The following is a 72089-nucleotide window of genomic DNA, read 5'->3' on the forward strand; positions in this document are numbered from 1 at the left end:
CAGGAGGTTCCTGAGCCGCCCGAAAAGAAATCCTTGCCTCCCGTTCACCTGAGATACACAGTACTGTCGAGCTGCCCCTGCGAGTAGCAGCTTAACTGCAAGTTGACCCCTGTCCTTTGAGGTATTGACATTTCTATGTTTTGATTTCAGTTAATACTGTATTTGAAACCATTGCATGTTTTCTATAGATGATATCTTAAAGGTGTAGTAAGTTATCTTTGAGAACCTCAGTTTTAGATGCCCCAGAAGACATAGGTTTGGGGTGTTCTTCTCAGGAGTCCTCCCAAAGAACTTTGTACACCCCACGTAACCTATTCTAAGTCAGGTCATCTCCAAGCTACCTCCAAATTTGGTGAACTTCCATCTAGCTATTTTTACATGATGTTATAACCAACAAGCAGTCAGGAAAAATGTTACTTTCACTTGCATACGTTTGTCACCTTAACCATGGAGTCAGGGCAGGACCGTCTAATGTTACTTCTGTATCCATCCCAGGCAGAGGGAGGTTCACGAGTGAAAGGTGGGGAATTGTGAGTTCTGGGCAGACGCGACCTCCTCAAGCTAGGCGTTCCTGGAGAGGAGAGCGTGTAGAGGGCCAGATAAGGAGACGTGGCTGTCTGGAATGTTAAACAAGCAGAAGGACGAACAGCAACGAAACAACCTAACAAGACCATTTGTTTGTAGAGTCGCTAGCCCAAGTCAAAAAGATTCTTAAGACCTCACAGGTGCTTCTGTTTTCTCTTTGCTGAGGCTGGCATCAGTTGGCAGGACCTAACACCCCAGGTAATTAGATCGAGCAGATTACTGTGTTCCAGCGACACTTGGTCCCACTGAGTTCTCATTTGGAACAGAAACCATAGGCATCTGGGGAGGCTCCCCTCTCTGTCTGGCCTGCAAGACTCTCATCTGAGGGGTACCCCTCCCGTCCTTCATCTTCAGAACACCTCCTGACAATAAGCTAGAAGTTCTGATGCTTCTGGCCCCTCTTAAACAGATATTCCATATTTAAGTTCCACTTTCTAATCAAAATTGTCTTACTTGCCAGCCTCCTCTTCCCCTTATGTTTCCTGTTCTCCCTGAGCCACATCAGTTTTCACAAAATATCAAAAAAAAAAAAAAAAAAAAAAAGCTTTTCTGTGACTTCCCCTTCCCTTCTGGCTTTAATGGAAAACTCAAGTAATTTGCTTGGAGAGAGTTTTGAGGTGATCACTGAGCCTTTTCCTTCAGCCTGCAGCCCCAGCTACCATGTTCTGTGGTCTTGGAGTAGGAAGACTTCTGCATCTACCCAGCCCTTCAACAGAGGGACTGGAACGCAGCAGCCCTCCTTCCACACGCAGTGATAATGGCAACAGTTCTTCTTTATCAGTGTCCTCTAAGTGTCAGGCACAGGGCCTCATCTCATGTCTTCCTCACCGCAAACCAGAGGGATGGAATTATTAGGAGGAAACAGAGGCTATGAGAGGGGAGACCCTCTCTCCCATCACGTACATCCTCTCCTTCCCTTAACTTCCACCCTCTCTTCGATACCCCCAGTCAGGATAGACCCAGGCTCTTGTGGTGGGGAATGGGGACTAGCTGGGTTTGTCAGTGTGAAAAGGAGGGTTTGCTCTGGATGGGAACTGGCTAGTTAAATGGTTTCCCTCTCCCTGGCTGGTGATAAAGCCCCGAGATCCCAGGCCTCATGCAGGCCCTGGAAAGCCGCCTGGTTAGTCATATGTAACTGGGAGTATGTTGGGCTCTTTCTTGTTACCAAGGCTGGAAGGGGAGATATTAATTACTGATTAAACTTCTTTAAGGATTATAGTATTGTTCAGGTTTCTGTTTCTTGCATCCTAGGAATAAATCCCTCTTGGTCATGGTGTAAAATCATTTTAATATGATTAATATTAATATGCCGTCAGATTTGGTTTGCTAGTATTTTTTAAACGTTTTCTGCATCAATATTCATAAGGGTTATTGGCCTGTAGTTTTCTTTTTTAATATTGTCTTTGGTTTGGATATCAGGTTAATGTTGGCCTTGTAGAATGAGTTTGTTAAGTGTTCTATCATCTTCAGTTTGGGGGAGAGTTTCAGGAAGATCGGTATTAATTCTTCTCTAAATGGTTGAATTCATTGATATGACAGATAGAAATGAATCCCTCAAGGAGCTTGCAAATTCAGTTCACTCTGCTCTCTCCATTTCATGTAACGGCACTGGAACTGGATTGCTGCTCCCCTAAACTTCAGGGAAAGGGCAAGTAAAAATGCCGTGATATCTCCTACCATTTTAAATGTCATTTTTTTCTCGATTGGGCATTTGCTTGGTTGCTATAGACCTTTGACTGATTTCCAGAGCTCCTATAAAGTTATTTTAATAACTTTCTAGGTATTTGTATTTCCATGGGAATATGAGAACCTAGACCTTCCCAGTCGGCCGTGTTCCTAGATTCAATTTTGAGAGTTACTGTTTTCTGGGAATTTATCCATTTCATCTACATTATCAAATATATTGGCACAAAGTTATTTATATATCCTTTTTATCTTTTTAATGTCTGCACAACTGTAGTGATATCCTTTTTTTCTTTCCTAATATTTGTTATCAATTCATTCTTTCTTTTATTCTTCATCAACTTCTCCAAAAGTTTTATTTTCTGATTTCTTTCAAAGAACCAACTTTTGGCCTGTTTGACCTCTCCATTGCATGCTTGATTTCTAGTTCATTAACTTCGGTTTATATCTTCATTATTTTATCCCTTCTACTTTATTTGGGATTAATTTGCTGTTCTTTAATAATTTTTTAGACGGATGCCTAGATTATTAATTTTAGTCCTTTTTTTTTTTTTTTTTTTTTGCGGTACGCGGGCCTCTCACTGTTGTGGCCTCTCCCGTTGCGGAGCACAGGCTCCGGACGTGCAAGCTCAGCGGCCATGGCTCACAGGCCCAGCCACCCCGCGGCATGTGGGATCTTCCCGGACCGGGGCACGAACCCGTGTCCCCTGCGTCGGCAGGCAGACTCTCAACCACTGTGCCACCAGGGAAGCCCAGTCCTTTTTCTTTTTCTAGTATAACCATTTAAGGCTATGAATTTCACCTAAGCAGTTCTTTAGTTGCATTCCACAATTTTTAATATACAACATTTTCATTATTATTAAGATGTAGATATCTTTTTTTCCTTAAAATACCTTTTGTGACTCATGGGTTATTTAAAATTATGTTTCTTAATTTCCAAACATATAGAGGCATACTAGAAATTCTTTTGCTGTTGATGTTAATTCCACTGTGATCAAAAACATACTGTATATGATTTAAGGCTTTTAAATTTGTCAAGACTTGCTTCGTGGCCCTAAATATGGTCAACGTTTGTAACTGTGTGCTTAAAAATAGTGTGTATTCTGCAACTTCTGAATGCAGTGTTCTACATATGTGTGTTAGGCCAAGTTATTAAACCATGTAATTTTAATCTTCTGCGTCACTATTGACTTTTTGTCTTTTTTGCTTTATCAGTTTCTAAGAGGAGTATTACAGTCTCTTACTGTGATTGTGAATTTATCTATTTCCATTGAATAGTTCTAGAAATTATTACTTTATATATTTTGACCTTGTGTTATTAATTCCATACACACTTCTAATTGTTATTGAAGTTTCTATCGTTACAAAATGACTCTATACCTAATCATGCTTTTTGCCTTAAAATCTATTTTGGCTGATGTTAATATAGCCAGACCAGCTTCCTTTTAGTTAGCAACTTCATGGTATTTCTTTTTCTAGCCTCTTAAAATGTCAACCTTTCTGTATCTTTCTTTTCTATATGAGTTTCTCATAAATAGCATTTAGTTGGATCATTTTTGTCCAGACTGATATTCATGGTCTTTTAACTGAAGTGTTTAGTTACTTACATCAGTGAATGTCCCAAATAGTACAGCAGTTAACATCACTGGCTTCATTGAGTACCTTTTCGAATCATTCCATTTTATTCCTTCTGCCAGTCAGAAAGTTATCATCTCCAATTCTAACCTAGATTCACAACATGCATGACTTATTTATGAAGTTTGGAATTGATCAATACCTTCACCCTCTTCCCAGATGATGTAAAGATCTGCGAACACTTTAGCTCCATTTAGTCCCTCCCAACTTATATATTACTATTTTCAACTGTTTTAATTTGAACTTTTATCTCAAACCTCAGAAGACATTATTATCATTTCAGTTAGTAAATGTTCATTTCGTTTTACCCACAAATTTAATACTTTCTTGTTCTTCATTCTTTCTAACAAGTCAGATTTTCATTCTCAGATTTCTATCCTTCTGTCTGAAGTACATTCTATAGAATTTCCTTTCTTGTGCATCACCTATGATAAACTCTCCTAGTTTTTGCCTTTTTCCCCTGATTCCTAAGATATCATTTTTGTTGGATGGACAGTTGTTTACTCTGAACACACATTAAGGATTACAGTTCACTGCCTTGTGTGTTTTTAATTTGCTGTTAGGAAATCAGCTATCAATATATCAATAACTGACACTCTGAAATAACTTCTTTTTTTCTTCTTTTGTTGCTTTAAATTTTTTCCTATTCTATCTTTTAGTACTACAGTTCCACCATAATGTATAAAAGTTAGATTTCTTTTAATTCATTTTTCTTGGACTTCACCAGCCTTCTTGAATCTCTAGCTTGTTATCTTTTAATACTTCTGGAAAATTCCTCTTCAAATATTGCCAGTTGCCCAATTCCCTCTCACTCTCCTCTCCTTCTGGAATTCCAAGTAAACATATGGTAGACCTTCTCCCTCTATTATGAATACACTTGGCCTCATTTACATATTTTCTACCCCTTTTGTTTTCCCGTTCTGCATTCCGGATACTTCTTAATTCTTTCTTTAGCTCTGTCTAATCTGTTAATGTATTTTTAATTTCTAGAAGTTATATTTGTTATGTTTCTTAAATCTCCTAGGTTATTTCTTTTGAATACGTGTACCAAGAAGAAATGTTTAAGCTCCTATTTCATTTCTTTAAATATAAGGAATATATTTATTTTCTCATACCTGTCTAATAATTTGATTATTTGAAGTCTTTCTGGATCTGGGTCTCTCCCATCTCTTGCTTCTGCTACTTTTCACTCATGGTATTTTGATTCCTATGTGACTTTTTTTTTTTTTTTTTTTACTGTGTCCATGAAAAATTATTTGAGGGGATTCCTTGAAGCCCAGAATAAAAATGCCTTCTTCCAGGGAGGATTTGACTTAATTTCTGCCAGAGACTAAAGTCATTATCAGTCTGGGAGTACTTTAAACTAAATTCAGGTTTGGAGTTTTATGGACTGCTTAGCTGTTGCAAATTTGGTTTGCAAATCTGCAGCAGGGCTGTGATTACAACTCCTCAGGGTTTTCCCCCTGCTCTGCTCAATGCCAAGGTAACTTTCCTTGCAGTCACCTAGGAAAGGGACAGGTTTAATCCTGTTTTATCCTTACCTTGAAGTTATAGTTCTCTGGGATCTCAGTTTATCGTGCAGAACGTTTCCTGTAAGACTTCTCACCCCGGTCCACTCTTGGTCTTTGACTTCTGTCTCCCTTTCCCCATGAGGCTGTCCAACCCCAAGTTCAAGTATGCCGGGATCAGCAAATACCCTCAGAACAAAGGTTGTATTCCGTTAAACTTTCTGCGTTATCATGTTTCATTAGATTTCAGGCTGGTAATTCTTTTCTCTGTTGTCATCTCTTTCATGCTTTTAAGATTTTATTTTTTAACAGCTTTATTGGAGTATAATTGCTTTACAATGGTGTGTTAGTTTTTGCTTTATAACAGAGTGAATCAGCTATACGTATACATATATCCCCATATCTCCTCCCTCTTGCATCTCCCTCCCACCCTCCCAATCCCACCCCTCTAGGTGGTCACAAAGCACCAAGCTGATCTCCCTGTGCTACGTGGCTGCTTCCCACTAGCTATCTATTTTACATTTGGTAATGTATATAAAAGATGTGGGGCTTCCCTGGTGGCGCAGTGGTTGAGAGTCCGCCTGCGGATGCAGGGGACGCGGGTTCATGCCCCGGTCAGGGAAGATCCCACATGCCGCGGAGCGGCTGGGCCCGTGAGCCATGGCCGCTGAGCCTGCGCGTCTGGAGCCTGTGCTCCGCAATGGGAGAGGCCACAACAGTGAGAGGCCAGCATACAGCAAAAAAAAAAAAAAAAAAAAAAAATGTGTATTTTACCTAAGTTCTCTGGTTGTTTTCAACAGATGAATTGGCCCAATTAACCTAGCCTGCCATATCCCTGGAACTGGAAAGCCTCAAACTCTCTCATTTTCTGTAAGGAGAGTTTTCCTCCCCAGAAATACATGCCTGTATTCTGGAGTGCAGTGGTCCAACTACTCTATGTACAGGTTTTCAGATAATTCCCTTCTCCATTTTGTCCATATCTTGTCCTCTGGCATCTCCAAATCCTGAGGGTCTCTTGGACTTCCCCTCTTTAACAATGTCCCCAGGAGGCAGTTTCATGCACATGGTTTGGTCAGTTACCACTCTCATCTGCATGATGCCCTGCAGATAGTCGTTGGAATCTCTCTGCTATGAGACTATGAGACTTTGTTATTGTTGGTTTATCCTTTTTCGCCTTTTATTTTTTATAGTGGAGTTTCACTAGGGCTTGAAGATAAACAGAAGAGCTCAATCTATCATCTCTAAATGGGAATCCGCTTCACTCTTCAGCCCACTGTAACCTGAACGTGCCTCTGCCAATCTGCTGAAACTTCCTTTGGCAAGGTCACCCAACAACAGCCCCCATGCTGCTAAATTCAATGGATATGTTACATCTCTCTTCCTTCATTTGATACAGTTGTATTTGATACAGATGGCGACTCCCTCCTTCCTGAAACACTCTGTTCTCTTCCGTTACATGACAGCATACTCTCTTGACTTGACCCTCTACTTACCTCTCTGGGCTTTGTTTGCGAGCTTTTTCTCCTGTAAATGACGTAAATGGTCACTGAACCCAGGCTCAAAGGACCTGACTTCTTTTCTGACTCTATTCAGTTTGAACAAATGACTTCCACTCTCTGGACTTCGATTTATGATTTCTAGCAGCACTTACAGTTCTAAGGTTTTATAATTCCATATATTGGAAGACCTTTTCAGGAATGGAAATGATAGTAAATAATGTCTACGAAAGCTGAATAGGACCACACCAGTTCTAGCCAACAATATTTAATGGTACATTCTAAAAAACGAAACTCACTTAGAGGAACAAATGCCTTTTAGAGCTCAGTAGCTTTCATTTAGCTGTGTATGATATGTTACCAAATGTTTCTTTTTTAACTAGAACATCCTGTGTGGGACTCTGGGTTTAAACAGAAATATTTAATAACCTTACCGGGCGCTGTGTCAAAAAGAGCAAAAGAATCAGAGCATCTGGTCCCCTCCTTGAATCACAGTGGGATACCCTGTTTGACACAAAGATACATTTAGAAGGTCATCTTGGAAAAAATCACTCCCCAGTAAATGAATGGTATGTCTTCAGTATTCTATAAGAATGATGGGCTCTTTGCTTTTATAATTTAGTCTTACATGTGCTCCCAAAGCAAATCACCATGAAACTTTGATGGTGAGGGAAAAGTTTCTTTTGTTTTTCTAGTTTTTAATTTTTGTGGTAAAGTATCTGAAGTTCTCCAATATGCTGGCATTTTTCACTAGCTGAATTTTCTTATGTGATGTGATTGTTTGGGAAAAACAACATTAAGCTAATGCTGCAATGGGAGAAAAGGACGTCTAACTCATCTCTGTTAATACGTGTTTAGAAACAACTGAGAGATGTCATATCTTTAGCACCCTTGGATGGTTTAGACCTGATTTATAACTCAGCCTCATCCAGTAGAACTTTCCGTGATGATGGGAATTTTCTCTATCTCTAATCTGGTAGCCACCAGCCCTATGTGACTATTGAACACTTGAAATGTGGCCAGCATGACTGAGGAAGTTGTACATTCATTTTATTTAATTCTTAATTAATTTAGATTTAGACCTAAATCACCACATATGGCTGCTGGCTCCAGAGCACAGGCATTAGTTTTTCCATCTGTGGGGAAATCTTGGGGTCAAGGTGTACGTGAGAGTGAAGCAGATCATCTCCAAGAGCCCTCTTGATTCTAAAGACTGTGCCCCTCCTTCTGCCCCCACTACCACCCGCTCAAAAAAAAGGGGTCCAGGAAAACATCCTCCAAATAATCGGGAGGCAATGAGGGAGTCAGGATGGCAGGACAGACTGTGTGGTGAAACCAGAGGGGACTCCTGAGTGCAGCTCCACCCCTAATCTTTTCAGAGCCCAGGACAGAGAACACAAGGAGGGCAGTGCACTATACGCCTATGCATTTAAGAGTGTTTTATTAAACTAACAAGAAGTTAAATTAAAAACAGGAGTTAGGGTCTTGCAAGTAGATTTCCTGTGCTAATTGAAGAGTCTGAGCTTGGGGCCCCAGCTGGATAGGTAGGTCAAATAATCTACCCGGGACCACACAGCTAGTACTGAGTTGAACAGTGCTGTGGACTGAACTCTGTCCCTCCCCTTCCAAATACACCGAAATCCACGTGTTGAAGCCCTTACCCCCAATGTGACTCTATTTGGAGAGAGAGCCCTTCGGGGGATAATTACAGTTAAATGAGGTCTTAAGGGTAGGGTGCTGATCTGATAAGATTTGTGTCCTTGTAAGAAGAGGAAGGGAGACCGTGTGGTGCAGTGGTTGGGAGTCCGCCTGCCGATGCGGGGGACGCTGGTTCGTGCCCCGGTCAGGGAAGATCCCACGTGCCACACCCCTCTCTCTCTCTCTCCCTCTCTCTCATTCTCTGTGTGTGTGTGCACACGCATGCTTGTGCACAGAGGAAAGACACAGCCAGAAACTGGACATCTACAAACCAGGAAGAGTGCTCTCCCAGAAACCAACCCTGCTGGCACCTTGAACTTGGACTTCCAGCCTCCAGAACTGGGAGAAAATAAAGTTCTGTTGTTCAAGCCACCCAGTCTGGTATTTTATTGTGACAGCCCAAGCTGACTAATACAAATAGTGTAAACCTCCAAATTCACGTCCACCTGAAATCTCAAAATGTAATCTTATTTGGAAATAAGTTCTTTGCAGTTGTAATTAGTTATGTGAAAATGAGGTCATATTGCATTCGGTTGGGCCCTATATCCAATGCCTAATGTCCTTATAAAAAGGCCAAGTGCAGACACAGGGAGACACAGGGACAACACCATAGGAAGACAGTGATGCAGCTGCCACCCAAGGAATGCCAGAGATCACTGGCAATGACCGCAAGCTAGGAAGAAGCAAAGAAGGTATCTTCCCCACAGCAGTAGAGGGAGCATGGCCCTGCTTACACCTTAATCTCAGAATTCTGCTTTCCAGACCTGTGGGAGAATAAATTCCTGTTGGTGTAAGTCTAATCCATTGGCAGCGCTCCACGCTCCTTCTTTCTACTACCCCACACTGCTTCCCCCCAACTAAAGCTGATCTCCACTTCTGAATTCAGAGGCTATATTAAGATTTTTTCTTCCAAAAAATTAAGATTCTTTAACGTTAAATCTAATTTTTGAAAAATCTCATGGGAACAATTTGAACAGTCCAGAGGCGTGTAAGGTGAAATTTTAAAACCTGCCTTCTCACCAATCCTGCAGTCACGTTGCCCTTTCTCAGAAGGGATCCCTGTTAGCATTCTGTGGGCATCCTTCCCGACACTGACCAAGCACAGGCATGGACACTATCTCTTTTCTTACCCACTGAAATCCTGCTATACACACTAGTCAGTAACTTGTTTCTTGTTGCCTAATAATTTAGCTTTGGCCATCCAGGAGAAGGCTGCCCCAAGACAGTGCTCCTTAGGGGGCTCCTTCAAGGACAGACTCTGGAGCCATACTGTGTGGGTTCAAATCCTAGCCCTACCACTTGCTAGCTGAGTGATTCCAGGAAAGTGACTGAACCTCTCGCCTCCCAGTTTGCTCCTCTGTAAAGTGCACCAACCTCATAAATTGCTCTGAGGATTAAACCAGTTGATACACACAAAGCACTTGGAACAGTGCCTGGGACAGGGCCAATGTTAGATACCACACTTTTGTTACCATATTTATAGTGTGCTCAAATACGAGTGCACCACCATTTATATCTAGATGGACATTTACACTGCTTCCAGCTTTTCACTAGTACACGCATCACTTCAATGGACATCTTTGTGAATACCCCCTTGTGTTTCTAGAAGATAAATTCATGGGGGTCGAGTTAGCTGTGCCAGTTTTCCCTGCCACCAATACGACAGTGTGTGTTTGACACTGTCTCCCCACATCCACTCTAACACCAAGTTCCTATATTTTAAGATTTTGATGTTATTTACAAAACAGAAACAGACTCACAGACTTAGGAAATGAACTTATGGTTGCTAAAGGGGGAAGGGATAGATTGGGAGTTTGGGATTAACAGATACACACTACTATATATAAAATAGAAAACCAACAAGGACCTACTGTATAGCACAGGGAACTCTGCTCAATATTCTATAATAACCTAAATGGGAAAAGAATCTGAAAAAGAATAGATATATGTATACGTATAACTGAATCACTTTGCTGTACACCTGAAACTAACACAACATTGTAAATCAACTATACTCCAATATAAAAATAAAATTTTTAAAAAACACTAAAAAAAGATTTTTATAAGTAATACTTTAAATATTGTTGTGTATATTGTGGCTTGGTAGGCAGCGTTCTTCCTTTCTTTTGCTGAATATCTGCCATTATTGATTTAGAAATATATTTCGTGGTTGTTTGTAAATAGGAAGGTGACAACTGTCTCAGAGTTCCCTCTTTCATGATTGCTTTTCACAAGCCGTGTAGTGGTGGTTCAAAGGCCATAATGAGAGCATCTGGCCACAGCTGGTGCCAGGGATGTATGAGTCCAGAGGGCTCTGCTGGCAGCCTGCCCTGGCTCAATACCTGTTGGGATGGAAAATCCCTGTACTCCCTTCAGACAAGAGGTGATTCACAGCCTGTCCTGCTTGGGATTAAGCTAATGGAGCTCATTCTATTTTCAGATGCACCCCACTGTCTGAACTCTTGTTTAATTTGCAGTGCGGGTCACATGTACACGGGGTGGCTTGCTGGGGGTCAGTCAACACGTCAGGAAAAGAACAAGGTTCATGCTGTAGGGAGTAACTTCCTGCCTTCCTATATTATTATCATTCAAGTGCTCAGTTCCAGCAGCATAGAGCATGAACAACCAAATTAGCCACTTGTCATCTTTAAAACCCCTGAGCAGGGCTTCCCTGGTGGCGCAGTGGTTGAGAGTCCGCCTGCCGATGCAGGGGACACGGGTTCGTGCCCCGGTCCGGGAGGATCCCACGTGCCACACAGCGGCTGGGCCCGTGAGCCATGGCCGCTGAGCCTGCGCATCTGGAGCCTGTGCTCTGCAGCGGAAGATGCCGCAACAGTGAGGGGCCCGCGTACCGCAAAAACAAAACAAAACAAAAAACTCCTGAACAGATGACCCTTAATAAGGTAGGAAAGACAACTTCTGTAAAATGGAGATAAGATGCTCGTTAGGAAGGTAGAGGGAGAGTAGTGGCTGGGTTTGTTTGGGGCTGTTTGTTATTGTTCCCCTTCCTGTGTACTAGAAGGAAGAAAATAGTAAGTAAATAAATGTAGAAAAATACAAAATATTCATAGAATTAATAAACTCTCTTCTAAAAAAATACTTCATTTTTGGTGTTCGCCTAACATCTCTGTTCTCTGCATGCCTTCTTCATCTGCCCTACCTCAAGAAAAGTCCTCTGGGCCGGGGGCCTTGCTTGATTCTTCCCTGGGTTTCTAGCGCCCAACACAGGGTCTGGAGCCCCACAGAGGCTTGGGACACATGTATTGACACAGAATCTGGGGCAGCAAGATATGCAGGCAGGCTGGCTCCATTTAATGGACCAGGGAAAGTGGGAACTATCTGGAAGCTGGAATGCTCCCACCCAAATTTTGCAGAATGAAATTGTCACTTAACTAAAGGCCCAGTAGCTCACCTCCCTTCCCCAGGTATTGTGGGGAGTCGAATGATGTAGTTTTTTAAAAAAAAAAAGCGATGAAGACATTGCATTTCTCAAAAGTACAAGGTAGCAAAATACTCGAGTCTGTGCTAAGGTAAAATCCGTGAAGCTGTGCTAAGGGCATGAACACTCCAACCTCTGCGCCCTTTAAGATTAAAGCACACAAACACATTTATAGATCAAGCCAAGTTTGCTTATTATACACCGACACACACAACTTGGAGGAATTAAAAAAGAAAACGGGTGAGTTTTGTTTTTCTAGGCTCTTATCAGATGGAGCCTTACAGCAAAGCGATGAGAGGTTCTAAAAGAAAATGTTTCCTTCATTCGTGGCGAGGATATGACATCTGAGGTGTTCCCCAGGGCTGTTGGGATTACAGATGCTCACTAAGAAGGAGAACTCCATGCTCCCCCCTCCCCTTTAATTACAGAGTGGGGGGAGGGGAGAGATGGTCCCTCAGACAAGCTGAATCATCTTAACAGGTGAAGGTCCTGCAACCAGTCACTGCGCTGTAGGGGTGGTAAGCAGACATCCTGAGAGATCTTTCTGACTTGGAAATGAGCTGATTTGAAAGTCACATCAAATGCAATTGTGGTTACTTCTACATGGAGTGACTCATCTGTGCTGAAGAGAATATAATGACACAGTCACGACTGGCTGAGCTGTGCGCTGCCGCCAGCACTCTCCCCAAAGGACGGAGGGGACCGCTGGGTAAAGACTTTGACGTGTTTAAAAATTCTCTACTCCCCACCCCCGAGCCTATGCCACTCCTCGGGCAAAATTGTGTTGGTCCCCCAAAATACAGTCATTCCTGTGTATCAAGGGTTCCTCAAATGGTTAAAATGTTCACATTTTTTAAGAGAAAAATATCTGCTTTTAGAGAAAAGCAGAGGTCCTTAAGCTGGGGGGAGGGGTGCAGGGAGCAGGCATTAGACGTCAAGCTTAGTCACACTTGAACAGCCCCAATCTACATCTAGGCATCTCAAAGACACAAGTGGAAAATAACCGAGCAAATAAGCCCACTGGTTAAACGACAGCACCCCCAGTGTACAGCATGGGTGGCAAAGAGCAATTCTTCAGCAAGCAGTGAGGATGGATGGCTCAGGATGCTGGCACCCAGGAAAAGTACTGGTACCCAGCTGGCACTGGCAGTGATTCATCACAAGGAAACCAGTTATGCCTGCCTGCTACCAACCTCCCAGGGACACGAATATCTGAGGCCTTGCTGCTGCATATTAGAGTCAGAGGAACACTAGACAAGAATCAGAACTCTGGGACTCAAGTCCTGCCTCTGCTACTAACTAGCTCTGTGACCCTGAGCAAATCGCTTACCCCCTTAGGGACTTTATTTGTTGCAACAGGAAAGTTTCAGGTCTGCAAGATGAATGGTTTCTAGGGTAAATCTCATGTTGTGTTCTTACCACAAAAAGCAAAAAAGAAAGGACACAAGGACGCTTTGGAGGCATTAGGTACGTCTAGTACCTTGACTGTGGTGATGGTATCACAGGGAGTTGCGTAGTCCAAACTCATCAAATTGTACATATTAGATATAAGCAGTTCTTTGTATATCAATTATACCTCAATAAAGCTGTTTTTTAGTTTTTAAAAAAGGAGAGGAGATCGGGGCGGGGCAGCCTCAATTGATGCCCCCTAGTTTTCTTATTCTGGGATCCATCCACTCCCTCATTTTTTCCTTGATTTAACAAATATTTATTGAGTCCCTGCTATATGCCAGGAGTTAGCTGCCCAAGATCCTGTTTACTATCTCCATGCTCGTGCTGAATTTACAGAGTCCCTCCTTACCCTCTTCTAGACATCTCCTTTCCAGACAGGAGAGGCCCAATTTAGGGCTAACCTCTTGCACAGAGAAACTTCTCAAAATTCACGGTTGTTCCCCGGAGAAGATTTGTAGCACATGGAATTGATGGAGAATCCATTTCTCTGTTTTAAAATCTGTACAAATAGGCCTTCAAGAAAGTCTCAGCATGAAGGGGAATACCCAGGGACCCAGACCTCCTTCCCCAGTGACCACTAGCTATTAAGGGAAAAAGTAGGGTATCTCTGGCACTAGGAGGTATCCTGGGAGGCCCAGCTGAGTCATTCTGAGAGTAGGGATAGGAGAGGAGAGAGAGTTAGTCTTTGAAAGCGATATACCTGGTACCGTTCAGATGGGGAACAGGCTACCTAGGGCCATGTAGCAGCACAATCCCTAGCTGCCCCAAAGAACTGGGATCAAGCAAGGCTCGACCGCAGAGAGCTGATGAGAAACGACACAAGCCGTAGGGAAGAGCTGGTCATTCTTGGTGCAGGAACGCCACCTAGTATCCAGAAGGGGCATTGACAACATTGAAGAATGTGGAGCGAGTGGGAAGCAAACAACCTCAGGAATCCCGCAAGGTTCTGCTTGCTAGCTTTCCTCGATTCTAGCCAAATTCTCCCTCCAAAGCATGGATACTTGCGAGTAACGCAGTACAGCTGATCGTGAGGCGGGTGTGTGGATTTCCAGGAGTTCTGGGCAGAGATCTGAGTCTGAAGCCTGAAGAAGTGGGACCAACAACACAGACATCAAGCATCAGCCAGACCTATGCCCTAGAAATATTACCATTTCTCAGGGTGTATAGGTGTGCACGCATGGGTGGGTGCACACACCCACATACACACACGTGCATTCCATTTCCCTTCATAATCTATTAAATTTTTATTATATATGTCTTTTGGGAAATTGATTTATACTTATTTCTGAAAGTTTGGAAAATAGAGAAAAGTAAAGCTTCTGGCCATGAAGGAGTAACAGAATCTGGAATTAGTCATCCATCATAAACAACCAGAAGCAACAAATTTTAGACTTCAGACCAGAGGCAGCACGTGGCTCTGATATTACAGGCAAGGAAATACATGGAGTAGGGAGGAGGGACCCAGGTAGAGCAAAGGAGGTTCCATGAGTTGACGAGCTGGAGGTCAGAGTTGAGGGGGCTGAGGCAGCTGGAACACGTGCGCAGAGCACCAGAGGTGAGGGAACTGCTGGGAGGAAGAGGTCCAGCAACCTGAGAACGGTTTTCCTTGAGTCTTTACCGAGTACCAGACTGAGCAAAGAACAACTTGGAAGTTTTCAGCAGAACTATTTCCACAGCTCACACAGGACTGGCAGGTGTTCAAGTTCTGGCCAAAAAGAGTGGAGGATCCCCAGTGATCATATAGACCACTGGGTGGAGATTTCAGAGAGATGACACCTTGTAATAGATCTGAGATATCCCCAGCGTAAAGGTTTTATTCTTAAATTCTTCGAGAATTTTTCTTACCATTTCCTTTAATTATAGAGCCTTGTGTATAAATGGTGTGTGTCCAAAGATACTACAGGGAACCGTTTAACCAAATGTTTTACAATTGCGTCGCGATGCTCACCATCTTCCCTGCCTGCAGTCGTGCGGTCCTCAATGCCCTCGATCTTACATCCTCTGCTCAGCCAACTGTACATCTTAGCTCTGTTCCTTGGACACCCCACTTCCGGTGCTACATTCTGCATTAATCAGAATTCTTATGGGAAAGCACTGGAAGCCGGCTGTTCTTAAATACAGCAAAAAAAGTCGTTTAGCAAAAGGATGTTTGGTAAATCATTAAGTCACTGGGGGCATTGAAGAACTAGACTCAAGCTATGAGGCCAGAAACAATGAATCCAATCATACCACAGAGCTTCTGGGGGTGACCCTACTGCTGTCACCACTAAGCACTAGGGTCACAGACTGCTGGCAGTGGATACTGATCCTGATGCAACTACCACCATCAGAGGAGAATTCTCTGCTGCTGCAATTCTTTAGGTTCCTAATGACAGATTCAAAGACTCAAAAGGGGGCCTCTGATTGGCTGAGCCTAGGTCACGTGCCACAGCACAGCTGCAATACTGGGATATGTGGCATTTTCATCTTCTCTAACGGGACGTGGGCTCTGCCTCTTACACCAAGAGTCACGAGGCAAGGAATTCTCCAGGCATGACAAGAGGTTCAGATGCTAGGTAATACTCGAAGATGAAAAAATATACACTTGGCAATTGTAACTTCAGCCACCATCTGGCACATAGTAGGCAGTTAATGAATATTTGTTGGTGGAGTGATTGAAAAGCATAGAGGACTGAAATTGACTAACATTAGTCTACAGAAGGTGATCAGGTGAATGAAAGGGCACCTGAATAGTAACCTCCCCGGGACAGGACACAAAATAGGAATCAGGTCAGTAATCCAGGCATGGCAGTGTGTGGAGGTAGAGAGCTCACGGCTGGGCAAAGTGGAAGATCTAGGGTACCGGTATAGGGACAAAATGGACCATTTCCGAACAACAGAGTGGTGGGGATTAGGGAGGGGGTTCACTGTTCTAGGATGAAGCCCTGAGAGGCATAATCCCTTGGGTATATAGGAATTAGAAATTCGGGGAGTATTGACCCAAGTCACGCAGGCTGGTTCTTGACCCTTGCACCTTTGAACAAGAGTCAGAATTAGTGCTACATGGAATTGAGCGTATCATGTCATATGTGCGGCCAGCTCACCGGTCCCTGGGGCCCTGTGGTTACATCTGAGGATCTTTCAAGGACTCCAGCGATAAGTACCTGAGGCAGGTTAGGGCATTAGCTCTGTGCCTGAGGGCCGCTTCTTTCCCCCTGCCAGGGAGTGGTGATGTCAACCACTCAGGAAGAGTAGCTCAGCTCCCTTAGGGCAAGTTAGTGATTAGAACCAACAGAGCATGGAAATGAGGACTGAAAATTAGATAGACATTGTTGGTTCACCTGAGACCTCCCAGTCTGAGACAGCTATCCTGTGAGGTTGCCTGGGCTGGACAGAGGCCACCCAGGCCTTCCACCTCCAAGCTTTCAAACATGAATTTTCTGGCTTTTCAGCAAGTGGAACTGCTAAAGGCAATTCAGAAGTTCAGAAACCAGGGGTCCAAAAGCCAGGCTAAAGAACAAATCAGGATGCCATTCAGATGTAAAACAGATCAAGAAATTGAAAGGGATGGTATGTATTCTAATCCTGGGAGACAACTCGGGTATTGCCTGAAACCAACAACTTCTGTGTCACTTCTGCAAAATGAGTGGTTGAGTTTATGTATCAACTTGACTGGGCAACGGCATACTCGGCCTCCAGAACTGTGAGATATAAATTTCTGTTGTTTAAGTCACTCAGTCAGTGGTATTCTGTTATAGCAGCTCAAATGGACTAAAACAACGGGGACACAAATGAACTTATCTACAAAACAGAAACAGACTCACACACTTCGAAAACAAACTTATGGCTAACAAAAGGGAAAGGTGGGGGGGATCAATTGGGAGATTGGGATTGACATATTCACACTACTATATATAAAACAGATAACTAATAAGGACCTACTGTATAGCACAGGGAACTCTACTCAGTACTCTGTAATGAACTATATGTGAAAAGAATCTGAAAAAGAATGGATATATGTATAACTGAATCATTTGCTGTATACCTGAAACTAGCACAATATAGTCAATCAGCTATACTCCAAAATAAAATAAAAATTAAATTTAAAAAATAATAGAACCTAACCCATAGTGCTACTGTCAGGATTAAATAAGCTAATGTACGGTATGTAAAGTGCCTGGCAGAGAGCAGATGATCAATGAATGGTAGCTGTTATTGTCACTCTTATTACATTAGCTATGAAATTTTAACAGAGTTATTGCATAATAGTGTCTCTTTCACCATACAGACAAATACAGTCAATAAGTATGTCCAGCCCTGGGCTCAGCCAATATATCAGTTGGAGTCCAACCAGGAGAGAAACAGAAAGCATACATTAATTGAAATAAGAAAGATTTACTATAAAAATTTGTTAACTATCTCTAGAGAATTCACTACTAAGAGGGAATAAAAGAGGGCTTTAAAGAATATCCGAGGATGAACATTGCTCAGCCATAAAAAAGAATGAAATAATGCCTTTTGCAGCAACATGGATGGACCTAGAGATTATCATACTGAGTCAGAGAAAGACAAAGGTCATATGATATCACTTATATGGGGAACCTAAAAAATGATACAAATGAACTTATTTATGAAACAGAAACAGACTCACAGACATAGAAAACAAACTTATGGTTACCAAAGGGGAAAGGTGGGGAGGGATAAGTTAGAAGTTTGGGATTAACAGATACACACTACTATATATAAAATAGATAACCAACAAGGACCTACTGTATAGCACAGGGAACTCTACTCAATATATTATAATAACCTATAATGGAAAAGAATCGAAAAAGAATATATATGTATAACTGAATCACTTTGCTGTACACTTGAAACTAACACATTGTAAATCAACTACGATAAAATTTTAAATAAATAAATAAGGCTAACTTACATCTCTTACTTAAAAAAATATATCCTAGGACTAAGGGAGAGTACCCAAGGAAGGAACAAACTTGGAAGGGGGCAGGGACTTTCCTAAGGCTGGGAGTCAGACCTCGTTGAAGAGGGTGTGGTTTCAGCCCACTAAATGGTGAAGTTCACTGGGCTTGAAGCTTCCTGCTGGGATGCCAGCAGTCTGAGGCTGACATGCAGGAAACCATCTCCTGGATTTCCAATGAATTCTCTGGGAAGCCGCCCAGGAGGAGGTGGTGACCATGCCGGAAAGCCAGCTAGGGCACCTTCAGAACCTGCCAGGAAACTGCCCTTTGGCCGGCGCTGCTGAATTCTCCTGGAAACTGGGTGAGGCTCCCACAAAACTCACAGGGAATCCACACAGGGGAGAGGGCAGGTGCTGCAGGACTTGCCTCTGGGAAGGTAGAGGGAATGAGGGGAGGAAAGGTTGCTGCTGAAACTCACCAGCTGAGTGCCCTGGGAGCAGGAAGAAGCAAAGTGCACCAGAACCAGGAAAAGAAGCCCTTTCGCCCTCCACGGACCCTCCAATGCCCTGTACTGGAAAAGCTTAAGATTGTGCAGGCTGACGAGGGGGAAATATTCCAGGATCACATGCAAGCAAAGAGGGTTGGATTTGGGTCTGAGAGGCAATACAGTGATAATTGGCACAGCTAGGGAGGGAGTAGAATGTGATGGCTGAGAGTGAGGGCTCTGGAGCTCCACTGCCTGGGTTGAAATTCCAACTCTGCCTCTTACTATCTGTGTGGTCCAGCCTTTCTGTGCATCAGTTCCCTCATTCTTTTTTTAAAAAAAATTTTTATTGGAGTATAGGTGCTTTACAATGCTGTGTTAGTTTCTAATTTACAGCAAAGTGAATCAGCTATGCGTATACATATATATATCCCCTCTTTTTTGGATTTCCTTCCCATTTAGGTCACCACAGAGCACTGAGTAAAGTTCCCTTTGCTAACCGACAAAGGATTAATCTCCAAAATTTACAAGCAGCTCATGCAGCTCAATAACAAGAAAACAAACAACCCAATCCAAAAATGGGCAGAAGACCTAAATGGACATTTCTCCAAAGAAGATATACAGACTGCCAACAAACACATGAAAGAATGCTCAACATCATTAATCATTAGAGAAATGCAAATCAAAACCACAATGAGATATCATCTCACACCAGTCAGAATGGCCATCATCAAAAAATCTAGAAACAATAAATGCTGGAGAGGGTGTGGAGAAAAGGGAACACTCTTGCACTGCTGGGGGGAATGTGAATTGGTTCAGCCACTATGGAGAACAGTATGGAGGTTCCTTAAAAAACTACAAATAGAACTACCATATGACCCAGCAATCCCACTACTGGGCATATACCCTGAGAAAACCAAAATTCAAAAAGAGTCATGTACCAAAATGTTCATTGCAGCTCTATTTACAATAGCCCGGAGATGGAAACAACCTAAGTGCCCATCATCAGATGAATGGATAAAGAAGATGTGGCACATATATACAATGGAATATTACTCAGCCATAAAAAGAAACGAAATTGAGCTATTTGTAATGAGGTGGAAAGACCTAGAGTCTGTCATACAGAGTGAAGTAAGTCAGAAAGAAAAAGACAAATACCGTATGCTAACACATATATATGGAATTTAAGAAAAAAAATGTCATGAAGAACCTAGGGGTAAGGCAGGAATAAAGACACAGACCTCCTAGAGAACGGACTTGAGGTGATGGGGAGGGGGAAGGGTGAGCTGTGACAGGGCGAGAGAGAGTCATGGACATATACACACTAACAAACGTAGTAAGGTAGATAGCTAGTGGGAAGCAGCCGCATGGCACAGAGATATTGGCTCGGTGCTTTGTGACCGCCAGGAGGGGTGGGATAGGGAGGGTGGGAGGGAGGGAGACGCAAGAGGGAAGAGATATGGGAACATATGTATATGTATGACTGATTCACTTTGTTATAAAGCAGAAACTAACACACCATTGTAAAACAATTATACCCCAATAAAGATGTTAAAAAAAAATTAAAAAAAATAAAGCACATAAGCGACTAAGAACTCATGAAAAAAAAAAAAGTTCCCTGTGCTATACAGTTCTCATTAGTTATCTATTTTATACATAATATCAATAGTGTATATATGTCAATCCCAATCTCCAAATTCATCCCACCGCAAACGTGCTTTTCCCCTTAGTATCCACAGGTTTGTTCTCTATGTCTGTGTCTCTATTTCTGCTTTGTAAATAAGATCGTTTATTCCAATTTTTTCAGATTTCACATATGTGTTAATATACGATATTTGTTTTTCTCTTTCTGACTTACTTCACTCTATATGATAGTCTCTAGGTCCATCCACATCTCTACAAATGACCCAATTTCGTTCCTTTTTATGGCTAATATTCCATTGCATATGTGTACCACATCTTCTTTATCCATTCATCTGTCCTTGGACATTTCAGTTGTTTCCACGTCCTGGCTATTGTAAATAGTTGTGCAATGAACATTGGGGTGCATGTGTCTTTTTGGGTTTTTTTTAACATCTTTATTGGAGTATAATTGCTTTACAATGGTGTGTTAGTTTCTGCTGTATAACAAAGTGAATCAGCTATACCTATACATACATCCCCATATCTCCTCTCTCTTGCTTCTCCCTCCCACCTTCCCTATCCCACCCCTCTAGGTGGACACAAAGCACTGAGCTGATCTCCCTGTGCTATGCAGCTGCTTCCCACTAGCTATCTGTTTTACATTTGGTAGTGTGTATATGTCCATGCCACTCTCTCACTTCATTCCAGCTTACCCTTCCCTCTCCCTGTGTCCTCAAGTCCATTCTCTATGTCTGCGTCTTTATTCCTGTCCTGTCCCTAGGTTCTTCAGAACCATTTTTTTTTTTAGATTCCGTATATATGTGTTAGCATACAGTGTTTGTTTTTCTCTTTCTGACTTACTTCACTCTGTATGACAGTCTCTAAGTCCATCCACCTCACTACAAATAACTCAATTTCATTTCTTTTTATGGTTGAGTAATATTCCATTGTATATATGTGCCACATCTTCTTTATCCATTCATATGTCATTGGACACTTAGGTTGTTTTCGTGTCCTGGCTGTTGTAAATAGTTCTGCAGTGAACATTGGGGTGCATGTGTCTTCTTGAGTTATGGTTTTCTCTGGGTATATATATGCCCAGTAGTGGGATGTCTGGGTCACATGGTAGTTCTATAGAGGGTGCAGAGCAAAGGGAACGCTCCTGCACTGCTGGTGGGAATGTAAGTTGATACAGCCCCTATGGAGAACAGTATGGAGGTTCCTTACAAAACTAAAAATAGAACTACCATACAACCCAGCAATGCCTCATTCTTTAAAGCAGCGGTGATTGCAGTATGTACCTCATGGGGTTGTTGTCAAGATGAAATGAAGTAGCATACGTTAATCTGTTTCAATCTGTGTTCGCCCCTGTGCCCGGCGCCTGGCACATAGTAAGTGCTCTGTTCAAGGCAGCCATCAGTGTCATGACTGGTGCTATATGCTAACTGACTGAGGGGAAGATGAAGGCCCCCACCATCCTGTTTCATCAAGACTGCCAGCCTGAGGAGCATTTCCAGGACACACAGGGTCAGTGGGAGCGAGGAGACTGTAGGCTGATGTCTCCGATCAGGCCCCTTTCCCAGGAGTCCTGGCAAGGGGAGTTCCACGTGTTTTTGCATAAAGAACACTGACCCTGATATACTGGTGGAGGGCTTGATGAGCCCCTGCCATACCTCGGGGGTCTTTTATGTAGCAAGACAAAACTATTCACTGGTTATTTTTTACTGAAGTGTAGTTTCATTGGTTATGTAGAAGTTCTCCTTGCCCTCTGAGAAGAGTGGCTACAGCACCTGGAGTAGCCATTGCGTGGAAAGGCTGGGAGAGAAAACTGAACATTAATAAAAGAGAGAACGCTCTAGGACGTGTGATATGAAGCCCTCTGTCATCTCCCCTGTGAGATCTTTGGTAAAGCCAACCTTGTTCACCAATGCTTTTTTTTTCCCTGTTAAGATTTTTTTTAACGTAAAGGCCAAAGTCATTATCAAGATTGTTCACTGATGCTTTTGATGTGTGTAGCTTCTTTCCGGAGAATGTGAAAAGGAGCTGGGTGTTGTGCGGGGCAAGTGCTTGGGTTGCAAGGGTCTAGGTCTGGGGCTCTGAGAGGGAGCGCCTATGCTAAGGAGGCACACAGTTGTGTGACCTCAGCCATGGAGTCATGGTGTCATAGCCGTTCTTCTGCCTTCGTGTCTACAAATGCTTTCTGGTGGGTGAGTGGTGTGTCTGAAACACAGGTAGAAGTATTGTGAAGATAGCTGAATCGTGAACTCTCTTCGGAAATGGTTAAGGGCCCTGGGGAAATGAGGCAAGTCTTGACAGTCAGCACCGGTTTCCTGATGTGCAGAACCCCATACACAATGGGCAGTGGAGAGGCACCCTTCTATGGCACCGTGGTACCCACAGCAGTAGGTGCTTGTATTAGTTTTCTATGGCTGCTCTAAGAAGTTACCATAAATGTAGTGGCTTAAAGCAACACATGTATTCGCGTACAGTTCTAGAGGTCAGAAGTCTAAACTGGGTCAACAGGGCTGTGTTCCTTCTGAAGGCTCTAAGGGAGAATCCATTTCCTTTCCTTTTCTACTTTTTAGAGGCTGCCTGCACTCCTTGGCTCAAGGCCCCTTCCTGCATCTTCAAAGCCGACAGCGCACCGTCTTCAAATCTCTCCATCTTGTTCCCTCTCTCTCTCTCTCTTTCTCTTTCTCTGACTCTGCTTCCATCATCACATGTCCTTCTCTGACTCTGACCTTCCTGCCTGGTAATTACCTTAGGCCCACCTGGATAACCTAGGACATTCTCCCCATCTCTAGATACTTAATCACACCTGCAAAGTCTCTTTCGCCATGTAAGTTACCATATACTCCCAGGTCTTGGGGATTAGGACACGGACATCTTAGGAGGGCATTATTCTGCCAAATACAGTACAGGCAAACCTCGTAGATGTTGCAGGTTCCGTTCCAACCACCACAAAAGACGATATCACAATAAACTGAGTCACGCGAATTTTCTGGTTTCCCAGTGTATATACAAGTCATGTCTACACTATACTGTAGTTTATTAAGTGTGCAATAACATTATGTCTAGAAAAACAATTGTACATAACTCTATTTAGAATACCTTATTGCTAAGAAAACTCCATCCTCTGACCATGCAGGGTTGCCACAAACCTTCAATTTGTAAAGAACGCAATATGCCTGCAAAGTGCGATAAAGCAAGAGACATGCCTGCACTTGTCCTCAGTTTCTCCTGTTGGCATTTGTTTGGTTGGTTCTGAGGGCATCTGGGTCTGGAACTTGGAGCTTTCTGGGGAACCATCACTGGGGGCTGGACTCCAACCCAAATAGTTCTACGGAGATAATGGCAGCAGGACTGGAAGTCTCCATCTTATAGATGAGGCCCAAGGCAGTTGAGCAACTTGCTCTGGTTAATGAGAGGCACAGCAAGGACTTAAATACATATACACCGCTGCCCCACCCAGCACTGCTGGCCAGATGGTCCAGGTGGGTCCTAGTGGCAGAGACACAGCCCTGTGCGCTGGGTGGCCCTGGATGAAGTGAGTGGCACCATGGCAGTAGCAGGCTAACCTGGTGACACATGCACTCTGCTGGCGTGAAGTTCCCCAGTGCCTCTGTTGCTGGCAGGAGCCAGGCGACCCCTCTGTGCACGTGCGAGCAGTCACTAGAGGTACCCCTCTCTGTGCACAGATCCCCTCTGGGTCCTCCAGGGCTAGAGGTGTTCAGGGTATAGAAGTAGGCTCTAGAGGCCCTCCTGGCATGAGCCCTGTAGTGGATTGACTGGTGACCCCCAAAAGATGTGTCCACCTGGAGCCTGTGACCTTATTTAGAAAAAGGGTCTTTGTAGATGTAATTAAGGATCTCAAGGAAGGGCGGGCCCTGAACCCAATAACAAGTTTCTTCATAAGAGGAGAGGAGAGGAGGGGAGAAGGTGATATGAAGATAGAGGCAGAGGTCAGAGTGACGCATCTATAAGTGAAAGAACGCCGAGGATGGCCGGCAAACCACCAGAAGCCAGGAGAGAGGAACAGATGCCCCTCAGAGCCTCCACAAGGAGCCAACTGTGCCCATACCTTGATTTCAGCCTTCCCGCTTCCAGAACTGGAGAGAAGAAGTGACTATTGTTTTAAGTCTCTCAGTTTGTGGTACTCTCTTACAGCAGCCTCAGGAAGCAAGCTCAAAGGCTGAGTCATTGCGTGCAGGCCCATAGGCGTTAGCAGAGTTTCTGTGGCCTAATGATTCCTTCCGCCTGTCCCTACTGGGGTCTGGGGCAGACCACACCCCTGCTCCTTTCTTAGGGTGGCAGCAGGAATGGAGGAGCCGCCCAGCTACGGGAGGAGCCACGTCTGAGTCCCCCAGCGAGCATCAGCTGAGCTCATAGAGCAACACCCCTGGCCTGGGCTGCCGCAGGTGACTGCAGGTGTGGCCTGTCGATTGCCGCAGAAGCGGGGCTGGGTCAGCAGCTGACCGGGCACGTGCCCACAGTCCTGCACAGCCCCCAGAAGGGCCGGACTCTCAGTTCTGCCGAGGTATGTGGCACGCTGACCGTCAGGGGGCATCGCTGCACCAGCAGACGTTGAGGCTTCTGTCTGTCCGTCCCTGGGTAGCACCAGGGATGCCAGGACCAGATGAGTGAAGTCCAGGCTGGCTAGGGAGACCTGGCAGTGGGGTCCCTTGGCTTGAGCTGACCATAAGGGCCCCTCCTGTGCAGAGAAAGGGTTCCAGATCAGCCCGAGGGAAACAGCCTGAACCAGGCCACGAAGGGGGGAGGGCATGGGGAGCTGGCAGAATGAAGGTGAGCAGGGGTGAAGTGAGGACTTCCGTGTCAGAGGTGAAGTGAACTTGCCAGTGGGAAGGCTTGGCCCAGAGGAAGCCAGGCAGCGTTAGCCAGGGCTCCTCCTGGCTGCCTGTGGCCCTGGCCTGAGTGCTGGGAGCAGGCCAAGTTGCCACTGCAGTTCCCCTTTCCCACCCCGACCAGCCCAAGGGCACATCGCCTCTGGAAATGGAAAGGGGCTGTCTGTCCGCTTACCCTGGCCGCTGTTCCAGGAGCTAAGGAATGCTGCCCTCCACCCTGACCGAACTCACCAGAAGGTCGTGGAAAACAGCTCTGCAGAGCCACACCGGAGGCTATGCAGTCCTAGAGGATCGGAGCGCGTGACCTGTACCCTGAGCCAGCTTCTATGGAAGCTGAGCCTGGCTGGAGCTAGTGACACTGCTGGCACCAGGTGACAGAGGCCCTTCTCTTCTCCATGCTCAGAGGCAGCAGCAGTGATACAACCCCCAAAGCGCATCTTCTTTCAGGGAGGTGGGCAGTTTGTCCAGAGATTTCAGCTTCCACAGGTAATCCCGTGAATAACCAAAATCACCACCCAGATCTCTGTCGCCGAAGCTGTCGTTTCAAGGGACAGCAGTAGCCTCTATAGCCCATGAATCCTAGAGTCTGAGAACATGGGGGCCATTCAGCCATGGTGGCATACGTTGGAAGCAATGCAGCAGGGCAAACCCCAGTGCCGGGCCAAGATGCCAGCCACCCTAGGGCAGCCGCTGAAGGGGCAAAGTGTCAGAGGTGGTCTTATACTATTTTCCAAAAGAGCCGATAGTAAGTCCCGGCTGGGAAGAGGGCCCTTTATATTGTTGCCACCATAGCAGGCCGCCCAGGGCCATTTGATACTGAGAACATGGTGCCGGGGGTGTCTGGGGGCACTGATGTCCCCCAAGATGCCACTGCTACAGATAGGAGAACTCGGTCCAAAAGCCGATCTGGGGAACCCCAAGGACTCCACAACCCAGTCCCCCCAGTCCCTAGAACAGCAACACCACTGACATCATCACAGACACGCCCCCCTTTCCCAGGTCACAGCGCCATCTTGAATAGACAGATGTCCTTGTCATGATCACATGCTTTACCCTGGGCACTGGGCCTCTATCAGTTCCAGCCGCCACCCTTCCTTCCAACAGAAAAATGTTCTGTCTGTAGGGGAAGCCTCCCACTTGACCTCCAATCCTAGCCCTTGAATCATAGCCCCACTCTGGAAAGTTCTCTTCACAGGCCTTCACATTCACATGCAGGCATCCAACACTTGTCACCCCTTGGTCCCTGGCCAGACCAAAGACATACTGTAAGATAGACCTGGATTAGCTATCTAGGACCACCATAATGGGTCTACACCTTACAGAAAATCAGTTCTCTCCTAACCAGTCGATAAATGTATCACAAATCCAGCCCCGGGCTCAGCTAGGGAGGTGACAGTGTGCTGGCTAAGAGCGTGGCTCTGGAGCCAGACTGCCTGGGTTCAAATCTGGACTATTAGCTGTGTGATGCTGAGCAAAGTGCTTAACCTCTCTGTGCTTCACTCTCCTCTTCACTAAAATAGGGATGATAGCAGTACCCATCTCAGGGTCATTGCAAGGAGTGTGTGTGTGTGCACAGTGGAATCCCAGAACTCTACCACCACCACGTCCAGCCCCACCCCCACATCTCCTGGGTGACAAAACTCCCCTGTCCGGCTATCTCACCGCGTGAATTGATCCTCAGTGGCTCATTGGCTCCTTCAGCCACAACAGCGTCCCACAGCAGCTAGGGCTTTGCTGAAGCCTGAGTGCCCCTCTCTGGTAGGCAACCTACGCCTGGAGAAGTTGCAGTACCCTCCCCAAGGAAGACTCCCGAGAATACTCTCCAAGCCTCAGAGCAAGGCAGGGCGTGCACCCATTGGTGCCAGGTGCCTAGGGGAGCTGAGGACCTCAGGAGCAAGCACCCATGCAGATCCCCCCTTCTACAACTCAGCCCCACCGCCTTGTGTCCTCCTAACTACCCAAGAACAGGGACCAGAGAACACTCTGTGGAAAGTGGTAAGCTCGTAGCAGCTACTCCTCTGCCCACTCTATACAGGCCGTTACCCGGAGCAATAGGACAGGATGAACCGGAGGCGAGCTGTAGAAAGCTGCCTCCCAGGCCGAAAAGGCAGAGGTGGGTGTTGTTCATTCATTCATTCATTCACCATTCATTCATTCAACAATATCTATTACGCTCGGCAGTTTCTAGTTACCTAGGATACAGCGGTGACCAAAAGAGACGGAATCTCTGCCGTCATTGAACTCATCGCTAGTTGGGAGAGACGGGCAATGAAATAAATAAAATATATAGTATGTCAGATGGCAGGAAGTGCTATGGAGAAAAAAAAAGCAGAGTAGGGGAGGGTCAGGAAGTTGTCATTTTAATAGGATCGTAGGGAAAGGCCCCATAAAGGAGCTGCAAGAGGGAACCCTGGGATTGTCTGCAGGAAGAGTGTTCAAAGCAAAGGGAGCAGCCAGCGAGAGGGTCCTGCTAAGGACCAGCAAGGAGGCCAGGTAGCTGGAACAGAGTGAACATGAGGGAAAGTGGTAGGCGACATGGTCAGAAAACTAACAGGAAGCCAGATTACACAGGGCTTTGTAGGGCTTTGGGCGTTTACTTGGAGTGTGATGGGGAGACATGGGGGAGTTTCTGAGCGCAGTAGGGATGTGATCTGGGTTATGTTCTAACAGGACTGTTCTACCTACCATGGTGAGAACAGACCAAAGGGAATGTTTTCCTTAACGCATGTCTTGGTCCGTTCGCCCTATCATGATACTATAGGCTGGGATTTTGTATTCAACAGACATTTGTTTCTTACAGTTCTGGAGTACGGAAGTCCAGGATCAAGGTGCTGGCAGGTTTGCTGTCTGGGCAGCCATTTGCGTCCAAGGGGAGATGTTGAGTTGGCAGTAAGATATGAGATTCTGGACCAGGTTGGAGGTAACATTCAGGAGGCAATGGTGTATGAATTGTATTTAAAGTCATGAGACTGGGTGAGGACATCGTCAGGAGTGGGGACAGAAAAGAGAAGTTCAAGTTATGAGCTCTGGGCCACTGTAACATTATGACATGGAGAAGATGAGAAGAAGCTGCCGCTAATAAGAGAAAAAGCAGCAGAGTGTGATGTTCTAGAACCAGCCTACTGGGGCATCTCCCCTACCCCAACCTCCCCACAGCCAAACACACACACACACACCTAGAGGTCTGGGCCCCTCCTATGAACTCAGAAACAGAAGAACAAGCCAGCCATGGTTCCTCACTCAGAGGTCTGGGGCCCAGCCCACGGGCCCCCTCTACATACAGGGCCACCAGCACTAGCCAGTACCCACTGCCGAGGTCTGAGTTCCCACCTCATGGGCACCAGCCATCTGCACCACATCCTCAGAAGTCCTGATCCAGGTTTACAGGGCCCCTCTTATAAGTTTCCAAGCGGCTGTGCTCTCCTCTGTTCCCTTAGCCCAGGGGTGGGAGCTGCTTCCCGCAGTCGCTCCCATGATGCCTTTATGTTCTCTTTTTACCCTTTCAGTTACCCAGTTAACAACTTTTCCCTAAATCACAATTCTCTGTTCAAATATCTGGCATGTTTTTGTCTCCTGAATAGATCCTGGCGGATACAAGATCATTTGGTCAGAAGTTCAAGGTAAGGAGAAACAACGGTGTTGGAAGAATCAGGTATGTGGATATTAGAATCAGCAAGGATTACTGGAGGAATGGTGTTAGAGAGAGTGACGGTGAGCCAGGAACTACAGTTTCCAAGGAGTGAAGGAGAATGACCCAGAAGTCTGTAGATGGCTCTGCCACAAAGAGCAGTAGCAGGTGGTATAGTTGATGGCAGGAGATTCAGAACCGACGTCAAGATCAAGAGCCATGGGAGATGGAGTCAGTCTGCGGATGTCCTTTGCCTCTAGACTAAAGGCCAGCAGGAGTCCTGGGAACTGGGTGGTGCTTTGAATCGTGTCTCACCGCTACCCTGAGGGGTAGTCTGGGTGAGAGCTGTGCCTGGTCGGCGGAACGCAGAAGGTCTGAGGAGGGATGCAAGTGTGCCATTCCTTTTAAACATTTCTTTTTTTTTTTTTGCGGTACGCGGGCCTCTCACTGTTGTGGCCTCTCCCGCTGCGGAGCACAGGCTCCAGACGCGCAGGCTCAGCGGCCATGGCTCACGGGCCCAGCCGCTCCGCGGCACGTGGGATCCTCCCAGACTGGGGCACGAACCCATGTCCCCCGCATCGGTAGGCGGACCCCCAACCACTGCGCCACCAGGGAAGCCCCAAAGTGTGCCATTCCTTATCCCTGGCTTCAAGCAGGAAGAAGCTTGCAAACAGCAGAGACATGGGACCATGGCCTTCTATGGCTCTGTGTCCACTCCCAGCCTGGGCCACGGAAAGGGTAGCGAGGAGGGCAGATGCACCCCCTCCCTTACTCCTCCCCAACTGCCCCGTGATGTGGTGAGACATCCCAGGAACTGCTGGGCCTCCTTGTCTGGCCCAGGGGGGGCTTCCACCCCAGGATAAGGACCCTTACTTATCGTCATGGCATCATGGACATTCCTGGAACAGCTGGATTCGGAAAGTCCTCCCCTGGCCTTAAAACCTATAGTTGCACCCGAGCAGGCAGGGGCCAGGTGGCAACTTCAGGAAGTTCCAGAGTCTATGGAGCGCTCCATCTGGAAAATGGATCTCAGACCCTTCAGTGGCCCGGGAACGGGAAGCGACTGCCTACCTGCATGCCCTGGCAATGGGGAAGGCCATCAAAAGCCCCCACGACTCTTTGTCTGCTAGAGGCTTCCTGGCCACAGAAAAGAGTATCCCCCAGCATGATCAGGCAGCCTGAGTACTCCTGAGTGGGGAATTCCCGGGCTCAGGAAGAGAAGGCGCCATTGTTCTTCATCACCTTTCAACCTGGAATTTACCAGCACTACAAACAGCTCCATCCAAAGCCCCTTTTTGGTCCATCCTCTCCACAGCTGCCATGGTGAGCTTTGCAAACAGAAATCAAATCATACCACTGCCCTGATTAAGACCTCTCTGTGGCAGCCAGCCAGGCTCATATCAGGAGGCTCTGAAGCTGGCTACAGCTGAGGACTGCCCTTAGCTCCCAGAGACCTCTCTGCAGTTTTTGGCTTGGGTTTTTTTTTTTTTTTTTTTTTTGACATATAACATTGTGTAAGTTTAAGATCTACACTGTGTTGGCTTGACACATGGTCCTTCAGTGAGTCGACGGCAGAGCTGGAGTTAGGCTCTGGTCCCCTATCTCCCAGCACCCTCCTCTGCCCACAGAACCAGGCTGCTTACAGAAAAAAGAAAACTAACTCCTGCTTCCCCTGGGTTATCCTAAGGCAGCCTCATCTACAAGCCCACAGAGACTTTCCGTTTCCTCCCATTCACCTTGTGGAGTCAAATAGTCCTGGGTTTGAAATCAGACTTGGCCACTTCCTAGCTGTATGTCTTTAAACAGCCATTTAACCTCACTCCACCTCAGCTTCCTCATGTATAAAATGGAGCAAATGGTACCCTCATCATAGGGCTATTTTGAGAATTAATGAGCGAACGTATATAAAAAAGTTAGCACTTCCCTGGTGGTCCAGTGAATAGGATGCCGTGCTCCCAGTGCAGGGGGCCCGGGTTCAATCCCTGGTCGGGGAACTAGATCCCGCATGCATGCCATGACTAAGAGTCTGCATGCCACAACTAGGAGTCCACATGCCACAACTAAGAAGTCTGCATCCCTCAACTAGGAAGTCAGCATGCCACAACTAAAAAGAAGATCCTGCATGCCACAACGAAGATCCCACGTGCTGCAACTAAGACCCAGTGCAGCCAAAATAAGTAAATTTTAAAACAAAAGAAGTTAGCACCATGTTGGCAGATCTTAAACAATAGAAGGTTGCCATCATCATCATCACCATCATCCCCATCACTACAAACATTACCATGACTACCATTGGCACAGAGCTTCTGGTTTCTCTAGCCACCGCAGCTCTCATGGTCTACCCTCTCACCAATCCCCTCCATGCTCTTGACCCATTGGCCCCTACTGCTCTCACCCTGCCAAACCTCAACCCTGGATTGAACCCACCTCCTGCCTGCTCATCCCACAGCCTGAAGGTTAGGGACACCCCAAGTTGAGGATTTTCTGCCTCAGCTGGGCCCTCGCCACCACCTGGATCACAGCAATCTTTCTCCTTGTACCTAGCACAGTTTTTTAAATGCCCCATGGAAAGTTTTCTGAACTTCCACCGTCTGTGTAAGCTCCCATTTCACCTCCCTCCTCACTCTGAGCAGATAAAAAAATGTCTTAATACCCCCCAAAAATTAAGGCCTAAATGGGAGAAGTCCCATCATGCCTTGAGCCTTGCTCTCCTCTACATCCCTTCATATGGCTTCCCTGGTGGCAGCAGTGGTTAAGAATCCGCCTGCCAATGCAGGGGACACGGGTTTGAGCCCTGGTCCGGGAAGATCCCACATGCCACAGAGCAACTAAGTCCATGCGCCACAGGTCCTCCCCTCTCCATTCCAGGTTGGCCCTTCCCCTGGGCTCTGGATCCCATGACCTCCAGCCTCCCAGCACATAACTGACCCACTCTCCCCTTTTCTTCCCTTGTCTTTCCACCCTTTCCCTCTTCTCTGGGAGGCAGTGTTATAAGCTGGATAACAGCGCAAGCCCTGGAGTTACCTGCGTGGGATCAGAACCAGCTCTGCCCCTTATTAGCTCAGTAACCTAAGGCAGGTCCAAGCCTGTGTTCCCTCAGCTGTAAACTTGGGCTAATAATAGCATCTACCAAGCTCACAGGATTGTAGTGAGGATCAAATGAGATAATGCATGAATGGCTTTTAAAGTACAGTCTGCCCAATCATTAGTCATGGTTCCTGGTCTCTTCACACCAGCCAAGGCAACCTTGTTGCTTATATCCTTACCGAAGTATCCTTTCCTTGACTCCACATGCCTCCAGCTACCACCCTTGGCTCTGCTCCTTTCTATAGCAAAACTCCTCCAAAGACAAGCCTATGCTCCTTTTCCCCACTTCTGCTCCTTCCCTTCTTTCCCCAAATCTCTCCAATCTGGCTGACAAACCCATGGCTCCACCAAAACTAGTCTTGTCGAGGCCTTCAATGACGTCCACCTTGCCAAACCCAAGGGCCACTCTCGTCTTCATCTTCCTTCGCACAGCTGATGACTCTCTTCTTCTGGAAACACTCTTCCCTTAGTTTCCATGACCCCTACGTGTTCCTGATATGCCTCCTACCTCTCTGGCTACTCCTTCTTCCTCTCCTCTGCGGGCTTTCCTTTCTCTGTGGGTCCCTCAAATGTGAGTGTTTCTTAGGACCCCAGCCCTCTCCTCTCATCATTTGATATTTTCCCCATTGGCAATTTCATGAAAAAATAGGTTCAAATCATGGGCAGAGCTCAAGAAGTAGTGCCTAACTTCCAATCTGAGAAGAATGGTGAGGTTATAAATGGGCCTATCACAGGGTTACACGTTTAGAAGTTGGTGGATTGGTAACAAGTTGGGGAGTGGAGTCCTGAGGTCCTGAGCAATGTGAAGGTATGACATGCCTGTTCCCCTCAAGGTGCTAGCTGCACGGTAGGCTGACTGGCTCAATGACCTGAGCAGTACAGGACACTCCCTCTTGCACCAGAGCCTTCTATCTAGGAAGCCTTTGTCTCCTCCTTGATTTATGGAAGTTGCTCATAAGAACATGGTGTACAGGCTGGTTCTGAGCAAGTGGGGTCACAAGGAGCAACACAGCAGTGGAACACTGAGTCCAGGCAGAAAAGTGGAGTAAGCTAGAGGCAGAGGGCGACCTCTCTCATTTGAAATGAGCTCAGAAACTCATTCTTGAGTCTCCAGCAAGGTCAATAGAGGCAGCTGGGCAGAGGGATGAGACCGATTTGCCCAGTCTCCCATTCGGATGTCTCGTCTGCTAGGAAGAGCCTGGGATTGGGGACCCTGAGATGATGGCTGACACCACAGAAGGTGTCCTGGAAGACCTGGTGTTCCTTTAGATGTGGGGTGGTGTCTTAGGTGTTTCTGAGTACAGTTAGTAAAAGCCAGCCTTCCTGTAATGGGGTGATTGCTTGTGGACAGCTGTAGGCTGATTGCCCAGATTCAGTGGTTGGAAAGCGTGTGGTGCAATCCCTTGGCCCATGCCACGCAAAATCCCTAAGGTCTTCTCCAAGGACTCTGCCCTTCTGCTCCACTTGGCATCTGTCTGTGGTGGCAGTGGGCAGGGACGTGGCGATGGGAGGAGACAGAGTGTTGCCCTTAGAAAGACTTAGGGATTACCTTCCAAAACTGGGCCGGGAACTGAGGCCCTGAGTCTGACTCAGTGGCCTGGGAGATAGCTGACTCCTACTTTGAGTGTGGCTTTTTTTTTTTTTCTGGGGAAGAGACTGGCTGGTAACCACAGGTGAACCAAGCGGTCTCCCACTGACAATGTATGAGCGTGCCCACTGCTCCAGATACCCATCAAAATTGTATTGTAGACCTTCCTCATTTGATTCATTCTGCTGGGTATGTGGTGGTATCACATAGATGTTTTGATCTGCATTTTACGATGATCAGTCAAGATGAGCCCATTTCATATGCGTATGGACCTTTTGATGTCTTCTTCATGAAGCGTCTCTGAGTCTTTTACTCAGTTTTCTATTAGGCCGTCTTTCTCACTATTTGTAGACCTTCATTATACATTTCTTAACATGACTCCTTTGTCATTTCCATGTATTTCAAGTATCCCCCACTCTGTGGCATGCATTTTCACTTGTGTTTTCTCTTTATGATGTATTTTAATTACAGAAATTATTGATTTTAATGTAGTCCATTTTATTGATTTTTTCCATTGTAGTTAGTGTCTCTTGTGTCTAGTTAAGAAATCTTTACCTAAAGTCCTGCAGATATTATCTTATTTTATCTCCTATAAGATGTATTGATTTATCTTTCACATTTGGTTATTAATACATCTGGAATCAGTTTTTGCATATGGCGTGAGGTGGGATCCAAATACGTATTTTCCCATGTGGATATCCAGATGGCCATTTTCCAAAAAGGCCATCCTTTCGCCAATGAACTTCAGTATTATCTTTGACAGAAATCAAGTGACATGTGTTGGGTCAGTTTCTAGACTCTCTATTCCATTGCTCAGTTGTTTTTTTTTGTTTTTTGTTTTTTTTGTTTTTTCATATCCCTGTGCCAATAACACATCAACGTAATTACTATGGCTTTACAAGTCTTTTTTTTTTTTTTTCCTTCGGTACGCGGGCCTCTCACTGTTGTGGTCCCTCCCGTTGCGGAGCACAGGCTCCGGATGCGCAGGCTCAGCGGCCATGGCTCACGGGGCCAGCCGCTCCGTGGCACGCGGGATCCTCCCGGACCAGGGCACGAACCCGTGTCCCCTGCATCGGCAGGCGGACTCCCAACCACTGCGCCACCAGGGAAGCCCCTACAAGTCTTGATATATGGTGATGTAAGTGCCCTCCGCTTTGTTCTTCAGGATTATCTTAACTATCTTCAGCCCTTTGTATTTCCATCTAAATTTGATAATCAGATTGTCAATGCACAAACACACACACACACACACAGCCTACTGTGATTTTTTATTGCAATCACATTGTGTCTATAGATCAATTTGGGGAGAATTAACTTCTTAACAATATTGATCCTTCCAATCCATGAACATGATATATATCTCCATTTCTCTAGATTGTCTTTAAGTCATCAGCAACGTTCTGTCATATTCAGTGTAGAAATCTTGTGCATCTATTTTTATATTAAATCCTGCATAATTAATGGGTTTTTTGTTGCTACTGTAAATGGTATCTTTTTTTGTGTGTGTGTGTGGTACACGGGCCTCACACTGTTGTGGCCTCTCCCGTTGCAGAGCACAGGCTCCGGACGCACAGGCTCAGTGGCCATGGCTCACGGGCCCAGCCGCTCCGCGGCATGTGGGATTCTCCCGGACCGGGGCACGAACCCGTGTCCCCTGCATCGGCAGGCGGACTCTCAACCACTGCGCCACCACGGAAGCCCTGTAAATGGTATCATTAAAATTTTTTTCTGTTTGTTTGTTGCTAGTATATAAAATAACATTGCTCATTAATTCTAATAATTTATCAGTAGATTTTAAAAATTATGCCTGCTCCAGGTTTTAAATGAGTCTCTGCTCCCTACCATATTCCATTCTGCTCTGTGCATATCATAGCATTTATGAGAAGTCCTTTTTGGGTGTAACCTGGGGCTCATGAGACATGCCCCTGGGTTTCTTATGGCAGGAGCCTGAGATTTTAACCAAATGAAATTTAGAAATAAATAAAACCTTTAGTAAGTGTGCATTACTTGTCAAGTACTGCTCTAAGGGACTACTGTTCTTAGTCCTTTTCAGATGTTAACTCATTTAAGTTCCTTAACAGTCCTATGAATTAGGTACTGTCATAATCTCATTGAACAGATGGGGGGAACTGAGAGAAGACAAAAAATTTTCCCAAGGTCAGCCAACATGTTAGTGGCTAAGCGTTTCACCATTACACTATTTGGCCACTCCTAGTCTATAAAGTCTTCAGCCTGGCTGTCTCAACGTGAGGCGCTCCACCTCCTCGTCCCGAGCCCTGGCTTTCCCCCCAAGTCATCACTCCATCTGCAGTTGACTAGTGCCCCTCACCTCAGGCTACTTCTGGAGATTAAAGATTCGGGACATCAGGGCAAGCTTCATAGAGGTGAGCTGGTCTTTAAAGGCTGAGGAGGACTGAGCGTGTAAAGATGAAGTGAGGAACAGTGTCAAAGACATGGAGAAGAAACAGAGAGAAATACAGAGTACGGGTTCTCGATCTAGGACTGGTCTTGGTGGGACCCAGAGTTTTCATATCAGTTATTGTCATTACCAATATTACTTTTGCTCTTAGTGCTTTCATCAGAACAGTCATACATACCACCATTAATACTAGAGTCATTTGAAAATGCCTCATCTTTGTATTGTTCAGTCACTGCGAAGGTCACATTTCTTCCATGGTATCATTACAACCTACAATGACTAACGGAAATATCTGAGTGTATCTGTGTTGCAGACCTATGGAAATACAACTTGTTACGGCCTCCCTCCACCCATCGTGATTAGGTCTGGCCTCACAACCTCCCATACATTAGCAATATCATAAGAGAATACTTGAGGGCGTACCAATGTGTTCTCAGAAAATGTTTCTAGTTTCTTTGCTTGGGATCAAGAACCTTCAAGAGAATGACTGGGGATAGGGCTCGGGTGGTCAGAGGACAGGAACAACCAAGAACTACTGCCTTAAGGATCAGTACGATGGCATCAAAAGCACAAGCAACAAAAGAAAAAAGAAATAAGTTGGACTTTATCAAAATGACAACTTTTTGTGCATCAAAGGACACTACCAAGAAAGTGAAAAGACAGCCCTCAGACTGGGAAAAAAGAATTGCAAATCATATATCTGATAGGGGTCTAGTATCTAGAATATATAAACCACTCTCGGTCCCCGGAAGTGATGCCCCGAGAAGCCCACGTGTGCAATTCTATCCTGAAGAGGTTGCTGCATCCCCGGAGGCCCCCAGTGGCCTTGGGCCACCCCCTGGGACGGGGTGTGAGGCCAGCCTGGGCACTGATCCCAGGGCTTCTGTGCGAGTGCGGTTCGCCCCCAGCCCCACAAGCTTCTTGCACCAGGGCGGCCTCCACACTGCCTTGTACAACTACGTCTTTGCCAAGAAGCACCTGAGGCTGGAGGACACGGATCAGACCTGCCTTGTGCTTGGGGAAGCAGAGAATACTGAGGACATGCTGGAGTGGGCAGGCGTCCCCCCTGACAAGAGCCCCCGCCGGGGAGGTCCTGCAGGGCCCTACCTGGAATCTCAGCGACTTGCGCTCTACACGCATGCTACCGAAGCTCTGCTGAAGAGGGAGGCCCTGAGGAACCATCAGACTCGCCAGTATGACAATCGGTGCCGGAGCCTGAGCCAGGCGCAGGTGGCCCAGAAGCTGGCCAAAGACCCCAAGCATGCCAGCCACTTCCGCCCGGAGGGGAGACACCAGCCTTCCAGGACTTGGTGTATGGCTGGCATCCACACAAGGTGGCCAGCATGGAGGGGGACCCGGTCATCCTGAAGAGTGATGGCTTCCCCACGTACCACCTGGCCTGCGTGGTGATCGACCACCACACGGGCATCAGCCACTTGCTGCGGGGCTCCGAGTGGCTGGTCTCCACCTCTAAGCACCTGCTCCTCTACCAGGCCCTGGGCTGGCAGCCTCCGCGCTTTGCCCACCTGCCCCTGCTTCTCAACAAGGATGGCAGCACGCTGTCCAAGAGACAAGGGGACATTTGCTGCCGGCGGCTTCCTGCCGATGCCCTGCTTGACATCATCACCAACTGCGGCTCAGGGTTTGCAGAGAACCAGATGGGGAGGACCTTGCCAGAGCTGATCACACAGTTTAACCTGACCTGGATCACCTGCCACTCAGCCCTGCTGGACCCGGAAAAGCTCCCAGAATTCAACAGGCTGCACCTCCGCCAGCTGGTGAGCGATGAGACCCAGAGACACCAGCTGGTGGGGAAGCTGCAGGCCCTCGCGGAAGAGGCTTTCGGGAGCCAGCTGCAAGACAGTCGTGTGCTGGACGCAGCCTACATGGAGAGGATCATCCTGCTGGGACAGGGGCACATTTGCCGCCTGCAGGATTCGGTCTCCCCAGCGCACTCCTACCTGTGGACTCGCCCTGCTGTGGGTCGAGCACAGCTGGGTGTCATCTCAGAGAGGGTGGACGTCATTGCCAAGCATGTGCCGGGGCCTTTAGAAGGATCCGGTGGGAACTTAACTCAGGACATGCTGAACGGAGAACTGAAGAAGCTGCCAGAAAGTCTGGAAGGCACCAAACACAGTAACGCGATGAAGCTCCAAAGGAAGTGCGGGAACGAATACAGAAGGTGCTTTCCAGGTGGAGAGAAGGTGTGCAGGACAGCGGAGGTGGCGTGGGAACCGTAGTTGCGGGACCTGCCCTCAGACAGGGGGAGCAGGGGGCCTGGATCCCGTCGGAAGCTCGCGGAAGGAACCAAGAGTGGGCGCAGAGCCTCCGGGTGCACAGGTGCATTTATGGTGCCACGCCAGGCATGTCCTAATCAGTTGGCCAGCGTCGGCCAGCCACCTCTCACCTCCCTGACTCTGGAAAGGAAGGCCTCATATGTGGTTCTGACACCACAGTACACAGCAGAGGTTAGGAGCTGGTTCACAGAACAGTCACAGCTCATGTTTTAGTCTGCTCGGGCTGCCACAACAAAACACCACAGACTGGTGGCTTAAACAGCAGGAAATGATTTTCTCAGAGTTCTGGAAGCTGGCAGTCCAAGACCAAGGTATCGGCAGATTTCGTTTCTCCTGAGGCCTCTCTCCTCGGCTTGCAGACAGCTGTCCTTTTGCTCTCTCCTCACATGGTATTCCCTCTGTACGTGCCCTCGGTATCTCTCTGTTTGTCCTCTTAAGTGGACACAGGTGATATTGGGGACATTTCTGCTTTCTGTTTGTCTGCTCACTAGTTGGCCACCACAACCAAGATGAAGAAAAGTTCGTCATTACTGGTTGTATGAATATCTCCAGATACTTACTCTCAGAGTCTGTTGGTATGGGAGTTTCTCATTCTTCAATTTATTACCCTCTTAGCAGCAGCTCTAGCTACAAGGGCCTTCATTATATCCTAATTGCCAGTGCCAATCCCCTTATTTTTTATGTTAAAAATCCATTTGTAAATACATTTCAGCAGCCCTACCATCTCAGCATCGTTGCTAATTTAATCTCCCTCCCCCTCTATTAGCGCCACAGGGGGCTGACCAGAGCAGGCGGCGCCCAGGCTAATCAGATCACTAGTTTGTCTGAACATTACGCTTAGCAGGAACTCGATGGGATGTAGTGGGTCAGACCGGGGGCAGATTAAATCTTCCACCAGCTAGCTCTCAGGACCAACCAGGGGAGGGACCTGGAAGCAGACAATGAAAACATGGACCTCAGCTTGGAGGGGCTGATGGGGAACGGTCTGGGAAACTGTCAGGCAAGGTTGCTGGAATTGAGGGCTCTGCGAGGGTGTGATTGGATGCGAAGGAGAATTTCCCGGCATACGAAGCAGTGCTTCTTATCTGACCTGTTCACTCACCACTTCTCAGAACACTTCACGCAGTGAGCTGTGGCAAAGAGTGTAGCGAACAGCAAATCGGGAGACTGGGGGCTTTACCTACTTGTTTCCTCACTCACTGGGTGTCTTGGCGAGCTCCCTCACCTCCCTGGGTATCACATTCCTCAACTGGGGGTAATGATCCCAACCCTACTGCCCCCTCAAAATTTTGATGAGGGCCAAATGAAATTTAAAATAAAGAAGTTTTAGTGAGCATGTATTATTTGTCAAGCACTGCTCGAAGGAGGTACTGTTCTTAGCCCTTTGCATGTATTAATTCACTTAATTTCCTCAACGGCCCTATGAGTAAGGTACCACCATAATTTTATGGAACAGATAGGGAAACTGAGACAGAGAGGACAAACCATCAGCTGGAGGTTCTCTTTTTTTTTTTTTTAATTTATTTATTTATTTTTGGCTGTGTTGGGTCTTCGTTTCTGTGCGAGGGCTTTCTCTAGTTGTGGCAAGCGGGGGGGCCACTCTTCATCGTGGTGCACGGGCCTCTCACTATCGCGGCCTCTCTTGTTGCAGAGCGCAGGCTCCAGACGCGCAGGCTCAGTAGTTGTGGCTCACAGGCCCAGTTGCTCCGCGGCATGTGGGATCCTCCCGGACCGGGGCTCGAACCCGTGTCCCCTGCATCGGCAGGCGGACTCTCAACCACTGCGCCACCAGGGAAGCCCAGCTGGAGGTTCCCTTCACCTCATCCTGAGCCCTGGCTCTCAGCAGGTAGGAGAGGGGTAAGCATCCTTCCCGTTCCACGATGCTCCTCTCAGGCCATTGTTCCGCCATCTGCGTGTAAATTCTCCTCCTCTTCAGCTACTCACGCCACCAGGTGCCTCTGCCGTCCTCCTCCCCTCCTGATTGCTGTCATCTAACGGCCGCCTACGTATGTCACTGGAGACTCAGACACAGGCTCATAGTCTTTCTTCTCCCCCAAAGCCAGACCATCAGCTTGGGTGACTTCAGTGTCCAGGAGGGCAACCCAGCCGTAAGTTTACCTACCAGTCACAGTTCAGTTAGGGAAGCAGAGTCATGATGGGCGTGAAGGGAGATTAGACCTCACAACATGCTGGGAGATGCTGGGCAGTGAAGTCTAGAAGGGAGAGTTGGAGGGTCAGAGCAAGGGTTCCTAAAGCGTTTCCCCAAAGCGCTGGTATGATGAACAAGTGAGAGCTTACAGGAAAATTGGAGAAGCTAAGTGTGTTTAGCTGCTTCGGTCAGCAAAGAAGGCGAGGCTGTGGGGAAGTCTATGGAAGCTGCTGCCTCTGTGTTCTATCACCAAGCATCTGATGGTGGGCCTGAGGCCCCGGGCCACTGCTGGGAAGAAGAGCTGGGTGTAGAACAGAGGAAAGCAAGGACAAACTGGAACATTCTACGCACCTCTGCCTCCATCTGTCACCATATATGGCCATGAAGACTTTCAGGAAGCAACGGGCTCTTCTTCACACATCAGCCTTCTCATCACCAGGGACCTTCCCCTCCTCCCGTCTTCAGCCACCCCTTCCATAGTCATAACCCAAATGTACTCATCCTCTGAAATTCCTCATGTAGTCATCACGCAATATGGCCACAGCCCCTTCAGTTGTTCTCACTGAGGTCACTAACCACTCCCTTGTCATTCATTCAACAAACATTCATTGAGCTCCCCACTGTGTGTCAGCCACTGTGTTAGATGCTGGGACACAGTGGTGAACAAAGACAGATCAGAACATGCTCTCATGATCTTCCAGTCTGGTCGGGGTGATGGATTTTGATTCTACTATAGTCCCACAAATAAATAAAGAATTGTAATGGAGAAAAACACTCTGAAGGAGAGGTAAGGACATGGTGCAATGAAAGAGTAGCTGGGCGAATTTCTCTGAATCAGGGACGTCAGGGAAGGCTTCCCTCAGGAAGTGATGGTTGCACTGAGACGCTGTATTAGAAGTTAACTAGGGACTTTCCTGGCGGTCCAGTGGTTAGGACTCCGAGCTTCCACTGCAGGGGGCACAGGTTCAATCCCTAGTCGGGGAAGATCCCGCAAGCCACACAATGTAAAAAAAAAAAAAGGTTAACTAGGCAAGGATGAGAGAGAAAGATTTCCAACAAACAATGTCTACAAAAGCCTTGTAGCGAGAGAAACCAGGATTCCCTAGTGCCCCACTCACTCCTCAACTCACTCCAACCTGGTTTCCTTCTCTATCATGGCACCAATTTCTGTTAAGGTCACCAAGGTTCACTTTGTCACTAAAATAAGCTTTGTAGAGAAGGAATTATATTCCAGGAGAGGGTGGATGGCTAGGTTAGCATCCTCAAGGTAGACGCAGCAGCAGGACCTGGGTGGTGAATGGGATTGTTTGGAAGGTATTAGAAGACAGGGATTGAACTGATGCATAATGGGGACTCAGATGAATTGGGAAAGCAAAGAGCCAGGAGAGGCTGATGAACCGTGAGACGGGCAGAGAGAAGAGCATGGACAAAGAGAGTGTGGCCCACGTGAGGATCTGAGCGGCCGGAGTGTGGATGGGAGGCTGGGGAGAGAGGTAAGGGACAGGACCTGGGTCATGAGTGACTCTGTAGCTCGTGCTAAGGAGTTTGCACTATATCCTGATGGCCACGGAACCCATCGGGGCTGGGAAAGATCCTCAAGTCAGATTTGGACACGGTGAGCGGGTGCTGGCCGTGGGGATGTTCGTGTGCAGATGCCCACCTTACTATGGAGGAAAGGTCGGGAGTAGAGGCAGAGCCATTGGCTTTGTCTGCGCACAAGTGGTAATTCAAGTCCCGAGTGTGGATGAGCTTGATGGAGAGGGAGTGTGGACAGAGAAACGGCCAGGAGCCCAAAACAGAGCCCTGAGGGACAAAGAATTTTACACAGGAGACTTGGAGTGGACTGAGGTCAGAGGAAAGCCAGGAGAGGTGGTGTCCTGGAAGCCCGTGGAAGAGACCCTTTCAGAAGAGGAGCGATGGGCCAGAGCTGTCAAGAGGCCCCAGAAGATGAGAACCTCTTTGAATCTAAATCCCGGGCCCAATATCCAGTGCCCAGCCATGTCCCTGGCACAGCAGAGGCACTCAAGGTTTGTGGAAGGAAGGAGTTGATGCTTAAGTGTTTCGGTAACAAACTGCACAGGCAGCAGTCCTTCACATGTTTGTTTACTACAGGGCACCCCTAGGGCTGAATGATTCGAGTCACTGAAATCAGCACGCTGGTGCCAGTCTTATGGCCCACGCTTTCTTTCTCCTTGCTAGCCAGCGGGAGCCATCTGCCTTCCAGAAGGAGCCGCTAGAACCAAGGCCCGGCGCTGGGGCCCTGAGATTGCTCCCATAGGCAGGAATCCTGGAGCTTCTCGGGATGTCTGATCGACCCCATGGGTGGGGTCAGAGTAGAGGATCCAAGAGCCTAGAGAGGAGCGAAACGGGGACCAAGACCCATGAAAGTCTCTGTCTGGGCGAGGGGTTCCCTGGAACTGGTTGGGGGCTTCCTTCGAGGAAGGCACTGCAAAGCCTGGGACTCCTGAGACGCAGGGCCCAGGAGGAGGGGTCTGGCTTGCTGGGGTTTAAGGGAAGTCCCCAAAGCTGGAACTGGAAGGGGAAAGTCGTTCTGTGACTCTGTGTAGGGAAGGATCACCAAGAGATGGTCAGGGAGGGACTGCGGGTACAAGCGGGTACACCCCCGACCCCAATCCCAGAGTCAAGGGCAGAGCAGCCTGCAGTGCGCAGACTGACCGTAGGGTGGCGGGCGCGTGCAGCGCAGCCCCGCGGCGGAGCCCGGGCGCTCCCGCCCAGCCCTCCCGCGCTTGGCCGCCGCGTTTGTATTCCGAATGCGAGCCGCCACCGCGTGAATTATTGAAGCCCTGACTCTGAGCTCATCTCGCCCTATGCGGAGCTGGCTCAGCGCAGCGGGAGAAGCCGGCCTCTGGCTAAGCCGCGGTCCCCCGGGTTCGAGCTGGAAGGCCTTGGAGGTCACCTGGACCCACCCTCTACTTCGGGGGAGGCATCCAGAGGGGACGGGGCCTTGCTCAAGCTCCACGGTGGTGCAGTCAGGACCGGAAACCCGGCCTTCCGAATACCGACCTGTCCGGGACCCTTTGCAAAATTCTGGATGTCCCTGGTCTGTGCAGTGGACGCAAGGTCCCCGTTGCAAAGTTCCCCGTCTAGCCCTTTCCCTGGTGTCTTGCTGCCACTCCCACCCGAAGTTCCCAAAGTACGCTGCTTCCTCCCCCTCCAAAAAGGCTCCTGCCCAGGTGTACCTACAGATCCCTTCCCTAAATTCCTCCAGGGCACAGCCAACAGACTGGGAGGGGAGGTGGGGTGCGTCTTCCCAGATTTCTGCTCAGGGCACACCGGCAAAGTACAGTGGAGTCATTTGATGGGGGGGGAAGGAGAAGACTTTGTTCACCCTCTGTGTTCAGAAGGCTTCCAGAGACGGCCATCAGAAGCAAGCGGGTGCTGAGGGGGAAACTGAGGCAGCTCATCAATTAAAGAGCAGTCAGCCTTGCTTCCTACTTGCCTGCCAGGCCTGGAATCTGATACCAATACCCACACCACCATACCCCCTCCCCCCGCACCAGGTACCCAGGGCCTTGGACCCAGACCCCTGAAGGGGTTTCATATTTATCCTCTGAATTCGTAAGCAGCAGCTTCCCTTTAGGGTCTGCCTATCTAAGAAAAACCTGAAGGACTAGGTCTCTATGTGTCTCTCTCTCTCTGACTCTGTCTCTCTTTCTTAGAGTGGAGCAGATATGGCAAGCTCCAGACGAGGTGGAAGCAAAATTGAACCCCAAACTGCCAAAAAAGTGTCCACCTCCAGCCTTGGAAACCTACCTTGCTCAATTCCTGCCGTTATCCCAGAGGCAGGTTTTGCAGTTCAGCTCAGCGAATGGGACCAGCCGCCATCGTCTCTCCCCTGAATGACTGCATCAGCCCGTTTCCAAACCTTGCCACCTTACAGTCTGCTTCCAGCACAGCAGCCAGAGAGACTGTATGAAAACACAAGCTAGGTCCCATCGCTCCTCTGCTCAAAACCCTGCACCAGCTCCCATCCCATGCAGAATGAGAGCCCAAGTCCTCACCATGGCCTACTAGGCCCTTTCCATCTTCTGGCCCCGACCACCACTCTCATCTCATCGCCTTATACCCCTCCCCTTGCTCTCTGAATCAGCCACACAGGCCTCTTTGCTGTTCCACAAATATGCCAGGCGCATTCCTGCCCTGGGGTCTTTGCTCTAGCTGTCCCCTCTGCTGGAATGCACTTTCCCTGATATCAACTTCGTCCTTCCGGGTGTCACTTAATCAGTAAGGCCTTCCCTGACCACTCTGGTTTGTGTTTTTGTTTGTTTGGTTTTTTTCGCGGTACGCGGGCCTCTCACTGGTGTGACACGCAGGCTCAGCAGCCATGGCTCACATGCCCAGCCGCCCCACGGCATGTGGGATCTTCCCAGACCGGGGCACGAACCCGTGTCCCCTGCATCGGCAGGCGGACTCTCAACCGCTGCGCCACCAGGGAAGCCCTGGTTTGTGTTTTTTTAATTAAAGTATAGTTGATTTACAATGTTGTGTTAATTTCTGTTGTACAACAAAGTGATTCAGTTTTATATATCTATATGGATATATTCTTTTTCATATTCTTTTCCATTATGGTTTATCACAGGATATTGAATATAGTTCCCTATGCTATACAGCAGGGTCTTGTTGGTTATCCCTTCTATATATAATACTTTGCATCTGCTAATCCCAAACTCCCAATCCGTCCTTCCCCACGCCCCTCCCCCTTGGCAACCACAAGTCTGTTCTCTGTCTGTTTCTGTTTCACAGATAAGTTCATTTGTGTCATATTTTAGATTCCACATAGAAGTGATATCATATGATATTTGTCTTTGACTTACTTCACACAGTATGATAATGTCTAGGTTCATCCATGTTGCTGCAAATGGCATTATTTCATTCTTTTATATGGCTGAATAGTATTCTATTGTATATATGTACCACATCTTCTTTATCCATTCATCTATCAATGGACATTTAGGTGGTTTCCATATCTTGGCTATTGTAAACAGTGCTGCTATGAAACTAGGGGTACATGTATCTTGTCGAATTAGAGTTTTGCCCTGATCACACCATTTAATACTCTGTCACTGTCCCCATTCGTGCTCTTCTTTTTTCCATAGCGCTTGCAAACATACTCTACTGTTTCCTCATTTATGATGCCTCCTGTATGTCTATCACTACCTGCTATGTTGTAAACCTCAGAAGGGCAGGGATCTTGGTTTGCTTCACTGATGTACCCCAAGTGTCTAAACCAGTGTTGAATGAATCAATGAAAGAAAGAAAGAAGGAAGGAAGGAAGGCATATGTCCTGATGGGAGCAGTCCTTGGAAGCCCTAAGAGGTTGTATACTTCTAACGCCCTTACCTGTGCCTCTGGATGTGGCATGGGAGTATCAGAGCTGGTTGAGAGAGGCTCACGGCCAGGCCCATGGATGCTTTTAATCACAAGCTGCCTTCCATCCTTGTCACAAATAAATGTGGATTCCCGGGGAGTTGCAGTGGGGGTAGGGAGGTTAATGCTGACAGGAGACTCTGAAAACATTTCGGAGGCCAAAAGCATGTATTTTTGCCAGATAGTCCTGGAAACTCACCACCCTTGCTAAAATTGTTTTTCTGTGAAAATGGGCTCTGAGGTTTAAAAAAACAAAACATAAAAAACTGAAAAGCACTTTGGAAACACAACCCCAAACTCCTCAGTCAGAATGGCCTGAACTGAAAACATGACAATGGTCCCACTAGAGAAACACGTCGTCCAAGTACACATGGGAAACTGCACTCTGGCAGGACAACATCCTGAGTAATGTCCAAAGGACAATTTCTAGAGCAATTGACCTGTCTTCTGAGCTTATTAAAGACAGAGGCATGAGCCCACTTTGGTGTGTGTGTCCTGGGGGGATGAGGGGATAGAGGGAGGGGGAGAGAAAGGGAAGGGGGAGGGAGGGCCAGGCGAGGAGCTTGGGAGATCGCCACTCTGCACCGGTGGTTTGGATTCCTGCTTCTGCTGCCCAGAGCTGCTCTCATGCCTGAGAGCACCCAGCTGGCTGAACCTGGGCTGATGGGTTGGTCCACTTCGTGGAGTGTTCCTCGCCAGTCGCCCTTCAACACACGCACAACATCTGTTTCTACCAGATCAAACATAGCCACGTGACTAACCACCAAATGGGAAGAGAAAGAGACGGAATCACTCTTCTCAGCTCCTCTCAGGATACTGGGAATCAATTTCAGTTAATAGGTTTGTATGTTTTAGAACTTCCCGTTCCACAGTCATGTCAACCCAGATTCTCTTCCTCTGGGTGGTTTCACACACACAGACACACATGCTCACACAGTCACACATACATGAATTTATACACGCTTGCACCTGGTCACTTACTCATATATCTACTCACACATTCACGAACACACTCACGTACTCATACACACATACACAAAATGACTCATAGATACACACACACATACTCACACGCATGTTCATACACCTGCATTCACATATGAACACTCCCCAGGATGGGTATTGCCTTAGGCAACATTATTTCCTTGGCACTGGTTCCCCTGCGCTGTTCTGTGAGATGGGAACTGAGGATGGGAGGGAAGAGCAGGAAAGAGTTGGAGAAACATCTAGGCTGGCAAGTCTCAATCTTTTCTTTTTTAAAAAAATTATTTATTTATTTATTTATTTATTTTTGGCTGTGTTGGGTCTTCGTTGCTGCGTGCGGGCCTTCCCTAGTTGCAGCGAGCAGGGGCTACTCTTCATTGCGGTGCACAGGCTTCTCATTGCGGTGGCTTCTCTTCTTGAGGAGCACAGACTCTAGGCACACGGGCTTCAGTAGTTGTGGTGCATGGGCTCTAGGCACGTGGGCTTCAGTAGTTGTGGTGCACAGGCTTAGTTGCTTCACGGCATGTGGGATCTTCCCGGACCAGGGATCGAACCCGTGTCCCCTGCATTGGCTCGCAGATTCTTAACCACTGTGCCACCAGGGAAGTCCCAGTCTCACTCTTTTCTGATTTATAATCTCCTTTCATAGTAATATTACTAATCATATAACATTCATAAGCAATAAACAAATTCAGACTTTTTGCATTTTAAAAAGTGACATATACTCTTCATTTTATGTATATTAGTTACAGGAGCAAGTAGATGCAAAACCTGCTTTTGTGACCCAATGTTTGAGATTCTCTTGTTTTAACTTTAAAAATCTCATAATTATTGTTTTTAATTTACAGATCTTGTGTCTAAATGATTAGCTAAGAAATGACATTTAAGGCTGCTAGTTGTAAGGACTTTTCTCCAAAATAATTTGCTAGCCTTTATTTCAAACAAATGAAAATTCTAATTGGCTATAATCGCCACTATGTTTTCTCTTCTTAACATTGTTTTTTGAAGGAATAGGAGCTCCTTGGGGTGTTTTATGGGAATTTTGGTGACATGAATATAATTTACATATCTGGTACAAATCATCCTGGGGTAAATTTGCAAAATTGTTATCATTTTTATCCTCCTCATTAACTTGTATGTGAATATCAGGTATTCTTTATGCTTATGCCCATGGCCCTTTACAGATATAAAATAAACAATGTTTTATTTACATAAGAATAAAATCAATTTACAACTGTATAATGAGTCAAAATGACCATGGGGGATAGTGGCATTTAGCTGAATTATGAACTGATATCAGTCATTTCTACGCTAAGCCCCACACATGTTCACTTAGTACACTGAGATGCTTTCAAACGACTCTGGTTTTAAAGGGAAAAATGTTTCCGTAATTTTATTATTTTTTTTATTTTATTTTTTTCCCGTAATTTTAATGAAATAACCTTTCATTGAAATCGAACTAGGAGTTATTATCATCTTCAAGTCTAGAAAACCCATGGCACACCATCACTGACCCGAGCTGGGAGACGTTGACCAAGGCCATGACAGTTGTACAGGTGACAAAATGGAGGTGCAGGGTCATAGGACAACGCACGGCCAGGCCACGGCTAGAAGGCAGGGTAGCAGAGTAAGAAGATCAGAAAACCTGGCTGTGAGTCCTGACTCCCCTACTAATATCCTATGTGAGCCTGGGTAGATGACTGCTTCTCTTGGCCTCTGTCCTCAGAAGTAAAATGGAAACAATACAAACACTCTCCCCCTTACCCTACATCATTTGTATAATCGGAACCCAAGTGTGTCCAATTTGGAACCATCAGAAACCCTGCAAACTCTGCTAAGGGTTTTTGAGTGACGTCCAGAGCTAACAAGGGTGACACCATAGCACAGACGGAGTACTTGGGTGTAGGGATGGCCAGCAGGGATAAAGAGCCATCTTGTTCAGTACACAGGGTCCTGACTGCAGCTAGACTAGTTCACACCAAAGGATCTTTGCGTGGTCTCCCAAGCTCTGCTGGAATGGTCTTAAGAAGGCCCCTGAATTGCCTGTGTGTTTTGATAGACTGATGCTATATTTAACATAGATAACCAACAAGGACCTAGGTGACCAACAAGGACCTACTGTATAGCACAGGGAACTCTGTTCAATATTCTGTAATAACCTAAATGGAAAAAGAATCTGAAAAAGAATTAAAAAATAAACCACCCATCAGTTACAGAGTTTGCAAGGAACGTGCACTCTGGGGACTCCTGACTCACCAGGCCCAAGTGGCACTTGAGACACTTCCTGTAAGCAGCCCAGGGAGTCAGGAACATGTGTCAGTTCCTGCCCTGTCTCTAGAAAACAATATTAAGACGATATTAAGACAATTTTGAAATGAAAGAAAAGTAGCCATAACCCCCTATTCGAACAGAGCATTCTTCTTCTCCCTTTTGGACCTCCCCACAAGCAACAATATGCTTGTACTGTTATTATCATCAGATACAAAAGATATTACATTCTGCTTTTTCTCCCCTCAAATTGCATCATTAATAATTCCATGTTGCTAAAGTTTTTGCCTTTGTCATTTTTTAAAAATAACTGTCTTTGGTAATGAAGGTAACTCATGTGCATTTCAGAAAAGTGAAGAAGCTCTTACAAACAAAAAGAAGAATGTAGATATCCCTGTAACCCACCCTGCCGTCATATGATGTAAGCCTCTTGTGGAAGCTTCAGATCCATAAGGCAGCACCAAGATTCTGTCTGCCGCCCCAAAGAGGGACCAGGGAAAGAGCGGGCTGCAGGAACAAGCAGTGTGGGCCTGGGTGTGCGGGCTGCTCCCACCCAGGACCAGCAGGAACGGATCTCTTCCTGCAGAGGCAGCCAGAAGCCATATCACCCCCTGGGCCAACAAGGCCTCACCTGATCTGGTATCCATAACCCATCTGAAGGTAGCTCCTTCCGCCCCTCCTCACTCCCTCTGCTCTCAGGCCACCAGCCTGCTTGCTGGACCTCCAACATTTTAAGCACAGTCCTGCCTCAGGGCCTTTGCATGTGCTGTCCCCTCTGCCTGTAACACTCTTCCCCTAGATACCCAGGGGGCTAGCTCCCCTACCTCCTCCACAAATATCACCTCCACAGACAGACTTTCCTTGACCATTGAATCTAAAACAGCACCCTTTACCCCTCGCTCCATCTTGATTGTCGTTGATAGCACACATCCCTTGTAGACACGGTTCCTATGTAACTGCATGTTGTTTGTTTAATGTCGCACCGCACTAGAACGTCAGCTCCACACAAGCGGGGGCTCAGACTCTGTCGTTCACTGCTGTATCCCCATCCCTGGCAGAGGGATGGTTTATTGGATGAACAAACACAGGTAATCCCACCTCAAAAGCCAAAGTACGAGAAAAGAAAGCACCCACCTTATTTCCAGAAGGAGAAAAATTTTATTGTGTTCTCTGATTACAAGGCTAATATATGATCATTATAAGTCTTTAGAAAATAGAGTGAAGTGTTCAGAACAAAACAAAAAATGACATGTAATCTGGTTTTCTTGAGAAAAATCACTGTTACTATTTTGATATGTTTCTTCTCTCCCTCTCCCTTTCCTCCCCTCTATATATGGATAGATGGATAGATAGGTAGGCAGATGATATAGATATATATATACACACCTCAAAAGAATGGAGTTCATGCTGTACAGGGTATTTTGTAAGATTACTCTGCGCTGAATATCCTTGTAACTCAGTCTTTGCCCACATCCAGAATTATTCCCTAAGGATAAACTAGTAGAAGCAGAATTGCTGGGTCAAAGAAAATGAACAGTCACACGGCTTAAACTATGGGCTGACAGTTGCCTTCCAGAAAAACTGAACCATGTGCAGTCCCCAGTGCTGAAAGATAGCACCCACCGTCTGGTACCTGCGCCAACACGGGCCGTTCTACCGTCTTAAAAATACCTGCTCCTTTGATAGGCATTATTGCTTTCGTTTGCACTTCTCTGTTTATTAGTGAAGAGGAACTATCTTTCACATCTGTGGGCCGATTGGAGTTTATTCTTTTGACGCTCATTGTTATTCTGGGGCACAATCAAGCCCAATCCTTACCACCACCACCACCCCTGCCAGCCACTGGCTTTGTGTCCCAGCTGCCTCCCGAACGTGCTGAGTGACTTTGGTACAGGGGTTACATTTGCAGGGCCACCATGCCATTGACTGTAAAGAGAAGATACCACAGACCTCATAAGGTTGGCATGAGGGTTAATCGCATGGTACGTGTAAGGTATTTATCACAGCATTTAGTGTTTAGTAAGTCCTAGTAAAAGGGCAAGAAGAAAAAATAAGTTGGTGTTACACTACTGTCAGTAATCCCTAGGGTTTCACAATTAACTACAATTTGAGCTATTCATTTGGAATTGGTTTTTGTTTTGTTTTGTTTTGTTTTGTTTTTTTGCGGTACGCAGGCCTCTCACTGTTGTGGCCTCTCCCGTTGTGGAGCACAGGCTCCGGACGCACAGGCTCAGCGGCCATGGCTCACGGGTCCAGCCGCTCCGCGGCATGTGGGATCTTCCCGGACCGGGGCACAAACCTGTGTCCCCTGCATCGGCAGGCGGACTCTCAACCACTGTGCCACCAGGGAAGCCCTGGAATTGGTTTTTTTAATCAGGGAGCTTACCAAATCTTTACTAGAAATATTTGTTAAATTTTATCAAATATCTCTTTGGTATCGAAATTTTCATGTGCTCACGCACCTCTGAACTATTGGTTGATGTGATTAATGTTAACAGTGAATCTCCTGACGCTGAATCACCCTTACGCTCGTGGATTCATTCAGTGAGAAAATATTTATTCAGCATCTACTTTGTGCCAGGCACTGTTCTAGGCTCTGGGGATGCAACAACACAAGAGCAAACAAGACAAACCAAGTCACTGCTCTCGTTCTAGTGGGAGAGTCAATAAAGAAACAAATATAGAATGTCCATGCAAAAGACAAGAATACACTGGGCATTGTTTGAGGAATGACAAGATGACCCGCGTGGCTGGAAGCCTTTGGTGAGTATGGGGGGGAGGGGGTGTCTGATTTATGTGTGAAAAATTTCCCTCTGAATGCTGTGTGGGAAATGGGGTGGAGAAGAGCTTGGACCATGGAGCTAACAGTGGAGGTGCGTGTTGGACATATTCGGATATGTTTTGAAGGTGAAAGCCCACAAGATTCACTGACAGATGGGCTGTGGAGCATGAGAGAAATAGAGGTGTCACAGGTAATAGAATGGATTTGCATATATTCAAATAAGGAGGACTGCAGGAAGAGCAGGTATTGGAGGGAAGATCAGGAGCTTGGCTTGGGACATGTTGAGTTCGGGATCCCTGTTTAGACACACAGGAGGAGACATCAAGTGGGCATTTGGATACATGCATCTGGAATAACACATGATGTGTTTCGTCATTCATTTAATATTGTGCTGAATTCTATTTTTCGGCATTTTATTTAGGAATTTTTATTTTATTAGTCTGCACTTTTTTCTTTTCTTCTTGGGCTATCATTTTCAACTTTTCAAACCCAAATTATGCTAAAGATTCTTATCTGACCGGTCTGGGTTGGAGTCCAGGAATATTCATTTTAAAAGCAGTCCATAGGATTCTGATGCAGGTGGTCCAGGGACCTTACAGTGTGCTTTAATGTTTTCAATTTCTTTCAATATTATTCATCCATTCAACTCTCTATTTATCCTTTGGTCAATTTTTGGTCATTTATATTTTCCTATAAAACCATCCATGGCATCCCAGGTCTTCAAAATTTAGCATAGAATTTGCATAATAATATCTTATAATTTAAAAGAAATCTCTCTCTCTTGGCCAGAACTATCCTTTGTCATATGCTGAGCCATGTAAACTTGTATGATCCTTTTTTTTTTAACTGATTGATTGTATTTGCCAGTGTTTAGACAATTTTACTTTATGTCTTCAGAGAACAAGCTCTTCAATTTATTTTTCAATTGTCTTCAACTTCAGTAATTTATTTTGTCTTTATTAATTCCTTCCCTTTATTTTCCTTGCATTTTTCATTACTGTTGATGTAATAATTTCTCTCTAACTTCTTGAATTCAATGATCAATCTTTTCTTGTTAGTCTTTCTTACTTTTTTACAAAAGGGGTTGACTTCTGGGAAAGATGCCAGTATATGTGTGCCTTGACAGAAATCTCCCATTGAAATGAACAAAAAGGCCCAAAGAAAGAAGAAAAAATTTTCTCTGGTGAATGCATATGCTGGGCCCAATATAACTTGTACTAAAGTGAAAGAGGGTTCTAGGAGACAACACACAACCCTCCAGCTCCTGGGCATAGGGCAATGAAGATAATTCCAGCTGGTCTCACTAGTTCTCTCTGGTTTGGAGGATGACATATAAAAAGTGCTTCAGAAAGGAAAAGAAACACTCCTCAACTTAAGCCCTTTCTTCCACTGAAAAATCACTGGGGAGTGGAGTAGAAATCTTACTGGGTACTTGTGATTTTTTTTCCTGCTAAAACCAGCTTGCAATGGTGAAAAAAGGGAGGTAGAGCTTTACCACCTAAGATGGGGGGTGGGCGGCAGCAGATTTAAACACAAGACAAGCTGCCAATATCAATAGACAAAAGAACAGACCACAGACAATCACTGGATATATCAGGAGTATCAGCAGAAAAACAAAAACAGTTTACAAGAAAGATAACATACCTTGACCAATTCGAGTTCATGCCAAGAATACAGGGATTTTGTAATGTCAGAGTTTTATTTTATTTTCTAGCTTTATTGAGATATAATTGACAAAGAGCATCATGTAAGAATAAAATGTATAATGTGCTGATTGGATATACATGATATATTGTGAAACGATTACCACATTAAGGTTAGTTGACACATTCGTCCCCTCACAGTTACTACTTAACGTGTATGTGTGAACATTTAAGATCTTCACTTAGCAAATTTCAACTATACAACAGTATTGTTAACTATTATCACCATGCTGTACATTAGATCCCCAGAACTTACTCATCTTAAAACTGAAAATTTGTACCCTTTGACCAACATCTCCCCAATTTTCCCACCCCCAGCCCCTAGCAACCACCATTCTACTCTTTGTTTATATGAGTTTGGCTTTTTTAAGAGTCCACATATAAGTAATACCATATAGTATTTTTCTTTGTCTGACTGAGTTATTTCACTTAGCTCTCAAGGTTCGTCTGTGTTATCAGAAATAGCAAGATTTCCATCTTTCTTGTGGCTGAATAATATTCTATTCTATAGCAGCTTCTTTATCCATGCATCCATTGACAGACATTTAGGTTGTTTCCATATCTTGGATATAGTGAATAATGCTGCAGTGTACATGGAGGTACAGATATCTCTTCCAGATAATTATTTCATTTCCTTTGGATATATACCCAGAAGTGGAATTGCTGTGTCATAAGATAGTTCTATTTTTCTTTTTTTTGAAGAACCTCCATACTGTTTTCCATGATGGTTGTACCAACTTACATTCCCACTAACAGTGCCCAAGGGTTCTCTTTTCTCCACGTCCTCACTAATGTTTGTTATGTCTCGTCTTTTTGATAATAGCCATTCTAACAGGTGTGAGGTGATATCTCATTGTGGTTTTGATTTGCATTTCTTTGGTAATTAGTGATATTCAGCACCTTTTCATGTACCCGTTGGCCATCTGTATGTCTTCTTTGGAAAAAATGTCTATTTAGGTCCTTTGCCCATTTTTAAATCAGATTATTTGGGTTTTTGCTAATTGAATTGCAATGAGTTCCTTACATATTTTGGATATTAAGCCCTTATCAGATATATGGTTTGCAAATATTTTCTCTCACTCTGTAGGTTGCCTTTTAACTCTGTTGTTAGTTTCTTTTGCTGTACAGAAGCTTTTTACCTTGATGTAGTCCCACTTGTTTGTTTTTGCTTTTGTTGCTTGTGCTTTTGGTGTCATGTTCAAAAACTTATTAACAAGACAAATGTCAGAGAGCTTTTCCCCTGTGTTTTCTTCTAGGAGTCTTACAGTTTCAGGTTTTACATTTAAGTTGTTGATCCATTTCCAGTTAATTTTTGTGAGTGCTGTAAGATAGGGGTCCAATTTCATTCTTTGGCATGTGAACATCATTTTCCCAACACTTTTTGTTGAAGAGGCTATCCTTTTCCCATTGAGTATTCTTGGCTCCCTTGCCAAATATTAGTTCACTGTATATATTTATTTTATTTCTAGGCTCTCAATTCTGGTCATTGGTCTATGCCTATTTTTATGCCAGTATCTTACTGTTTTTAACTATTATAGCTTTGTAATATAGTTCAAAATCAGGAGGTGTGATGCCTCTAGCTTCATTCTTCTTTCTTGGGATTGCTTTGGCTATTCAGAGTTTCTTGTGGTTCCATATGGATTTTAGGATTTTTTTTGTATTTCTGTGAAATATGCCATTGGAATTTCTATATGGATTGTATTGAATCCATGGTGACTTTGGGTAGTATGGATATTTTAACAATATTAATTCTTCTGATCTGTGAACATGGGATACCTTTCCTTTTCTTGTGTCTTCAATTTCTTTCAGCTATGTCTTATAGTTTTCAGTGTACAGATCTTTAGTTAAATTTATTTAGAGATCTTTAGTTAAATTTATTAGGAGATGTTAATAGTGTAACATCTCTTTAGTTAAATTTATTCTCAAGTATTTTATTGAATTTGATACTATTATAAATAGGATTGTTTCCTTTATTTCTTTTTCAGATTGTTCATTGTTATTGTATAGAATTGCAACTGATTTTTGCATGTTGACTTTGTATGCTGCAACTTTACTAATTTGTTTACTAGTTCTAACAGGTTTCTGGTGGAGCATTTAGGCTTTTCTATATATAAGATCATATCATCTGCAGAGACAGTTTTACTTCTTCCTTTCCAATTTTGATGCCTTCTATTTCTTTTTCTTGCCTAATTGCTCTGGCTAGGACTTCCAGTACTATGTTGAATAGGAGTGGTGAGAGTGGGCGCCCTATGTTGTCCCTGATCTTAAAGGAAAGTTTTCAAACTTTTACCATTGAGTATGATGTTAGCTGTGGTCTTGTCATGTATGACCTTCATTATGTTGAGGTACATTCATTCTATACCAAATTTGTTGAGAGTTTTTATCATAAACAAATGTGAAATTTTGTGAAATTTTTTTTCTGCATCTATTGAGATTATCATGTAATTTTTATCCTTCATTTTATTAATGTGGTGTATCACATTTATTGATTTGCATATGTTGAAACATCCTTGCATCCCAGAGATAAATCTCACTTGATCATGATGTATGATCCTTTTAATGTGCTGTTGAATTTGGTTTGGTAGTATTTCGTTGAGAATTTTAGCACCCATGAGGGATATTAACCTGTAGTTTTCTTTTCTTTCAGTGTTTGGTATCATGGTAATGCTGGCCTTGTAAAATAAGTTTGGGAGTGTCCCCTCCTCTTCAGTTTTTTTGAAGAGTTTGATAAGAATTGACATTAATTCTTCTTTAAATATTTGGTAAAATTCACCAGGGAAACAATCTGATCCTGGGGTTTTCCTTGTTTGAAGGTTTTGACTACTGATGCAATCTCCTTACTCATTATTGGTCTATTCAATTGTCTGTTTCCGTATGATTCAGTCTTGGTAGTTTGTATGTTTCTAAAAATTTATCCATTTCTTCTAGATTGTCTAATTTGTTGGTTTATAATGGTTCATAGTAGTCTTTTATCATCCTTTGTATTTTTGTGTCTTTTACAAATACAAATCATTTGTATTTGCAATGTGTCTTCTTTCATTTATAATTTTGAGTCTTTTCTCTTTTTGTCTTGGTTTGTCTAGCTAAATGTTTGTCAAGTTTGCTTATCTTTTTAAAAAACCAACTGTTATTTTCATTAGTATTTTCTATTGTATTCCTATTCTCTGTTTCATTTATTTCTGCTCTGATCTTTGTTATTTCCTTCTTTCTACTAGCTTTGTGCTTAGTTTGTTCTTTTTCTAATAACTTGAGGTGTAATGTTAGGTTGTTTATTTGGGATCTTTCTTTTTTCTTAATGTAGGTGTTTACAGCTATAAATATTCCTCTTAAGGCTGCTTTTGCTGCATCTCAAAAGTTTGAGTGTGTTGTATTTCCATTTTCATTTATGCCAAGATATTTTTTGGTTTCCCTTTTTATTTCTTCTTTGATTATTGACTGTTCAGATATGTGTTAATTTCTATATATTGGTGGATTTTCCAGTTTTCTTCTTCTTTTTTTTATAATTTATATAAAGTTTTTTTTTTTTGGCTGCAATGGGTCTTCATTGCTGTACACGGGCTTTCTCTAGTTGTAGCGAGCGGAGGCTACTCTTCACTGTGGTGCGCAGGCTTCTCATTGTGGTGGTTTCTCTTGTTATGGAGCATGGGCTCTAGGCACATGGGCTTCAGTAGTTGCAGCATACGGGCTCAGTAGTTGTGGCACACAGACCCTAAAGTGTGCAGGCTTCAGTAGTTGTGGAGCACGGGCTCTACAGCATGCACGCTTCAGTAGTTGTGGTGCGTGAGCTCAGTAGCTGTGGCTTGTGGGCTCTAGAGCACAGGCTCAGTAGTTGTGATGCATGGGCTTAGTTGCTCTGTGGCATGTAGGATCTTCCCGGACTAGGGATCGAACCTGTGTCCCCTGCATCAGCAGGCAAATTCTTAACCACTGCACCACCAGGGAAGTCCTCCAGTTTTCTTCTTATGACTGATCTCTAGTTTCATACCATTGTGGTTGGACAAGATTCTTGATATTATTTAAATCTTCTTGAATTCAAGATTTGTTTTGTGGCCTAACACATGATCCGTCCTGGAGAATGTCCCATGTGTGATTGCGAAGAATGTGTATTTTGCTGCTGTTAAATGGAATGCTGTATATATGTCTGTAAGGTTCATTTAGTCTATAGTGTTTTTTAAATCTGCTGTTTCTTTATTGACTTTCTGACTGGATGATGTATCCACTGTTAAGAGTGGGTATTAAAGTTTTCTACAGGGACAATTAAACAGATCAAAGGAACTAGAGACACCAGTGACTGATTCAGATATATATGGGCATTTGCCATATAAAAGAGGGGGCATGACAGATCAGTAGAGATAAAGGGATTATTTGATAAGCTGAGCTGGAAAACAATGGTTGTCCATATAAAAAGATGAAATTTGATCACTACTTTATACCACAATGAAATAAACTACCTTACACAACAATTAACTCCAGATGGATTAAAATTTGATTATCAAAAGAAAAACATTAAACTTTTAGTTAAAACTAGAGATGAATCTATTTCCACCTTGGAGTGGTGATCCAGTTATGTAAACAAAATCCACACTGGTAGATCACGAGAGGAAAACTAAGATGAAACTAGTTGCAAAGGTGTTGGAAAGGTGAAAAGGCAAACAAAGGACAATGAACAACTGTAGAAAGCCCCTTCCACCCCTATGGATGGAGGGGAAAAAGGGAAGAGATGATATCACCAGATCTCAGGAGCTGGGGTCACGCAGTAGGAGCTGGAATTGTAGAGTACAGACTATTCAGGTGGAGCAGAAACAGACTTGCCTAATAGGAATTATAACTATGGAGGAGACATGGCCACTGCCAGAGATGCCACCCAAAGCAAAGAGAGAAGGGAGAAAATACCCTGGCTTCTCACTCCTCTTGCTTTTAGACGTCAGACCAGTTCCTCCCTTTGGCCAAACTCTAACTGGCAGCCAATGGACATGCGAGCCTGAAGGATGCCAGCCCCCGGTGTTTCAAACCAGAGCAGGGAGAGGGCAGAGAATGAATCTGAGAGCAAACGGGCAAATGGCCAGCACAGGTTTCCTAAATTAGTCACAAAAAGCACTAACTAAAAGAAGACAAATTTACAACATTAAAATACAGACTTTCGGCTCATTAAAAGTCACCTTAAAAAAAATGAAAAGACAAGCTACACATTGGGAGAAGATATTTGGTAGTGCGTATGATTGACAAAGGATTGGTATATAAAGGACTGCAAATCAATAATAAGGAAAAAACTCCAAATAACTCAACAGGTAAATAGGCAGAAGGCATGAACAGACATTTCATAAAAGAGGGATCACATATGGCCAATATCCACATGAGCAGATGCTCAACCTCATTAGCAATCAGGGAAATGAAAACCAAAACTACAGTGAGACGCCATTTTACACTCATTCAACTGGCAAAAATTAAAAAAAGTCTGGCAACTGCTGGAGAGGATGAGGGACATCGGAATATCTTACGCTTTTCTGATGCGAGTGAAAATTGGTACGACCACTTAGCCGAAACGATTTGGCCTAATATTGTGGAGTAGGATGTTTGTGTCTCCTACAATGTAGCAGTCACTTCTAAGTACAGTAGGAGACCTGTATTAAGAATGTTCACAGCAGCACTGCCCACAATAGCACAAAACAAGAACAACGCAAATGACAACAGGAGAATGAATAAACAAGTTATGGTATATTATTCAGTGGTGAAAGTGAATGAACTAAAATTTTAAACAATAACATGGAAAAATGTTAGTAACAATGTTGAGTGAAAAAAGCAAGCCAAGATTACATATATGGTATGACCCTTTTTTATGAATTTCGAAAAGAAAATGACAATCTATTGCATACATATGATAAAATTACATATATATGTATGCATTTCAATTATAAATACAAAAATTCAGGATAGTGATTACCTCTTAATTATGGGAGAGACAGGGAATGAGATGGAAGATGAACACAAAGCCAGTGTCAGATAAGGGTAATGTCTTAGTTCTCAAGTTGGATATAAGGATCATAGGCAGTCTTTATATTAATTTAAATAATTAAAATGAATATATTAAGGCTGTGAAAAAACCAGTAGTGATAGTGCACTGTAAACCAAGGGTTATGATTAATCTAATTCTTTGTAACAGAGGTTCTAAAGAAAAGAAAAAGAATTGGTTAACAATTCCGGTTAAGCACAGCAGATTGAATAGATGAGTTTATTCTGCTCCCTCCAGAAACCTCACTCAGATTGAGTCTAAAGTGATGTTTTAAAGTATTATAAACTCACAATGGCAAAAAGAGCAAAAGAAAAGATCTGCAAGAGAAATGGCAATTTTCAGAAGCTGGAACGTGGACAGAGCAACAGTGGCAAGCTGATTTCCAGAGAACCCAGAGAGCCTTCAGAATTGGAGATGCCAGGCACCAAGGAAGGTAGGGTAATGCATGGGGCTGAAAATACAAGGGTTTATTAAAAATCTTATAAGGGGCAGGTGCCCATTTCTATCCCAGCCAGTCAGGTAGCATACCTCCACTAAGGAGACAAGAGGTTTATTCTCTGTGAAACTGTGAACGCCAGGCACTGTGAAGGATGGGAGGGCAACAGAGAGATTAGCAAACCTGCACGCTAAGTGACGTCTCCCTCTCCCCCAGCTCCCAGAACTCTGGAATCTAAGGCCACCAGGTGACCAGCTTCCCACCTGCCTGCCAGCAACACATCCCCACACACAGATTCCAGCGGAAGCAGAAAAGGCAGATTTCAAACAAACATTAATATTAAGGGAGATACAGCAAGATGTTGCAATAATTAAAGAAGGAGAGGAGGTTATGGGAAAGGAAAGAGGAAAAGGAAAAGCTATTGGTAACTTTAAAAATATGATAGTTGGAATTTAAAATTCAAGAGGAAATTTGAAAATAAAGTCAAGAAACTCTCCAAGAGATAGAGAGAGAAGAAAGAAAATATTCTAAAAATTAGGGTATCCGTCTAAGAGGTCCAAAATTCAATGAATAGGAGTTCCAACAAAAGAGAACAGACTAAATAGAGGAGAGAAAAAATAATACAGTGAAATTTCTCAAAACTAAAGGACATGAGTCTTCATGAAAGATGTGAAGTTGAAAAGTCCCCACCAAGTACCTATCAAAATAAATGAAAAAAGTACCCACATGAATATACAGCATCATAAGAGTTCAGAATACTGTGCATAAGGAGGAGATCCTCAAAGCTTCAGAAAAGGAAAGGTGCTTCCAAAGATTGGTAATCAGAATGGTACATGACTGACTAGTTGCAGTGATGGGAACTAGAAGACAGTAAAGGCATGCCTTAAATTTTTTCAGAGAAAATTGTTTCCAAGTTAGAATTCTATATCCAGCAAAGTATCAATCACACGTGAGGGAGAAATAAAGCTATTTGCAAACATATACAATCCCCCAAAATATGTAACTTCCATGCACACTTTCTCAGGAAGCTACCAGAGGATGCCCCCTCAAAATGAAGAATTAAAACATAAAAGAGGGTAACATGTGATCTAAGAAAATGGGCGAGAAAGAGGAAGGAGAAGAGAATCTCCAGGATGAGAGCTGTGCACTACGTCTAAAGAACAAGTCATTAGAAGAAGGCGACCCCCAAGGGTGAAAAACAAGGAAGCAAATCTGATGTGTGTGGCTGTATTACAAGGAATTTTACATCTCTGATTAGAAAGCCTGGAAGAACACTGACTCATAGGTGCAGAGAAAATGAAGCAAATCAACTAAAGGCAGCAAGTGTTGACTCCAGGAAAAATCAAAAGGTGTGTTGTAATGGGAGAGAAAGATATTGCTTGGCTGTGAATGGTATCTACATAGTCATGATAGTGTAAACACTGAACATTTATTCCACCAAAGATTATGATAGAACTATATTGGGAGCAGGGGGAAGAGGGAGTATAGGGGTGCCCACTAGTGTGAGAGAGACCACTCCTCATCTTAAAATACTTAGGCCCGATTAAATCATGTGTAAAATGAAAAATCAAGGAATATTAGTATAAGAATGTTATTTTGAATATAGGAGGTTAATACCAGTTTAAAAAGATGTGATTTGAACATGTTATCTCTGTAGAGTGATGTGCAGGAATGGGGAGGAGAGTGGGCCCTGCTGTTTTTCAAGATCAGTCCACTTATATGGAAAGTGCTACGATTTTAAATTGCATTTATATATTACTTTGATAAAAGATTAAACAAAAACTGAAAGTCGGGACTTCCCTGATGGTCCAGTGGTAAAGAATCCGCCTTGCAATGCAGAGGATGCAGGTTCAATCCCTGGTCAGGGAACTGAGATTGCCACATGTCGTGGGGCAACCAAGCCCGTGTGCCACAACTACTGAGGCCATGCACCTCAACTAGAGAGAAGCCTGTGTGCCACAAAGAAAGATCCCTCATGCCTCAACGAAGATCCCGCTTGCCAAAACTAAGACCTGATGCAGCCAAAAATAAACTAAATAAATAATAATCTTAAAAAAAACACAAAAACTGAAAGTCCTCTACCCCCAGAGGTCACCACTGTTAACTGTTGAGTATGTAGCCTTCCAGATGTTTTGCCCCATCTTACACCACGCACAAAAATCAACTCCAGATGATGGATCAAACGCTTAAATGTCAAAAGTAAAACTTAAAAACTTTTAGTGGACCATAGCGTTCTGACTTTGGGGTGGGGAAGAATTTCTTAACCAAGCCCCAAAATGCACTAAGAAAAGATCAATAAGTAGCAAATTCTCCTACTCAAAAGACACGATAAGGGACTTCCCTGGTGGTCCAGTGGTTAAGACTCCACACTCCCAATGCAGGGGACCCGAGTCCGATCCCTGGTCAGAGAACTAGATTCCCCATACCACAACTAAAGATCCCACGTGGCGCAATTAAGACTGGGTGTAGCCAAATAAATAAATAAATAAACAAATATTTTTTAAAAAGCAAAACACCATAATCAAAACGAAAGGACTAGTCTGAGATTGGGAGATTTTTGCCACATATATAAACAACAAAATATCCAAGGCAAGGAACTACAAATCATTAAAAAGTGGGTAAGAGTTGCAATGAAAACAGGCAGAGGACATGAGCAGGTATTTCACAGGAAAGGAAATATGTATAGTCTCTCTGTGTCTCTGTTTGTCTCTCTGTCTCTCTCTACTGTCTGTCTGTATACACACACACACACACAGGGAGAGAGAGAGAGAGAGAGAGACCACCTCATTATTGATCAGGGAAATGCAAATCAAGAGAAGCTGAAGCCTTTCTCAAATGTCACCTCCTGCAGGAGGCCTTCCCTGGTCACCCTATTTAGGATTCTAGCCCCATATATTCCCTAATTTATATAGCACTTATCACCATCGAATACACTATGTGTTTATTTTGTTTATTTCCTGTTATCTTCATCCCACTAAAATGTCAACTACAGGAAGGCAGGGATTTTTATCTGGCACAATGCCAGGCACTTGGTGGCCCCTTAATAAATATTTGTTGCCTGAGTGGATGAACGGATTTAATAAAATAAGAGCTCAAAGAGAACTTAATAAATAAAATAGGAGAAAATATTCAGAGGTCTATTGAGAATAAATTTTCTCAAAGCAAGAACTGAATCAGCAGGTCATAAAAGCATACCACATATGAAGAAAAAATGGATGCAGAATCATTAACTTGGAGGCATGTCTTGATTAAATTATTTAACTTGAAGTAGAGAGTTCTTCAGATAGTCAAGCAGAAAAAGCAAATCACCAAAGGGAATAAAAACCAGACTTTCCTGTACTTCTCCATAGATACTATCAGTGCCAGAAGACAGTGGAGCGATGTTCTACAAAGTTCTGAGGGAAAGAAAGTATGACTCGAATATTTCACCCAGCCAATTTATTATTCAAGGATAAATGCTATTCACAGTCAGGAAAGACTCAGGGAATTGAGTATGCATTAGCCCTTCTTGAAAAACATACCCAATGAGAAAAATCTTGCCAACCAAGGGGTAGATGAGAATTCAGAAATAGATAGCTATGAGCATTAGCTCTCTATTTCTATTGAATCCATTAAAATATGAAACTAAGGCTAACTATAGAATCTCCACTAAATGACCGGAAGAGTCACAGCCTTGCAGAATAGAGTATATTATAACCGTTTAAAAAGTGAAGCCAAAATAACCAACAAAAATTGGAAAGTGGGAGAACAAGAAAATGAGGTGGAAAGATTGAAAAGATGAGAACAAGTCTCATCTTCCATTGTGGAGAGTCAGTTGCTAGTAGCTATGTAGATTTCAACAGCTAGTAGCTATGTAGATTTCAAACGCTAGTAGTTATGTAGATTTCAAAAGTGGGGGAGGAGAGGGGAGAGGCAGACAGGAAGGGCAGAAGATGGGAGAGGAGGAAAAGGAAACAATGTTTTCCAATCACCCTTCTGTCCCCCAGAGGAGCCTCTCTGGAGCTAATAAACCTTAGCGGGAAGGAAGATTTACATCAAGTTCAGCAGTACCTTTATTTTTACACTAGCTCCTTTTTTATACTTTAAATTCAAGTAAAACCAAATTTCACACTTTTGATTAAAAACAACAGTATGATCCCAGTATTATAAAATTCCTTCTAGACAATTTGCTGTCTTCTACCTGGACATGTGTATAAAGAGACGGTTGGGAAGCTATTCCCCAAATGGTAACCGTATTTCTTTCTTTTCTGGGTAATGAAATTGTTGGTGATTTACTTGTTTCTTCATTGTAATTCTTAAATTGCTTCAGTTTTGTAATATGCATTACCTACTTTATAAAAAAAAAATAAAGTGATTATTCTCTTAAAACTATTAAGAATGAAGAAGAGGGCTTCCCTGGTGGCGCAGTGGTTGAGAGTCCGCCTGCCGATGCAGGGGACACGGGTTCGTGCCCCGGTGCGGGAAGATCCCACATGCCGCGGAGCAGCTGGGCCCGTGAGCCATGGCCGCTGAGCCTGTGCGTCCGGAGCCTGTGCTCCGCAACGGGAGAGGCCACAACAGTGAGAGGCCCGCGTACAAAAAAAAAAAAAAAAAAAAAATGCTACCCTGATACAAACTGAATATTGCCACCCTGACTCACTGTTCACTAATTACGGTGGAGGAGGACAATGGAATCCAGGAGCGATTAACACGAGTCTTAATTGAACTTTTGTTAAGTTGTGCAAAAGGGGCCACTTGTTTGCTGCAGCAAGGCACCTGACAGTGGCACCTTCTAGGCCTGCCTGCCCATGGTGGAGGGCTGGCAAGAGCCCTGCTTACCCAGTGAGGTGGTGGTAAAGCAGTTTATCCCTTATTTGCAGATGTGATGGATATTTTATAATAGAAATAGCAAACACATATAGTGCTTACTGTGTGCCAGGCAATATTTGGAATGCTTTACACATATATTCAATCCTCACAACACCACCAGGAAGTTGATCTATCCCCGTTATACCGTCGTGGAAACGGAAGCACAGTGATAGTGAGTGACTGGCCCAAGACCCCAGAGCTTGGACGTGGCAGAGCTGGGATTCAAACCCAAGCAGCCTGGCTCTAGTATCAGAGCTCTTAACCATTACATTAATTACAAAATGCCATATTTTAATGATTCTGAGATGCACTTTTCTCATCTCTGAAGTTGAGATGCATCTTACAAGCAATGGCATTTCATGGTTTAGCTGGCAACATATTCACTTTGTTAGAGGTATGCAAAATAACAGTGCTTCTTAAATTCAATGATACAGAGTATTAAACTGTCCAGTTACCCATTCTCTTGAAATCATGGTGCCACGGCACGTCACACACATTAGTGCTTGGGGAAGATCTTCAGCACCAATAAGACCCAATATTGGGCTGAGTGGGGCAGTGGTGGCATGATCAGGGCTTGGTGGTCCACCTCCCGAGTTTCATTAATGCACCCTTCAGCAGCAGAGGGCAGCAAGACACCCAGTGACCAGGTAGGACAAAGGACATGGCCACAGCGGCCAGCAAGAACGCAGAGGGCAGCACAGAGACCCCCGTGTGGAGCTGGGATTCCCTCTCCCTGAAGATACATGGGAATCTCCCCATGCCAGATGCCATCTTGGATAGCACAAGTGTTTGGAGAAGAAAGTCGAAAAGACTGAGCATTTAGTTAGTTTGAAGTACCTAAAAAAACAATGAACTTAATCTGCAGAAGAGTTCATATCCTTTAATTACCAAGTCCACGATTTTTCTCTTCTACATCATGGGAACAGGAGTTTCAAAGTGAGATAAGAAGAATTATAGCAAGTTAGGAAGGCTGAACTTCTTTGCCTATCTGGGTAGGGTGAGTATAAATGGTTAATCTCACAACATTAATTATTTCTTTATTTGTATATTTAGTCGTTACAAAAAAACAAGATTTAAGACAGCCTAAATAGTGTTATGACTAAAGGATTTGGAGAGAAGTGCACTCAGAAAGCCAGGGATGCCCACAGTGGAGAGACATGACAGGCAGCACTTAGTCCCATTGCTGTTTCCCCTTACCATGCCACACAGAATTTCCCTAAACATCAAGAAAACCAAAACCAAAGGAGAGACATGACAGGCAGCACTTATTCTAGGGAGAGCCTTCTGGTTCCCAGAAAGAGATTCCTTCCAGTATCCTCAAGTGGGAAGAGAGGGGACTCCATGGAGTGGACATGACTGCTTTGGTCAGCCCATAACCCTTCCTCCGTCTTCTAAGAATACTGGGTTTCTCCTTTAGGAAACTACTCCTCCTCAATTAATATGGTTCATTGAGGGAGGGAGGAGGCTGTTAATCATAGCTCAGACTGGCCAATGAGGGTAATCCATCTCTCTAGCCAGAGGAATTGGTCTAGGGGTGAACACCTGACTGAGGCTGGGTCGGTGAGACTCTTCACAGAGAGGAAGTGCATGGTGGGTGAGGATCCCTCTCTCTGCTAGCACCAAAAACACTAAGAACCAACTAACTTCAGTCATCAGTGGCTGTCTACAGAAGGAATAAATTATCTACAGAATGGAGTCAGTTTTTGAGAAAAAAAATCCCAAGACAAGGAAGGAGGGGCAAAGCCGTAGCAATTTTAAGCCCCTAAAGCCAGCTCAAGTCCTGAACTTCCCAGTCTAGTGAACCAATAAATGCCTTTTTGGCTCAAGCTAGTTTGAGGTGGGTTTCCATCACCTGTCACCTAAATTGTCCTGACAGCTGCAACGCACATACATGGGAACCCAGAATTCCGTGGCTCTTCACTCAGACCACTAACATGGCCCAGCTACTCTGCATTGATTGCCCATAGCTACTGTCCCAAACTGATTTCCTCACCCTCTACTATTTACTTCTCTATTCATGGCTTCTACACTACTGTGGTTCATTCTCCCTGATAACTTCAGCCTCCCAAGAACTTGGCAGAGGTACGTCTCTTCTTATGGCTCCTCTGACCTCTGTTGACCTCATGGCCTTCCAGCTTCTGCTCCCACTGCTCACTACCTCATCCTTTAGAAGTTCCCAGCCACAAGTTCCTTAGAGGATCTGATGGGCCGGGCTCATCTTTTTGTGTTGGGCCACAGCACAGATCAGTACATAGCTACACTGCAAGCTCCTTGAGGGCACCTAAGTATATTTTGTCCAACTTTCGATGGTATTATAATTTTTATTATCAGTTTCGACATGTTCATTGCTAGTATACAGAAATACAATTGATTTTTGTATGTTGATCTCGTATCCTGCAACATTGCTGAACTCATTAGTTCTAAGAGTTTTTGACATAGATTCCCTGGGATTTCTGCATAGACAATCATGCCATCTGCAGATAGGGACACTTTTATTTCACAAGGCCAAAATTGCTAGAACTGAAAAAAACAAATACAGAAATCCACAATTATAGTTGGAGACATCAACAACCCTCTGTCAGTAATTGATATATCACACAGGCAGAAAGTCAGTAGGGATGTAGATGACCTGGACAGCGCTATCAATCGACTTAATGTAATTGACATTTATAGAATACTCCACGCAGCTCTTTCAGTACCTCGCGCAGCCATGGCTCATAGTTCCAAGAAGCATCTGACCCTTCTATGAGCCTTAAACTATCAAACTGAACATTTTGTCTTAAAAACAAAGGAGTTTTAAATTATGCAATTAATACATGGCTCCTTGTCCATCTACCAATCCCCACAACCTGAGAGAATGTTCCCCTCTCATCGTTTTCCTAAGTAACAGACTTAAGTATGCTCCAGTAGGAAGTAAAGAAGATCTGCGTGAAGCAGCTCATTAAGGCTGATGGTAAGGTCTGAACTGATATAACCTACCCTGCTGGTTTTATGGATGTCATCAGCATTGACAAGACCAATCTATGACACCAAGTGTTGCTTTGCTGTTCATCATATTATGCCCAAAGAGGCCACATGCAAATTGTGCAAAGGGAGAAAGATCTTTGTGGGCACAAAAGGAATCACTTCTCCAGTGACCAGTGATCCTCAAATTATCTGCTACCCTAATCCCCTCAGCAAGGTGAATGACACCGCTCAAATTGATTTGGATACTCTGTATGGTGGTGACCAGAGGTGCTAACCTGAAAAGAGTAGGTATGACCACCAACGGAGAGACATCCTGGCTGTTTTGATATGGTTCATATGAAAGATGCCAAAGGCAACAGCTTTGCCACCTAGATCTCCAACATTTTCATTACTGGCAAAGGCAACAAACCATGGATTCCTCTTCCCTGAGGAAAAGGTGTCTACCTCACTATTGCTGAAGAGACCAGAGACTGGCTGCCAGACAGAGGAGTAGGTAAAATGATCTATAGCAGGTAACATAATTTGAAAAGGTTTTTTAAACTTAAATCTAATACAGCATGAAAATATAATAAAATAATCCATTCAACAACCACAGAATACACAAGCTCACATGGAACATTCACCAATATAGACCACATTGTGGGTCATAAAATACACCTTACAATTTTAAAAGAGTAGAAATCATATAAAACATATTCATATATCACAATGGAATTAAATTAGAACTCAAAACAGAAAGATAGCTAGAAAATCGTCAAATTAATTAAACAACCTACTTATAAACAACACATGGGTCAAAGAAGAAGGCTCAAATAAATCTAAAAATATTGCTAACTAAATGATACAACTTATCAAAATCTGTGAGATGCAGCAAAAGCAATGCTTAGAGGGAAATTTATAGCATAAAATGCACATATTAAAAAAGAAGAAAGATCTAATATCAATAATCTAATCTTCCACTTTAGGAAACTACAAAAAGAAGAGCAATTTAAGCCTAAAGGAAGTATAATAAAAGAAATAATAAAAATTGGACCAGAAATCAATGAAACTGAAAACAGTAAAAACAGTATAGAAAATCAATGAAATCAAAAGCTGATTCTTTGAAAGATCAGTAAAAGTGATAAAACTCTATCCAGTCAAACCAAGAAAAAAAAGAGAAGAAAAAAATTGCTAATATCAGAAATGAAAGAAGAGCCATCACTACTGATCCCATGGACTACAGGGTAATAAACGAATACTATGAACAATGTTATGCTCACAAATTTGATAACTTAGATGAAATGGATCAATTCCTTAAGATACAAACTACCAAACTTGCACAAGGAGAAATAGATAATATGAAGAGGTCTATATCTATTTTAAAATTGAATCAATGTTGTAAATCTTCCAAAACAGAAAACATGAGGCCCAGATGGTATAACTGGTGAATTGTACCAAACATTTAAGGAAGAAACTATGCCAATACTCTACAATCCCTTCCAGAAACTGGAAGCAGAGCAAACACTGCCTAACTCATTCTATGAGGCCAGCATTACACCAATACCAAAACCAGACAAAGGCGTTACAAGAAAGGAAAATTACAGATCAATATCTCTCATGAACAGTAATGCAAAAATCCTCAACAGAATATTAGCAAATCAAATCCAACAATGTATGAAAAAATTATACACCATAGCCAAGCAGGATTTATTCCAGCTATGCAAGGCTGATTCAATATTCAGAATCAACTAGTGTAATCCACCATATTAACAAGCTAAAGAACAGAAATCATACAATCATATAAATTAATGTAGAGGGCTTCCCTGGTGGCGCAGTGGTTGAGAGTCCGCCTGCCAATGCAGGGTACACGGGTTCGTGCCCCGGTCCGGGAGGATCCCGCATGCCGCGGAGCAGCTGGTCCCGTGAGCCATGGCCGCTGAGCCTGCGCATCCGGACCCTGTGCTCCGCGGCAGGAGAGGCCACAACAGTGAGAGGCCCGCATACCGCAAAAAAAAAAAAAAATTAATGTAGAAAAAGCATTTGACGAAATCCAATATCCATTCATGATTTAAAAAAAGAACTCGGCTAACTAGGACTAAAGGATCTGTTTCAGTTCTTCATTTTTTCCTTTAAGTATTTGGATCATATCTTGTCTTCTTTTATCACTGGTTATTTTTTACTAAGTGAAAAATATTGTTTATTAAGAAAATTTATGATACCATGATATTGTGAAACTCTGGTTAATGATGTATTCCACTATAGTTTTGTTTCTGGAAGACAACTAGGCTAGGAGCAGATTAGCTTAATCCAGTTCGGGACTGAGATGATTTTAAACTGAAATTCTGTCCTTTTTAGGATTCATCTAGTTTTGGTTAGCCCTTACTCTCAGGATGTAGCCCTTCAGGATCCCAACTCAAAACCTGGGGGTTGAGAAGGTGTCACCAAGGCTCCTCTTTAGTGGGTCCTGAATCTGCACAACTTCTCACCCTCCAGGGAAAAATCGTAGCCAAATGCGCAGGCTCAGTTCTCCGCACTTCCCTTCTTTTTCAGATCCTGGCCCTGTAAATTCTCCCTGCCTTTAGCTCTCTGATTATCTTAATACTTTTCTAGCTTTTCTAGTTGTTCTCAGCTGGAGAATTGAATTGAAACAACCGAGTCTGCTGTCTCTGAAGGCAAAATTTTATTTCTACATTTTAGAATATATTGACTTTTTATTTGTGGGCCAACATATGTTCAATTTTTGTGAATGTGCAGTGGTACTTACAAGCTGCATTACATAGTACAGAACATGATATATATCAATAAGATACTGTGATTGTATTATTGTTCCCAAACATTGGCTGCCACCCATGTAAAAAGACTACACAATTCCTGCCCGCTGCCTCATGACTTGCAGTGCCATCCTGTGGATGGAGTATAACTCCTCATCTCAGTGACATCAGGCTTGGCCATGCGACTTACTTTGGCCGGGAGAATATGAATAGAAGTGATCTGAGCCACAAGGAGCAGAAGCTTTGAGCCAACACTGGCTACGCCATTGCTCTTTTCCCTCTGCCACAATGCTGATATATCCTGGAGAGGGGCTCTTCTTCCAGTTTGGATCTCAGGGTAAAGAAAACCGATGGATGAGAGCCAAAGGCGACACCAACCAACATGTGATGTGATCACGAAATAAACATTTGCTGTTGCAAACCTCTGAACCTTGGAAGTCGCAGTTATACCACAGCATAACCTAATAAAAGATGGTACATATAGATAGACTTTGTCATGTTCTTTAGGTCTTCTATATATTTGCTTATCTTTTGTCCACTTGCTCTCCTATGTGCTGAGAGAGAGAGAGATTTCCTTACTACAAATGTGTTTCTATTTCTCCTTGCACTTTCTGTACTTTTTTCTGCATGAACTTTTTTTAAATAAATTTATTTATTTATTTATTTAATTTATTTTGGCTGCATTGGGTCTTCGTTGCTGCTTGCGGGCTTTCTCTAGATGCAGCGAGCAGGGGCTACTCTTCGTTGTGGTGTGCAGGCTTCTCATTGCAGTGGCTTCTCTTGTTGTGGAGCACGGGCTCTAGGTGTGTAGGCTTCAGTAGTTGTGGCATGCGGGCTCAGTAGTTATGGCTCACGGGCTCTAGAGCACAGCCTCCGTAGTTGTGGCACACGGGCTTAGTGGCTTCGTGGCATGTGAGATCTTCCCGGACCAGGGATCGAGTGCGTGTCCCCTGCATTGGTGTTAAGTGGATTCTTAACCACTGCACCACCAGGGAAGCCCTCTGCATGAACTTTGATACTCTATTATTTGGTTCACAGTTTTTCTGGACTATTAGATCATTGTGGATAATATCCCTTCTGTTGTTTCTTGATTCAACCTTCTCTGAGAACAAGATTGTGATCCCAGCTCTCTTTTACTTTTGTCTTCACCTTTGCCTGAGATAGAGTACTCTTACTGACCAGGACTGAGTCATGCAGTATCACTCCTAAGGCTGAAGGGCTTGGGGACCATTCATCACTCTGAACCAAGTAGAATAGATAGGGATACTATGTAACAATCGTGATACTCATAACAGTAGTAATGCCTATTGAATGCTTAGCATGCTTCAAGCACTCTTGCAAGCACTTAATATATTAAGTGAGTGTGTTGTATTATTTGAATAATGTATTATTTCTCATGGAAACGCTATGAGGGAGGTA

The 72089-nt window shown here is 44.5% G+C and overlaps 2 pseudogenes; both read left to right on the forward strand.

Moving 5' to 3' along the window:
* Positions 1–36842: 36842 nt before the first annotated feature.
* Positions 36843–38328, forward strand: LOC115847295 (nondiscriminating glutamyl-tRNA synthetase EARS2, mitochondrial pseudogene; annotated as a pseudogene).
* Positions 38329–67769: 29441 nt separating this feature from the next.
* On the forward strand, positions 67770–68417 carry LOC115847294 (small ribosomal subunit protein eS4, X isoform-like; annotated as a pseudogene).
* The last annotated feature ends 3672 nt before the right edge of the window (positions 68418–72089 follow it).

Source organism: Globicephala melas, chromosome X (assembly GCF_963455315.2).
Source record: "Globicephala melas chromosome X, mGloMel1.2, whole genome shotgun sequence".
Taxonomy (NCBI): domain Eukaryota; kingdom Metazoa; phylum Chordata; class Mammalia; order Artiodactyla; family Delphinidae; genus Globicephala; species Globicephala melas.